Source organism: Magnolia sinica, chromosome 5, assembly GCF_029962835.1.
Source record: "Magnolia sinica isolate HGM2019 chromosome 5, MsV1, whole genome shotgun sequence".
Classification (NCBI taxonomy): Eukaryota; Viridiplantae; Streptophyta; class Magnoliopsida; order Magnoliales; family Magnoliaceae; genus Magnolia; species Magnolia sinica.
The window spans coordinates 88,609,093-88,676,025 of NC_080577.1; the positions used below are offsets into that span (position 1 = coordinate 88,609,093).

At 42.0% G+C, this 66,933-nt stretch overlaps 1 protein-coding gene and 1 non-coding gene across 2 annotated transcripts; both read right to left on the bottom strand.

Moving 5' to 3' along the window:
• Positions 1-26,368: 26,368 nt before the first annotated feature.
• Positions 26,369-26,475, bottom strand: LOC131247445 (small nucleolar RNA R71). Its single transcript, XR_009171742.1, has one exon. It is a non-coding gene; the product is annotated as a small nucleolar RNA R71 (small nucleolar RNA).
• Positions 26,476-44,784: 18,309 nt separating this feature from the next.
• On the bottom strand, positions 44,785-55,336 carry LOC131247099 (UDP-glycosyltransferase 76B1-like). The gene is made up of 2 exons (XM_058247538.1): positions 54,848-55,336; positions 44,785-45,662 (listed from the first exon to the last, which is right to left on the bottom strand). Exons 1-2 carry the CDS (start codon positions 55,323-55,325, stop codon positions 44,785-44,787), a joined length of 1,356 nt encoding a protein of 451 aa, XP_058103521.1. The 5' UTR covers positions 55,326-55,336.
• Between the last annotated feature and the right edge of the window lie 11,597 nt (positions 55,337-66,933).

Sequence of the window (66,933 nt, forward strand, 5' to 3'; positions counted from 1 at the left end):
TGAGTAGATGATTCCCACGTCTAATAATTTGATCACCTCATTTTTTACAACTTTCATCATGTTTGGATTGAGATGCATTTGAGTTTGTCTAATTGGTTTGGCGTCCTCATCGAGGTGGATCCAATAGGTGCATATGGAAGAGCTTATACCCTTGATGTCAGAAATGGTCCAGCCCAAGGCTCCTTTGTGGTCCCTTAGAACTTTCAACAATTTAATCTCTTGATCCTTTCCTAAAAATGAAAAGATTACCATAGGATAAGTTTTATTTTCATCTAAGTATACATACTTAAGCTCATTTGGTAATGGTTTTAAATCAAGCTTTAGAACATTGGTTGGTGATGGCAGAGGTCGCAAGTCCTCGATAGATAGGATTTGAGTGCGCGGTATCCATTGGTACATACCAATGTCCTGGGTAGTAGTGCTTTCATTATCATCACAAATTTCAGTAAACACTTTTTCTAAATCAGAATTTTTCAAGTGCCCAATGACTTAAATCAATTCCTCAGTCAGACTAGGTTTCAATTAATCTTCTTCTATCAAATAGTCCATGAAATTCAGCTCATGGATCTCATTATTATCAATAGGCTGCTTACATAGATTGAAAATATTTATCTCTAGAGTCATATTACCAAAAGACAAGTTCATCATTCCATTCCCGCAATTTATGATTGCATTTAAAGTTGCTAGGAATGAGCGACCTAAAATGATGGGAACTTGAGCGCTAGCATTTACACATGGTTCAGTATCTAGTACAATAAAATCCACGGGGAAGTAGAATTTCTCCACTTGGACTAGCACGTCCTCTAAAATTTTCCTTGGTACCTTAATAGAGCGGTCAACAAGTTGAAGTGTAATCGTTGTTGGTTTAAGCTCGCCTAACCCCATTTGTTTGTAAACTAAATAAGGTACTAAGTTGACACTTACACCTAAATCTAGCAAAGCATGCTCAATTTGAAAATTCCCAATAATACAAGGAATAGTGAGACTTCCCGGGTCTTTGTATTTAGGTACAGCCCTTTGTTGAATGATAGTGCTCACTTTCTCAGTAAGGAAGGCATTTTTGTGCACATTTAATTTCCTCTTTACAATGCACAAGTCCTTGAGATATTTAGCATATGATGAAATTTGTCTAATGGTATCAAGCAGAGGAATATTGACAGTAACCTTTTGGAGCACATCCAACACCTCTTGATATTTCATTGGGACAGTTGGACTCCGAAGTCTAAATAGGAACAGAACTAGAGGCTCATATGACTTAGTCTCTTTATGCTTTTGTTGTTGTGACTCTTGAACCATAGCCGGTTCATCATTTTCTTGAGACAGTCGCTCATCCTCTGGTATTTATACCGGTTGCATAATCTTGTTATCGACCTCTTTTCCACTTCTCAAGGTAATGATTGCCTTAGCTTGTTCATGATGTAGCTCACTTGGATTTGAGTCTCTAATGAAATGTATGTTTCTAGGGTTTGGCACAGGTTGAGAAGGAAGGGTGCCTTTTTCCCTAGCATTTAGTTGAGTCTCAATTCTAGCCATAGCTGTCTTTAATTCCTGATTTAATTGGATTAGAGACTGATTCATTTGAACTTGAGAGTTCATGAATGTTGTCAATGCATCCTCCACAGATGAACACTTTGGTGGGGGCGCATATGGTGCATTGTTAGGTGCCCCAAACAAGTTGTTTTGTGAAGGCATTTGAAGTGCATTGGGCGCATTAATTTGTGGTCCATTCCTCCAACTAAGATTAGGATGGTTATGCCAATTTGAATTATATGTGTTTCTCATTGGTTGCATAACTGACCTTTGGTAGTTATTTATAGTATTTGCTTGATCATACTCATGCTTGATATTTTGTACAACTGAGATTATTGAACAATCCTGTGTCATGGTCTGTACCACCACAAATACTACAAAAATTACCTAAGGAAGTGTTTGCTTTAACCATATCAACCTACCTAATTTCCAAGGTTTCGACCTTTCTAGCCAATGTAGCGAATTTTGCATTAAGGTCGTTTTCCTCTCTTAGGACATACATCCCCGCTTTCTCTCTAAGAATGGGTCTAGTTTGGTCTGATTTAGCTGAGACATCCCATATCTGTGTATTCTCTGCTAACATATCTAGAAAATCTCAAGCCTCATTATAATCTTTGTTAAAAAAAGTTCCACCACACATCATTTCATGAACCGACGGTTATCCATGGTAAGCCCCTTTTAAAAAGCATTAATCACGTGTCATGGTTCATAACCATAATGTGGACAAGTAATTAGAATGTCTTTAAAGCGCTTCCAAGCTTGAAAAAATAGTTCATTCCCCTTTTAGGATAATGACATGATTTCTTGTTTTAGTACATTTGTTTTGTGCTCGAGAAAGAACTTTTTAAAAAACTCTGTACTTAAGGCTTGCCATGAAGTGATGGTATTAGGTCTTAGAGAGTTAAGCCATGCTTTGGCCCGATCCTTTAGAGAAAATGAGAATAACATAAGCTTAAGTACATTCATATTGCCATTGTTTACTTGTAACGTTGCAATTACTTCCTCAAAGTCCTTGAGGTGTAAGTAAGGGCTTTCAGAATCCAAGCCATGAAATTTATGAATTAATTAAATCACACCTAGTTTAAAATCAATGTTCCATATGTGAGCAGGAAATACTATGCAAGATGGTAAAGTTGATCTCTCAGGGTGTAAATGTTCACGTAAAGTCTATGGTTGGTTTAACACATTCGTATAAACTTCATTTTCATCCTCAAGAAGAGGATTAGGTTGATCTTCTCTGTTTTGATTTATAGTTGGATTTGGCAGATTTGGATTTGGATTATCAATTGGGTCTATCATGGAATCCAAGTGATGTTGAGTACCTCTTTTAAGTTAATGATTAAGGCCTGGAACTAGTTTACTTTCGGAGGAGAGTCGATTGTTTTAATCCCCACTCCAACGGGACATAAACTATCCACACCACACAACAAATACTACTAATTCAAATAGCAAGTATGATCTTTAAAATAAAAATAAAAACTTAACTAACAACCCAGGCGGCAGGGCCGACCATGAGGGTTCAGTCCACAAAGCAAAATAAACCAACAACCCAGGCGGCAGGGTCGACCATGAGGGTTCATTTCACAAAGTAAAAATAAATCAACAACCCAGGTAGCAGGGCCGACCATGAGGGTTCAGTCCACAAAGCAAAAATAAATCAACAACTCAAGCAGCAAGGCCAACCATGAGGGTTCAATCCACAAAATAATAATAATAATAATAATAATAAATAAATAAATCAACAAAAGTAAAACTAATGCAAAAATTAAACTATGTTAATCTAGAAAATTGATTCAGCGGATGATCTTTGTAATCAAACAACAATTGTACGACAACCATAGCACTTAGGTGATAAAATCTCAAGCAGGGCAACCTTATGTCATAGTTAGTGCTTGAAAGACCCAAATAAATTTACTTTCAAAGAAAAAAAAAAATCTACAAAAAATTTGGAGGGTTTAGAAAAGAACTTACCTTAGAAAAAAAACTTACCTTAGTTATCTTGCACAGATCTAATCTATCTTAGTCTCTCCTCGACAACGGCGCTAAAAACTTGGTTGCTTGCCTCCAAGTACAGAGGTTCGTAAGTAGTATCCCGTGAATACAGGGTCGATCCCACGGGGAGATAAATTGTGAAAAGGAAAAAATCAAATGTAAAACAAACTAAGTAATAAAAACTAAATTGATGATTTGATTTTGGGGTTTTTGAATGGATGTAATTCAACTGAATAAAATAACACCCAAGCTTCAAAGTTCCACACATAGGTTAATATTCCAAAATCATAATGACTTGGATAACACAACTAGGATCTGAGTACTATAGTCAGCCTAATCGGAAAATAAAACAGTTTAAATATTTTAATAAGTGATATAAAATATTAGAAAATCATGGATTTACACCATTGATTATATTCTCAAGCGCCAGTGATTTTAAGAATTCAATATCAATGAGATAATGAAAATCAAAGAAATATAACAGGTTGAGAACCTCTCCTATCTAGGAAATCTGATTGATCTAGGGTAAGGCTATCCATTAATGTGGATCTCATATGATGGAAACATATGAATCTCACAAGAGGATAAAAAACAAAACCTAAATAATAGATAACATGCATACACCATTCTTCTCATCATTAAAACAATCAATCATCATAATCTTAAAGAATTATTAAACCCATGTACTTCCCTTCTATCTTGGGTTAGAAGGAACTTAATAAAAACATAATTAAAATAAGAAAGAAAAAAAATAAGAATAAAGAAATAAATATAAATAGAAAAAATCAAAAAAAATAACTTATAAAACTCTAATAAAATTAAAAACTCTTTAAAAGCCCTAAATTTTGCTTTGGGATGTCTTGAATGATGCTTAAGAATACCGTAGGAAACTCTATTTATAAGTAGGGAACTCCGATTTTTGTACAAAGTTGAAAAATCCTAAAAACCGCCTCCAATATACGTTTAGTTTCTCAAAATAGACTTATTGTTATACAGTTTGTTTAAAATAGATTTTCTGCTGCGTAGTTTTTCAAAATAGACCTCAGATCTTAAGAATACACTTTTTTATGACGATTTCAGGATTCTTAACTTCACATCTTTGATTTTCTTCATTCGTCACTTGGTTTTCTTGGATCTTTGGCATGTGAATTCTTCAATCTTGGTTTTCTAAGATCCATCTCTTGCCTTGGTGATTCTTGAGCATCAAATCCATGCTTTTTAGCACTCTTTTTCAATTCAAACTCTTAAATTCACCTTGCAACATATACACGAGTAAAATAGAACATTAAGTTGATTCATGTTTATAAAACTAAGATGTAAATAAAAAAAATTATGCAATATTTGAGTCTCAACATGCTCGTCTCATGATGACGTGGATAGTATCATGGTTCTCCATGTTCCTATGTGGGGCCCATCGTTGGTTGATCCAGACCATTGATACGATAGGAACCTTTGATGGACATTCCAATGTGGGAGGTTTTTTTTTGGAGTGCCGACTAGGCACGACTCACACTCCAGGAATTAGTTACATATGCGAATGTGGCATACGTGGGTCAGATCAAGCCGCTCAACAGGTGGTCCTCAATGTGTGTGTTAGACAGGTCCGTTCATCACACGTGTCACACAAATGACGGAAGAAAAAAAGCATCTCATCATGCATGTACGGTTTGGAGATGATCAGTCCTGGGAAACTAAAAATGGTGGGGGCCACCTGAGGAGCGTCTCTTGCACACGTATGCCACGTCGTCAAAGTGCGACGGTGAGAGTACATTTTGACGGGAGCGGATTAGGTGCAGCCCCGGCCTCACCAAAGACGGTGCGTCCCATGCAGTGGGACCCACCTTGATGTATTTATTCTATGTCCACGCCGTCCATCCGTTTTGACACATCATTTTAGGGCATAAGACCTAAAATGAAAAAAGATAAAACACTTAGGTGAACCATACCATAAGAAACAGTGGTGATTAACCATTAAAAAATTCCTGTGGGCCACAAAAGTTTTGGATCAAGTTGATATTTATTTTTTCCTTTCAACCATCTTTTGTGACTTGTCAACAGTTTAGATGGAAAATAAACATTATGAAAACATTACGGCGGTCCCTACAAATTTTTTAATGGTGGAGTGTTCAATCACTACTGTTTCCCTTAATATGGTCCACCTGACATTTGGATCTGCTTCATTTTTGGATTCATAAACTAAAATGATCTGGAAAAACTGATGGACGGCGTGGATATACGATATATACATCAAAATGGGCCCCACGTTAAGGGCTGCACCGTCTTTTGTGAGAACGAGGCCGCCTAACCGCTTCCCACTTTCAAGTGAATATGGATTTATTTCACTCACACGTATCACGTGACCATGTCCGTGTAAAATGCTTCGTAACTTAGAAAAAAAAAAAAAAAAAACTATTACTATAAGCTGGGCTTGAATGCATTTAGACAAGTGGGCCTCAACATCACCATTCTGGACCGTTCATTGAAGAATGATCTTGTCTGTTCACTTTTAATGCCACTGACAGGATTGTTTAGATCATCAATCAGTATGGAAATTTTCAATTCATCGTAGGAAAGAGTGGATTAAGGCAAGCGAACGGTCCAGATTGATGATACGCATTGTCCACGTGTCTTCGAAAAGAAGTTATTCTCCCTCATGAACACGCCACATAATACAACCTCGAAGTCTCAAAAGCGATATTGGCCGCATCCTATCAAGCTGGTAATCAAGTAACACCAGCCTCCCAGTAGGACTATCAAGTTGGCAATCAGGTAGTACCAGCCTCCAAATAGGACTGTCGCAGTTTCACGACTAAAGTAGGCTTCTTTTCTGTTCTACTGTGATATGTGTGCTCGAGGGAGTACACATTTGTTGGTACTCTCGCTTCCTACACGTGCAAGATCCAACCCTCTCATCAGGCAGATCCAACCATGTAGATGCCTCACTGCGAAAATCTGGCTGATCGGATCATCTGATGGTTCGTTTCTCTTAATCAATCAGGCTGGAATGATTTCTACAGATGGAGCTATCTGATGAACGGGTTGGGAGTACCCCATGTAGTGTGGCAGGCCAAATGCACATGGGCATACTAGCTATGAACCAAGGCCTATGAGTAGCTCTTGGAACCATGGCTGCTTTTACAAGGTGGGCATTCTCTTTCTTTATTTCTTTTGATTATAATCTAAACTTTTTGAAGAGAGAATACGACAATTGGAGGAAAATTCGAGCGCGAGATGTGTTGCCTTTTATGCAGGAAACATGGTTAAAAGACTCGGCGATATTGAGGGTCAAATATTGCATATCAGACCCAGTTGTTGCATAGATTTACACACATGATACTGTTTATCGGACTAATTTAATCGTGTTTGTAATGCAGGGTGTGTTTAAGAGCCTGGACTGAAAAAGGGTGGTAAAATGCATGGATTCGACGCTCCAGAAGCACCAAGGCAAGGCACGGATTCTAGAAGACTAAGAACGAAGGAATTACGCATTAGGGACCCAAGAAAATCAAAGAATTGAAGCTCAAGTGGTCTGAAAAGTGTCCATAATGCAAGATCACAGGGTTCTCACCACCCGATCAGTTCGAAACTCCATACGTGGCCTGAGGACCATAAATGAACCGTACACGTGAAATTTCATCCATTGGATCCCTCTGGAAGTGGTCCAATGCATAGATCAGCCCCTTTAATCATTATGTGGGACCCGCCTGATATCTGGATATGCTTCAAAGTTGGTCTACACGGTCTAAATGAGATGGCAAAACGAATGGATGGATTAGATTTTGCTGATACATCAAGGTGGGGCCCGTATGTGATGTGTGTGTGCACAGCACACGTAGACCCGAGCCGCACCGAGCCAACAGACGCGGGTCGCTGACCCGCGTCTCCTTCCCAAACACGGCAGATGCCGTTTCGCACTGCGTAACGGACGGACGACGTCCGTTTTGCGGATGGTAGTGGGCCCCACAGCGTAATTTTTCAGATGATCCAAGCCAGCCATCTTGTAGAGGGCCATGATTTCTTCAAACCCATGCTAAACTTTTGGACCCATGCAAGCACACATGCGCAATACAGAGGCCATAAGTGGACTGCCCTGCAACATTCAAATTGATTTTTGGCGTGATTTCTTCTCTGGGCCGCGTTAATGGACATTCAAAACTACCCATTCTTGACCGAAATTTCGTCCTGAACCCAATGGACGGGGTAGATTTCTTCAAAAACACCTCTGTTGGGCCCACCGAACACGCCAGCGCCTCTGCGTACGCTTTACGCGCGTCCAGGAAATCCGGAGATTCGGGGGAGTTGTGGGCCACGGTCATCAATCTTCTCGATGATCTGAACCGTCTAAATGATAGAGAGGGAAGATGCATCCACTTCCACGCTGGCAGAATTGATCAGAAAGTGAACAGCGGGCCGCACGAAGTCTCTGATTACTGGCTGCGTAAGCTGACCCGCGCTTCTCTTGCCGATTCCTTGCTGTGAAAGGATTCTCCTGCACGCACCGACTCCACCCAGGACTCCCTTCCACCGGCCTTGCCGCTATTAAAGGAAGAAAAGGAAGGAAGGAAACGGAGGAGAAAAAAAAGAAAAAACAAAAGGACGGGAAGAAGAAGGTGAGGAGAAAACGGGGCTGTTGCTGCTGCTCGCTCCCGTTTTTGGCTTGTGAGGAAGAAAGGGAAACGGAGGACGTGAGAGCTGGCAGCGTGGATGCTCGGTTTTTGCTTGGACAATTGCAAGGGAGAGAGAAGAAGGCAATAGAGAGTTCGTTTTCTCTTCTGATTTATTTTTTTGTTTTATTTTGTTTTTATTTTTAAGAGCGCTAGCCATCCATGTGTGGCTAAACCTCTTAGCCAGGGCTAAGAGGTGAAGCCTGTAGCGAGATGGGAGAGTTTATTCTATGGAAGTGAATTAAATTTCTGAACTTACTGTGGTTTAGTTGATTATTACAAGGAATATTTTTATTAGTCTATAATGGTGTGTTGTGACTGAGATTACAATAAACCTGCAATGGCTTTGAGTATTTCCTCCCCTTTTTAGGTTTATGAAGTCAGGAAGCCCTGTTGTTCACCATCGTCTCCTGGGCATGGTAGGATGACGGTACCCTTCCTGATCTTCATACATTGTTGATTAGTTGGTAATTAGTTTAATTCCGTTATTTGCTTTGTCTCCTGGGCATGGTTAGATGATGGAATCCATTCTAATTCATATACTTTTCTTCTCTTAAAAAATCAGATCAAGTAAGTTCAGTTTGAATTCTATAATCCTTGCCACAAGCATAAGATCTCCCTGATCTCTACAAGTGGATCCTCTGAATCCCTAGTTTCCTTCCTCTGAATTCCTTAAACTTTTAGATAATTATTCCACAATTATTTCTTAAATCCTATTTGGTTTAGATCACATCTTAGTCTAGTTCTAGTTCTACTTGGTTTCAGATAACGTACAGGTATCAGTCCCTGTGGATTCGACCTCGGTCTTACCGAGTTTATTACTACATCACAACCCTGCACTTGGGGTGTGAACAGGCGACTGGGGCCACACTCGTTGGATCCTGAGCAAATCATGGCATTGGATTGTGAGATATGTTATGGGACGTGGATTGCGTCCTGTCTTACACTGGATTGCGTTCAGGCAGGTATAACGTGGGGGCCATTAATGTATATTTGTTTCATCGATGCCGTCTTCATTTTGTTATATCATTTTATGGCATGAGTTAAAAAGTATGCTGATTTGAGATTCAAGTGGGCCACAATATATGAAGCATGGTGCTAATAATATTCACTCTTATATTTATTTGCCACCTAACCTATTTATAAGGTCACATAAACCTGTACGAAGGGAGAATATAAATATTAGGTAGATCCAAAACTTTCATGGCCCTAAAAACGTTTTCAATGATGGATGTTCAATTCTCAATATTTCTTATGGTGGGATCCAATTGAGCCTCCAATCAACATTTTTTTTTTAGGCTCATATGTCAAGATAGACCATGCTATGTATCGAATATGGATCAAATAATTTAATTAATGGTGTACCTTATACCGTTAGAGAAGCATTGAAATGGTAATGAAAGCTTCTGTTATACATAGGATCGAGGATCAAGTCTTATTTATATAGTTTAGAGGGTTAAGGAGTTTGAAACCCATCGAAATCCTCTCCCTAAACACATGAATTTGGTATTCCTAGTTTAATTAAAACAGTGTATATAAACATAGTTGTAGCATACCACCTTCTACATGATTTTAGATGAATCACAACTTTCAAGAGTTCACGGGTATGTCTGATCATACCGTCAAACACTTAGGGCAATATAAACCATTGATCAATAAGGCTAAATTACCTTATAAAATTCTTATATGGACAACATGGATAAAACACATATATGATGGTGGGCTCCACATAACCCAGTCAAGGCTCTGAGTCCACCCAACAAGCGCTGGGCAGAGGCATCCAAAAGCCACTTTATGCTATAACGCATGGTTAGAAGACTCCAGTGACTTGGACGGACTCGTTGGGTCCTAAGCGAGTCAGGACTCACTCTAGTCAAGGCCGAATCAGCCCAACTCTCCCAAGCTGAGGGTGCCTCAAGGCATCAGTTAGGATGGAGGCTTACCAAGTCCCAATTGACTTCGAAGGATTTTTGAGTCTTAAAGCCATGGTAGCAAAGGCTCTTTGGATAGGCTTGACTTATTAGCTTGGTCCATGGTCAGGGCTTAGGCCTGAGTCATTTGGGTCCAACCTAGCTGGGGTTCGGCCCATTTTTGAGTCCCACATAGTTGGGATTTCAAAAGGGAGGCATTTTCGAAAATTAATCACATTTCTCACAGGCCATTGTAGATGGAGCATAGTCCAAAGGTTACATTGATTAGATGATTCTAGCCATCTACTTAGTGGTCAAATGTAAAATGATCAGCAGTCCAAAATAGTCCAAATTCAAGTGGGCAAAGTTAGATGGCTGTCAGTGTAACTTTTGGTTATGGTCCCTGACGTTCGCCCACGATCTTGAAAGTCCTTGTTGCAATGAAAGTATGCCATGTAGACAGTGGATGAGATTTTAAAAATGGTGATGAATTATTGCTGTGACTGCATCCATGCCGTCCATCTGTACCGAAAGATCATTTTAGGGTATAGACCTAAAAATAAAGCAAATCAAAATCTCAGCTGGACCATAGTATAGGAAACAATTGTAATTGACCATTAAAAACTTCTTGTGGGCCACAAAATCTTTGGATCAAGATGATATTTGTGTGGTCTCTTCGTCTAGGTCTTTGTGACCTTATCAACAGGTTGGATGGCAAATAAACATTCTGGTGGAATCCATGATGTTTTTAATGGTGAGGATTCAATAATGAATATTTCCTGTGGTATGGTTCACTTAAGATTTGGGTCAGCTTCATTTTCGGGACCATATACTAAAATAAGCTGTCAAAATGGTTTGACGGTATGGGTTTAAGGCACATACATCACTGTGAGCCTCATAGTCAGGGGTCCTACCCTTCTCGGTGGATCGAGGGATCCACCGAAGCAACTCCCAAATTTAAGGTATACACCATCCATACCGGGGCCCACATTTAGGTGGTCCAAATGATGGGCATACATCTGACAACGTCAATAGAGAAGTCACCGACATTTCAAAAACTTTCGAGGTGGCAATGCACAGGTCCGGCAGGGGTCTAGGCACCAAAATTAGCCCAAGGGCTAGGCCCCAGCTTCAAAGCTAGGCCTATTGTTAGGGCCGGGTTGGCGTTGGCTAATAATGAATAGCTCAACAAGGCCTGTGGCTTGGTCCAACCATTATGTAGGAAGTGGATTGCGTCCTACCCCCGAGTGGACAGGAAATGGGTCTAGGCAGGGGCTCTATGGGCCCATCATGATGTATGGGTTTTATCCACACCGTTCATCCATTTTTCCAAATCAAATATAGGGCATAAGCTAGCCCAAAAATGAAGCAAATCCAAGACTCAAGTGGACCAGACCATAAGAAGTAGCGGTGATAATGTCTCACAGAGTTGAAACCTCCATGGGGCCCACCGTGATGTTATTTGCGATCCAATCTGTTAATAAGGTTACATACACATGGATGAAGTGAAAACACGAATGTCATCACGATCCAAAAGTTTTGTCACCCCAAGAAGTTTTTAATGGTGGGCATTCAATCCCCACTATGTGGCCCACTTGAGCCTTTGATCTGCCTAGTTACCCTAGAATGATGATGTAGAACATTGATAAAACCCTACATCACAGTAGGTCCCATAGAGTCCTTGCTTAGACCGATTCCATGCAAGCGGGAGTAGGATGCAATCCACTTCCCATTATGTAAGTGAAAAAAACACTTATTACCTATTTTCATTCAATTATATATGTATAGCTTAAAGTAGCTTGTAAGCCATGCAATCAATGATCAAAACCATTCATGGCTCAAAAATAAAAATTAAAAAAAAAAATAAAAATTAAAAAAAAAAAAGAAAAAAAAGAAGATAACACTTAGAGAGTACTACTCCAAGCATTTGATAATAAACTCTTTTCTTCGTAGGGCTGGCCTTACTTAGCAGAAGCAGGACCAGTGCTGAGCTAGGCTAAGGCAACACACAAGCATTAAAAAATTATAAATGCAGCATGCAACTCAAATTAAGCTGTCCAACTCCAAACATGGATTCCAAATTAGATAGACCTTAAACCAAATAATTACATTCATTTTGTTTTCTAATGGGCCCATTCTTACACATTTAATTAATGACCCCAAATCAACAAATAAATTTCCATAAATCAGAGCCCATACCTAATTGGGTCCCAAAATCTGAAAGGTTCAACTTGAGTTTGTGGCCATTAGGATTCAGGGTACATGGATTCTCCATCTCTAGGGTGTGGTTTTGATGTTTTGGGGCTGGTGGACATTATTTTAATGGATGTCTCGTCACCCCAAATTTAAATATTTATAATGAAAGAGAAAAACTATAGTTTTCATTCCCATATCCACTAGCAATTGTCCCTCTTAAGAGGGATGGGCACTCAAAAGGTGGTAAGCAAGTGAAAATATAATTAAGCTAAGGTATTTTTTTAAAAGGTGATGGCTTATCAAATGTGGGGTCCACGTGGTGGAAGTGTTGGTAGTATGGTTGACATGGGCAGCCCATTTTTCTAGCTTGCTTAGATAGCTAGGTTCACCTGACTAAACTAATTGTGAGAGATTTGGGCATTCAGAAGTAGGGCCTAGACGATGGATGGTTTAGATCAATGGTTGAATTGGATCCTTACTCTTGTTCCGGTGGTAGACTCTTAGGAGTTTCAACACCTGGTGAAGGGTTTGAGTATCCATGAGTGGTGAAATCCTACCACGGCATGAGTGTGTTGGGGTGTGTGCGTGTGTTAAAAAATAATAATAATAATAATAATAATAATAATAATAATCATAAAATAAATAAATAAATAATAAAAAATCTGTGGTTGAATTATTTGTAGGATGGTTAATATGCGCGGGCTATTTCTTGAGACATTGATGGATGGTTAGGATCATGACTAAGATGATTTTTAAATGGGAAAGATAATCAAGGTTGGACTCACATGATGGATGGTCTAGATAAATGATTGGGCCATTTATAGTATAATCAATTCCCGAGGCATTGTTTGAAAAAAAATAGGATTGACCGTGAAAGTGTTTTTTAAGAGGGATGGGCAATCAAGGATTGGACCCACACATCAGTGATTAAATCTTTTCGTAGTATAATCAATATGGACCATCCTCTTCCTGTGATTGAATGGATGGCTAGTATCATCTGAAAAATTGTCTTTTTTTTAAAAAAAAATGTGGATGGGCAATCACAGGTGGGACCCAAACAACAGATGGTTAAGATCAATGATCAAACCATTTGAAGTTGATCGTCCATCTCCCTAATAAAGTGTGGCTAGGACAGTGATCAATGACCTTCCATTTCCCTAACCATTAAATGACTGTCAATCTAGAGTAAAAGCATATGGTGGATGCTCTAGATCAATGATCAAACCATTTTAGCATGATTAATATGGATGGTCCATTTTCTTAAGTGTCGAATGGACTATTGGGATTAGAGGTGTACACGAACCGAGCTAGCTTGTTAGCTTGCTCGACTCGACTCGGTTCGAAGGTGAGTCCGAGCTGAGTCGAGCTGATATTTTGAGCTCAAAAATGAGTTCGAGTCAAGTTTAAGCTAGCCCAGCTCGACTCAACTCGGATTGAACCCAGCTCAAATCGAACTCAGATCGAACCAGTTCGGTGACTCGGTTACTTTGATATTGATGTTGCTCACCACGTGTTTAATGAAATGACTTAAAGAAGTGTGACTAGTGGCAAGGAAGGTATGTATATGAAACTAACACCCTTTTTTTCTTGATTTTTATGTGGCTTAGAAGGTGTTTGATAAAATACCTGTAAATCCATTGCTATTGTCTTAAATACAGTGAGATTTTAAAGGTACAGTCCAGGTGTTTGTGAAAATGCTGCAATGACGAACTCGTTTTGATCTTAGCTCGAACTCGGCTTGAACTAGCCCGAGCTGCTGACCGAACCGATCCAAGCTAGCCAGTTAGGCTCGAGGACCGAGATGAGCCGAGTCAAGTTGAGACCAGCTTGACTCGGTTCGACACGATGTACACCCCTAATTGGGATCATCTAACCAAAAGTGTTTTTTTCAATGATGGGCAATCAAGGGTGGGATCCACATGATGGATGGTCAATTGTTGGACTGTTTGAAGTATGATCGATAAAGGCCATCCATTTCTCAAACCATCAAATGGCCGATTAAGATCATATGAGAAAAGTAATTTTTAAAGTAACGGGCAGTCAAGGGTGGGACCCACATGATGGATGGGAAATATCATTGACAAAATTATTTGTAGTATGACCATTATGAACCATCCATTTTCTTAGCCATTGAGAATCATACAACAAAAAAGTAAATTTTAAGAGGGATAAGCAATCAAAAGTGGGAACTTCATGAGAAACGTTGCTTCGTTCAACCACGCATCGACTCGTTTATCGAGACCGCACGAGCGGAGTGGCTGTCGTTGCAGCGCCGGGGCGTATGAAGGTCGGACACGTGATAGCATATTCGGCGACAGTGCTTGGGGAGCTGCCCTGTGTAAGGTCGAGGCACTCGAGGAGGCGTCGCTTCTGCTCCTCATTTAATGTTGGAGCCACGCATCTGCCCTATAAAAGAGGGTCGATCCTAGTGAATTTTCGCTAGTTCGCGCCTTCTTTTGATTTTTTCCTGTGCCTGTCTCCTCCCTCCTTTCGCCAATTTCGGCCCCGAAATCCTTTGCGCTTCCTCCCGCTTTCTGTATTGTTGGATTCTTCCTGGTGAGCTCCTTCTTCCTCCATTTTTCTTCTTTTTAACAATGTCAAGCCCCACAAGCCCTAGGGAGGGAGAATACAACAGTGAGGGTGAAGCGAGCGGCTTTTGGTCGGCTTCAAAATCACCCTCACTGTTGACGGAGGTTGCCGGAGAGGCAGACCTCCTGTTTCACCTTTCACAGAGGGTTGTAGACCCTCCTGCAAAGAGGCCGGTGGGGTCAGTGGAGGCATTGGGTTCGCTTCCTTGCCATATGATCGTTGGGGACTCCTCCGGCTGCCATGATTCTGAGGGGGCCAGAGAGGAGGAGATTGAGACCATGGAACGGGTTAAAGGACTCGTACCTTCAGTGATGACAACAGAGGAGCTGTCAAAGATCCGGTCCGGATATCACATTCCAAACTCAGTCATTTTGATTCTTCCTTAACCTGGAGAGCTGCCCGACCAACCTCTACCTGAAGCAGTTGTGATTTTTCTTTTTGCGATGCAATGCGGTCTTCGGTTGCCGCTTCAAAAGATTGCTTGGGAACTACTAGGTAGTCTGAGGATAGCCCCGGGACAAGTTGTACCGAACGGGTGGAGGGACTTGTTCGGCTGCGCGGTGCTCTGGACCGAGAATGACAACCTGAGCTAAGTGTGAATGAGTTTCTCCATTTATACCAGGTGCGGGCTCACACCCAACATCCTGGCTGTTTCTTCTTCTGCTCCTGACGAAACACTGGTGGGCCTTAATAACTGCCTCCCCTTCCTAGAACAAGTATTGGAGAGATAGGTGGTTTTGAGCCCTCGGTAGGTGGGAGTCGGTTGAAGCTAGGCCTATCTAGCACTTTGTTCCTTAGGCTTTTTGTGCTACTACAGGTAGAGTTAATGCGGTTAATCATCCTTTTTTTAACTCGCTTTTACCGAATCGAGGAAGTAACTTCTCTACTTTTCAGAAATACCGAAGCAACCTCCGAATCTTGACTCGGATTTAGAGTTTCCAAGTTCTTGATCCGGAGAGGAGATCTTGTATGCGGCTACTCCAGCCGGAACTCCTTTTCGAGTGGGGCTTTGATTCCGCACATAACCGGTGAGAAGTTCTCTCTCTTCACTTTTTTTTTATTTTTTCCGTCTGTCTGATTGTACTAACACTTATTCTCTTTTGGCTACAGAGATGTCTAAAGCTCGGCCTTCTCTCCGTCCGCTGTCTCAAATCTGACCTCCGCCTCGCTCGGACTCTCGGGCCTCGAAGAGACATAGGGTGGTCTCAAAGGGCCCGGCAAGGACTACCCCCTGCTCCCTCGTCGGTTATCAAGGTTGATGAGGGCGGGGAGGCGGTGGAAGTGATGGCGACAAAAATGGCCACCCTAGAGGCAGGGGCAACCGAGGCCATTGCAGCACCTTCTGAGGTGCCTCAGGAGGCTCCCGAGGCTGAACCGGCTGAAATCTCCACTGCTCCCAGAATTAAGGAGAGGGAGCCGTGGAGGATGAGAGCACCTGAGGAAGAGAGGATAGCCTTTCGCCAGAAGGTTGAAGAGATCCTTCCTTGGGTGAGTCGGCAGATATTCACGTGGGAGTTCTTTGGCCTTCTAGAGGCGGGCTTCATAGACAACACGCTCGGCAGGATCGGGACGCTATTGCTCGAGGTAGTATCAATATCCCCCGTGGTTATTTCGTTTTAGGATTCTCTTATTCTAAAGAGTTGTTTTTTTTTTTGTACAGTTCACCCCTTGCCTGTTGAAGGCCCGTGCCGAAGTATCCGTCTTGGTCAGGCGTGCTTTGGAGGCGAAGGCTAGGCTGTCAAATGCTGAGACTTGGCGGTCGGAAGAGGAGTCTCGACTATCGTTTGCCGAGTCTCGGGCCAGCTCGAGAAGGCAAAGGTTGCTCTTGTGTTGGCCTCAATGGAAGAAGATCGCGTGGCTTCGCGATTGGAAGAGGCCAGGATGGCCTTCGAACAGGCAGTCACAGAGCTGGCCGTGGCTCAGAGGAAGCTTCAGGAGCTCGCGAAGGGGACCAAGGCCGCCCATGCGACTACAAGAGAGGAGGCAGTGGAAGAGTTCCTTTCATGTTCGACTTTTGAGGAGGAGCGGATCCTCGTTTACCGAGAGGGTTACGCCAAGTGCATCGAAGTGATGAAGGATGCTTTTCCCCACCTAAATTTGTCCGGTTTTGATGAGGGTGAGTGAAGGTCCAATGGCGAGGCAACAGATGACCCGGAGGCATACACTTATGACATCTCTGCTACTGCTCCTAATGCAGCTCCATCAACATCTCTTGGGTTAGCTCCTAGTGCAGCGGCCAAAGCCGAGACTTGAAGTTAGCGTGGAGGAGAATAATTCCTTTTTGTTCCCCATATCTGCTTCAAGCACTTCAAGCACACCAGGCTTCGAAGTCGAGCGAATCAACAGCGTCAAGCGTTATCTTTTACCGTTATCCGAATGTTGAGTACTTATCGTTGTATCATTCCAACACAATTGTAATCAATGATCTGACCGATGTAACACTTTACTGAGCAATGAATATATGTTTTTTGCTTACTCAACATTCTACACATTTTTCTCTTTGATTTTGTAAGTGTCTAAACAATTAGGCCAAGTATGATCACTTTTAGCCGAGCTATGGGTAATATATCTTAAGATGCTCAGCATTCCATGGGTGAGGCAAGAGCCGCCCTGTTAGGTCTTCCAGTCGATAAGTACTTGGTCGGATAGCATTAGCAATTACGTAGGGGCCTTCCCAATTGGGGCCCAGCATCCCTGCTCCACTTTCCTTGGTGTTCTGAAATGTTCTTCGGAGGACTAAATCCCCTGCTTGAAATCGCCTAAGTTTGACTCGGGCGTTGTAGGACCGAGACACCAATCGTTGATAAGCGACTGTTCGAAGCCGAACCAGTTCTCTGATTTCGTTCAGAAGGTCGAGGTTGAGAGTCACCAGTTCTTCATTATTTTGCTCGTCGAATGAACTAACTGGGCCGTCGGTAGGCCAACTTCCACAGGAAAGACTGCTTTCGAGCCATAAGCTAGTGAAAAGGGGATTTCTCCTGTCGCAGTTCGGGTTGTAGTTCAGTATGAACAAAGGACTTTAGGAAGTTCTTCATCCCACGCTCCTTTGGTTTGGTTTAGTTTAGTCCGTAGGTATTGTTTGATAACCTTATTGACTGCTTTAACTTGACCATTTACCTACGAATGACGCGGGGACGAGTAAATGTTCCTGATTCCTAGATTTCGGCACATTTCCTGGTACTGCTTGTTGTCAAACTACTTCCCGTTGTTGGAGACAATAGTCCGAGGTATACTGAATCGGCAGATAATATTTTTCCAAATAAAATCTGTGATCTTCTACTCTATTATCTTAGCTAGGGGTTCGACCTCGACCCACTTGGTGAAATAATCGACAGCAATGGCGGCAAACTTAGTATGCCCTTTCCCTAGAGGGAATGGCCCGATGATGTCGATTCCCCATTGGACGAAAGGCCAAGGCCCGACCATTGGCGTCAGCTCTTCAGGTGGCTGTCGAGGGATAGTAGCAAATCTCTGGCATTTGTCGCAACCCTGAACAAGTTTCCGAGCGTCTTGTTGAATGGTCGACCAGTAATATCCTTGCCGAACGACTTTATGAGCCAGGGATCGGCTGCCCGAGTGATTGCCGCAAATGCCTTCATGAATTTCACGCAGAACATAGTCGGCCTCACTCGGTTTTAGGCATCGCAGGAGGGGTGCGTAATATCATTTCTTATATAGACCCTTGAGATTGGGGTGATAGAGCATTGGTGAAACCTAGCGATCATCTCTCTAGCATTTGCAAGATAAGTTTTCAGTCTTTCCTTCCTAGATTGATATATGTCAACTATCTGATTAACGACTAATTGGGAGTCGCTATATACGTTTAGGTGAGTGGCCCCTAAACTGGTCGGTAGTCGGAGCCCTAGGAGAAGAGCTTCATATTCAGCTATATTATTCGAAGCCTAAAATCCAAGTCTCAAGGCATACTGAATGGTTGTATGATCAGGAGTTTCTAGGACTACCCCTGTCCGACTTGCCTTAAAGTTGGATGAGCCATCAACATAAAGAGACCAAAAGGGTGGGCTAGGAGGGACGTGATCGGACAACTCTGCTGAGTCAGTGGTAGAAATTTTAGTTGCACTGTGACTTCGACTATAAAGTCTGCCATAGCTTGTCCCTTAATTGCGCTTCGGGGTATGTAATGAATGTTGAATTCACTTAGCTCAATCGTCCATTTTGTGAGTCGCCCAGAAGACTCTGGTCTCTGTAGTATTTGACGTAAAGGTTGATCGATCATGACGATGATCGAATGAGCCTGAAAATATGGTTGCAAGCATCGGGACGATATGATCAATGCCAAGGCCACTTTTTCCAGGGTCAGGAATCTTGTCTCCGCTGGAACAAGAGCCTTACTGATGTAGTACACGAGAAGTTATTTTCCTTCATGCTCTCGAATCAAGGCCGAGCTTACGGCTGCATCAGATACTGCTAGTGTAAGACCCGTATCCTAGCCTGTACTGTTCCGTTGACTCCCGCGATCTTTCTCGTTGAATTTCGGCAACCTACGACTTATTATCGACATTTGCACACGACCCTAAGTCGTATCCTGTATATTTGAGTCGGCTTAATCCGAGACTTGTATCATTGCGACCACACCGTCACTGCGGTTCCAATGCCGCGTCTTGCATACCAATTCGATACCTTAACAGGAAGATATGGGCCGGCGTTTATTTCGAAGAAACGCCGCGCTTTTGCGATCCCAAGAGAATCTCTATAACATGTCCCATCAATCAATCACATCACATCATGTCAAGTACAAGAGCAACCCATGCTTCCTTTCTCCACAAGTCAAGCAAACCCCAAAGTCAACCAATATCTCACCTCACCCATCACTCACCTCACATCCATCACCCATCACTCTCTTTCCCTTACAAACCTCTCTCTCTCCTTCTCTTCACATTTTTCAAGCAAGGAAAATGGTGCACGTCCATGGCTTTCCCAAGTGAGAGAAAAGTGAGTTGTGTGGCCCACTTCCTCTCCCTAAATCTATTATCCTAGCCATTCAAACCTCATCACCCTCCATCAAAGTGAAGCACAAGGAGATCGGCTTTCCAACGAACCAAGAAGATCGAATGGTGAGTGCTTCTATAAGCTAGTTTTCATATTTTTATGATGGGCCAAGTGAGGCCTACCGATCGATGGTATGGATCTCACTTTGGACCCTAAGATATGGCCGATGGCCTACCTTGATTATCAATATCCTTCCATGATGGGGCCATTCTCCATGGACCCCATTATAATGTTTACTTTCTAGCTTTAAAAGGGGTCATCTAGACCTTCCATTTCGGTGGAGAAAGGATCTCCACCGTTGATTTTGATCGGTGGGCCCATATGAAATGAGACCCACTTGATGTATGTTGTAAATCATGCAAGGGAGGGCCCATAGTGGTAGGGTCCCTCCATCACTCGATCCCTTTCTTCTCTCTCTCTCTCTCTCTCTCTCTCTCTCTCTCTCTCTCTCTCTCTCTCTCTTTGTGATAAATAGCCGTGTGGCCCACTCGGATGGATCTTACCTTGATGTGTGTATTATCCATACCATCTAACCATTGGGGGCCCACCCTAATAGCATGTCTATGGGTGGGGCCCACCTTAAATATATGTGTGACCCAATCATCCAGCGTCTAGGGATGCTGGATGTTACCACAAAGTGAAGAGTGAACTGACAGTGCTGTATACTAACAAGCACACAAATGTGTCAGTTTGATTTTTTTTAAAACTTTGTATGGACCACTCCTACAAGCCTCACCTTGATGTATCAAGCCAATCCACGCCGTCCATTCCATTTTCCATGTCATTTTAGGCGTTGAGCCGAAAAATGAAGTCAATCCAACTATCTGGCGAGCCATAACTTAGAAAATAGTGGTTTTCACAGTTAAAATGCACTTTGATCTTTATACACCTCCAAACATATTGAATATTGGGCTTGTTTGGTCTTTTTTGAGACATGGAATGCAATGAATGGGTTAGATTCACCTGATGTGGGCCCCACATACAAAAAATCCCAAAATTTTCATTTTTCAAAGAAAAGACAAAAAATATATTAGGCAGCGCCTGCTGCTGCAGCAGGACGCTGCTGCGTCTGGTGGGCGGGCAGGGACCCACGGTCCCAGCCATGGGCCCCACCATGATGTATCTTTCTCATCCACACCGCTCATTCGGTGGGCCCTTTCCTGAAGGGGGCCCCCTCCAAAAATCAGCCTGATCTAGGACTCAGATGACCTACATCATAGGAAACAGTGGTGATTGAACGGCTGCCATTGAACCCTTTTTGGGTGCTACAGAAGTTTTGAATTAATATGAAATTTGTTTTTCCTATTCATCAGGGTCCGTGCGACCTTATCAACAGATTGGATGGATAATAAACGTTATGGTGGGCCCCACGTGGGACCCACAATGATGTATGTATTTTATTTGCACCGGCCACGGCTGTGGACGGTGGACACCACATGTATGTGTTTTATCAATGTCGTCCATGCAGTCGCTAGACGGCCAATAGGCCCCACCATGTCTGTGTTATATCCAACCGTCCTTCTATCTGGTGGGCCACACATGTGGACCCTACCATGAGGTATGTGACCCACCATGATGCATGTGTTGCATCCCAACCGTACAGCATTTGGCAAGCTGTCTTAGATGCTTGAGACTAGAAATAAGACAGACCTATGGTTCAAGTGGACCCCAACTTGGTATATGTATGAGGCCCATTTTGATTTATTTGTGGCCGTCCATTGAGGCCCACCTTGGTATATATATATAAGGCCCAAGTGATTAGGTCCATTTTATCATATTTATGGCCCGTTGTTGAGGCCCACCTTGAGGTGTATGAGGCCGTTGTTGAGGCCCACCTTGATGTACTTTGTGGTGCATCTGTCAGGTCCATTTTGATGTATTTTGTGGCCTAATCGAGAGGCCTACTTTGGTATATGTGTGACTCATCAGAATGTATCTTTGACCTATGAGCGGGGCCCACCTGTTGCGTGTTTTGAGGCCCAGGTGCAGGACCCACCTGTTATGTGTTTGAGGCCCGTGTATTAAGGCCCATTGTGATGTATTAGGGCCCATAGGTTGATGCCCATTATGATGTATTAGGGCCCGTGGGTTGAGGCCCATTGTGGTGCATTCGGGGCCCATGGGTTGAGGCCCATTGTTATGTATTAGGGCCCATGGGTTGAAGCCCATTGGGATGTTTTTAGGGCCTATGGGTTGAGGCCCATTGGGATGTATTGAAGGCCAGTAGGTCGAGGCCCAATGAGATGTATACAAGGTCTATTGCATTGTGTGATTCCACCATGGGTTATGTAATGACATTTATGGTGGGCTATGGCTTGGGAGCAATGTTGGTTTGACGTCCACATTGTAAGAATAATGTTGGTTAAATGTCCACATTATCACTCTTCCTATGGCCCATTGATAGGCCCATACTTGTTGTGTGTAAGCCATCAAGGCCTATCTTCGTTGTGAGGATAGTTCACCACTTTATAACATGCTTAGTATAATTCCATGCCTCATGCCATACGCATTATATGTATGCTTGATATGAGGAATGATTGATCATAGCATAAGCCGTTGGGCTGAGACATTTGCAGGATTCCTTATGAGACGGAGTGCCCCATATGAGTGCAGGTGCGCGCGAGATTGCTGCATGATTGTACAGTGTGACTCATGCATCTCGCATATATGGGACTTGATCATTGTATGCCCTAGTGACATAAGGGTCGTAGCCTCCACAGACACATCGTGGATGGTCAGATAGGACACCAAAAATATTTGGTTCTAGCACTATGGGCACTTAGGATGTCCTTGGGTGAAAATTCCAAAACCTCCGAGGCCAGGAGTAGCCCCAACGTCTAGACCGAGTGGAACATGAGCGCCCGAGTGCCAAATACTAGTAGGTCGCGTCTCCCACTGTGTCGTGGTCGGTTGGGAGGGGGTGTAGCCTTATCCGCCCGAGTGAGAGAGCTATAAGCTAGGCTGAGTATGACCAGCTCGTGTTGAGGGTCAAATATTGCATATCAGACCCAGTTGTTACATAGATTTACACGCATGATACCGCTTAATGGCCTAATTAATCGTGTTTGTAATGCAGAGTGTATGTACGAGCCTGGACCGAAAAGGGTGCTTAAAGCAAGGACTTAACGCTCCAATGACACCAAAGCATGGGACGGACTTCAGAGACCCAAGATCAACAGAATTACACATCAGGGACCCGGAAAAATCGAGAAACCGAAGCTCAAACGGCCTGAAAGTCAGCCAGAATGCAAGATCACAGGGTTTCTACCATCCGTTCAGTTCGAAACTTCACATATGGCCTAAAAACCAAAAACTAACCGTACATGACAAATTTCAGCCATTGGATCCCCCTGGAAGTAGTCCAACGGACAGATCAGCCCATAAATCAGTGAACTGGGGCCCGCCTGGTGTCTGAAAGTGCTTCAATCTTGGGCTCAACGATTCAAATGAGCTAACAAAACGGATAGACGGACCAGATCTCTCAAAAAAACATCATAATGGACCCTATGGGAAGCAGTAGTGCATAGTGCAAAAGTGCACTCTCGTGCATCGAATCAAGCCGATCGGGTCAGCGCCGCTGACCCGATCCTTCTCGCAGACGGAAACAGCGGGCGGACGCTGTTCGTCCGTTTTCACGTAGTGGGCCCCATCAATCACAGTTCTCGACGATCAGAACCGTCCATACGCTCTGCAAGGTGACCAACATCGTCGCCTAGCTTTCCTTTTTGGCCCATGCACACACACAAAGGCAGATTTCATGAAAACGCAGGAATGGACGATGGGAACAAAGATCGTATGGGCTACACCGAATCTAACATAAAACCAGCCGAATCCTACTGGTTTTTCGACGCGAATCGAATGGTCGGAGTGGATTTTACACACAACATCAATCAGCGGTTCGCCGCCTTCACAGCGCCCGACCGCGCATGCTCTGTTCGCAACAGGAAGCTGCGGTCGATCCAGGTGGGCCATCATTGCCGATCAAAACAGCGATCCGGACCGTCTATTGTGTAGAAGGGCCAAAACCGTCCGTAGGGACGTTATCTATTTGGAAAAATTGCGATGGAAGTGGAAGTCTTCTCTTCCGTTTTCTTGGCTGCAAAACGTCCCTACGCACCAGCCTTGCGTAAAATCTTCCGCACCTACTCCTTCTCGGACTGTCTCCGCCACCTATCTCGGGTAGGACTCTGCAGCAGCGCCAGAGGGAGTTTTTGATCTTTAAAACGGAGGAAAAACGGAGGAGGTCGGGGACTTGTCGGGAACTGCTGGCACGTTGGCTGGGAGTGCTGGAGCAGAGGCCTGAACGGGAAGAGTTTTCCAGGGCAGCGTGGGGTTCAAGGAAAAGAAGGAAACGGAGAGAGAAAGAGGTGGGGCCGTGGAGGCAACAGGAAGGCTTCAACGTGGGAGTTTGGCAGGGAAGCGTGAGGTGGGCGTCAGCAAAGGCAGAGGTTTCTTTTTCTTCTTGTTTTCTTTTCTTCTTATTTGTATTTTAATTTATTTATTTTTTCCAGCCCATCCATGTCCGGCTGAACCTCTTAGCTAGGGCTAAGAGGTGAAGCTTGTAGCCTGATGGGAGAGATGTTGCTTGTGCCTTTTGATTAGATTGAAGAGATTTTTGATTTAATTTTATGGGAATATTTTTAGTTTTTAATGGCATGTTGTGACTGAAATTACAATGGGCTTGCAATGGCTTTGAGTATTCCTCTTCTCTTATTTTGATTATAATATCAGGAAGCCCTGATGTTCGCCATCGTCTCCTGGGCATGGTTGGATGTCGGTACCCTTCCTAACCTTCATAATCATCTGATTGGTTGGTGATTAGTTTAATTCTGTTATTTGCTCTGTCTCCTGGGCATGGTTTGATGATGGAATCTATTCTGATTCAAATACCTTTCATCCCTTTAAAGTTATATCAGAGGAAATTCAATTTAATTTTCATGATTCCTGATGAAGGCAAAAGATCTCCCTGATCCCTACAAGTGGATCCTCTGAATCCGTAGTTTCCCTTTTCTGAATTCCTTAAGTTTTAGATAATTATTTCACAATTATTCCTTAAATTTACATTTGATTTTGATTACATCTTAGGCTAGTTCTATTTCTACCGAGTTTCAAGAAACGTACAAGTTTCAGTCCCTGTGGATTCGACCTCAGTCTTACCGAGTTTATTACTACATCACAACCCTATACTTGGGGAGTGAACAAGTTTTTGGCGCCGTTGCCGGGGACTGACGGTTACGATTTTCTGAAATTAATTAGTTTTAGAATTAGGTTAGGATTAAGATTTTACTTACTTTAGGCTAAAAGTTTTTATTTTATTTTATTCTTAGAAACTAACTTGTTTCTGTGTTTTGTAGGTTACTGACATAAGTCCATAAATTGGTAATTCCTTCCTAATTTCTCTATTTTTTTTCCACTTTTAAAGTTAGGGTTTAAATTTTTCTAATTCTAGTATTTATAGGAAATAGTTTATTTTTAGAAATTTCCTCTTTTATTTTTTAGTAACTTTCTAATTTAACTCTTTTAAAATCTAATTTGTCTCCTAATTTATTTTTAGAATTTTTGTTTAGAAACTAACCTTCCTATTTTGTAGGCCTTTAAGATAGAAATTTCTAATTCGGTAAGCTCCTTCCCTACTTTCTATTTTTCAATTCTCTTTTAATAATTTACTTTCTTGTTTAGATCTTCCATAATTTACTTTAAAAATTTCCACTTTCTTTTAGAAATCAGTTTGCTGTTATCTTTCTTTTAAAGGATTGTTTTTCTCCTTTTTAGAATCTAACTTATTTTTGTTTTATTTTGCAGGTCCTTAACTTAGGAGCTTCAATTTGGTAATTCCTTTCCAACTCTCCCTCTCTTTCTTTCTAGATTTCTTTTCCTTTCTTAGGATTAGGTTTTTAATTGAGGGCTGCGAGTGTTTTCATACCCAAGTGGGCCCGTGACAACACTCGACGTCTCTTGACTGAAGGAGGATTGGTTGAGGGGTTGACTATCCATCGTAGGACTAGACATTGCTCGAAATCCCCTGAGTTAACTGAAGTTATGGCTGAAGACCAACCTCCTCTACTTCCACCCAGGGTGGAGGATATCCAAGATGAAAATGAGGTACAACAGGCACCCCCGCCTTGTACTTTACGAGATTATCTACAACCGGCGGGAGTGAGTATGCCCTCATGCATGATTTTTCCTGAAAACACAGAACAAATGGACATCAAGCCAGGAGTTATCCAACTCCTTCCCAAATTCCATGGACTTGAATCAGAGAGTCCATATTTACATTTGAAAGAGTTCGATGAGATTATAGCTACATTATGTTTTCCTAATGTATCTGAGGATACAATTAGGCTGAAACTCTTTCCTTTTTCCTTAAAAGAGAAAGCTAAGACGTGGTTACATTCACTGCGTCCTAGATCCATTGGCACATGGAACGACATGCAAAGGGAATTCATAAAAAAATTCTTCCCACATCATAAAACGATTACCCTCAGAAAAGCAATCATGAACTTTGCCCAAAAGGAAGATGAAACATTCTTCCAATGTTGGGAAAGGTTCAAAGATTTGGTCAGTTCATGCCCACAACACGGATTTGAAACGTGGCGCATTACAAATTTTTTCTACGATGGACTGACATCTTCCATGCGCCAAATGGTCGAGACAATGTGTAATGGAGAGTTCATCAACAAAGATGTTGACGAGGTATGGGATTACCTCAATAGTCTCGCTGAAAAAACACAATCATGGGACTATTACCCAATGGCGAACACCACGTCTAGGCCGACTCAATTAAAGGAAAAAGGTGGATTATATCTCTTGAAAGAAGAGGATGATCTCAAGTGTAAAGTGACTACGCTCATAAGGAAAGTTGAGGCCATGGAAGGAAAGAAGGATAAGGTCAATGAAATTGTTTGCGGCATCTGTGATTGCAACATTCACACAACTGAAAACTATCCTACAATACCCGCCTTTCGAGGAGTGTTGAATGAACAAGCCAATGCTGTAAATAATTATCAAAGACCTTTTACTGGACCTAACTCCAACACATACAATCCTGGCTGGAAAAATCATCCAAACTTTAGTTAGAGGAATGGACAAACGGCGACTCCTCCAGGTTTCTTCAATCAAAATCCAAATCAAGTGAAACCTCAAGAGGAACCGGTTCAAAATCCCATACAAGAGCTGGCTCAGGCAATGCGGGGAATTACAGATTTTATGCAAAAGATAGACTCTCGTATGACGGTTATAGAAAAGGGGATGCTTCCTGCACAACCTCTCCCCAATCCTAAACCACAGTACGAGAGTAATGATCCCAGCTCTTCAAATCAAATGGGGCATGTTAAATCCATCACCACTCTTAGGAGTGGGAAGATCATTGATAAAACTCTTCCTGTTAGGCCCGAAAAGCCTCAAGAACCAGAAGAGGACAACAATGATGGATCCAGTGATGAGCCACAAAAAGTAGAACCGGAACTTCTAGAGAAGCCAGTTGCTCCATTCCTCCAATGGTTGGTTTCACCAAAACCTCTCTCTAACTCTCAGGATATTCTAGAGGTGTTGAAACAGGTGAAAGTCAACATTCCTCTACTTGATGTCGTTAAACAGATACCTTCATATGCTAAATTCCTGAAAGACTTATGCACGACCAAAAGACGAAAAATTATTCAAAAGAAAATCTTCTTGACTGAGAAAGTGAGTGTCATCCTGAAGCAAGACGTGCCACAGAAATTCAAGAATCCCGGTAGCCCAACCATATCATGTGTAATCGGGAACCATCGAATTGATCACGCACTTCTTGACTTAGGAGCGAGCGTCAATCTGATTCCCTACTCGGTATACAAACAGTTAGGTTTGGGTGAATTAAAACCCACCCTAACCACACTACAACTTGCTAATCGCTCTGTTCGTGTACCAAGAGGGATAATTGAGGATGTGTTAGTCCAGGTCGATAGATTTTACTACCCTGTAGATTTTATCATCCTGGACACCGAACCCATCAATAACATGAGCACTCAGATTCCCGTCATTCTTGGTCGCCCATTCCTTGCCACGTCAAATGCAATTATCAATTGCAGGAATGGTATCATGACTATGTCTTTTGAAAATTTGACATTGGAGTTAAACATTTTTTTCAATAACGGCAGCAACGCAGAGGATGATGATGATTTCCACGACATTAACATGATTGACTCTTTCGTGGAAGATACGACACCTCTAACCTTATCCTCCGACTATCTAGAGACATGCCTGGCCCACTCCCATGATTTTGATGATGACATGATTAGGGAGACGTGCGCCTTGCTTGATACTGCACCGGTACTTGAAGTTAATCGGTGGAGGCCACAATTTGAAGAATTACCACAAACCGATGTAGTGCCTCTACCGTCTAACCTCAAGCCGCCGAAGCTTGACCTAAAACCTTTGCCCTCTGATTTGAAATATGCCTATTTAGGTCAAGATGAGACATACCCGGTGGTGAACTCTGCCCACCTGGAGAAAGAACAGGAGAGTATGCTTATATCTACTCTCATTAAGCATAAAGGAGCCCTGGGATGGACGATAGCGGACCTCAAGGGAATCGATCCCTTGATTTGTACTCACCACATATATCTTGAGGATAATGCAAAAACCGCTTGGCAACCACAACGTAGACTAAATCCAAACATGAAGAAAGTGGTTAAGGCCGAGGTTCTTAAGCTATTGGATGTGGGTATTATATACCCTATATCTGATAGTCAATGGGTGAGTCCAACTCAAGTGGTCCCTAAGAAGTCCAGAATCACCATCGTAGCCAATGCTAATAATGAACTCGTGCCAACTAGAGTCACTACTGGTTGGAGAATGTGCATTGACTACAGGAAATTGAATACCGTCACGAGGAAAGACCACTTTCCTTTACCATTCATTGATCAGATCCTGGAAAGGTTAGCCGGTCATTCCTATTACAGTTTCCTTGATGGGTATTCGGGCTACAACCAGATAAAGATAGCCCCTGAAGACCAGGAAAAGACTACATTTACATGTCCCTACGGCACCTTTGCCTACCGAAGGATGCCATTCGGACTATGTAATGCCCCTGCCACCTTTCAGCGATGTATACTGAGTATCTTTTCTGATATGGTGGGGCAATATCTGGAGGTCTTCATGGACGACTTCTCTGTTTACGGTCCATCTTTCAGCAAGTGCTTGGAAAGTCTTAAATGTGTGCTGAAAAGATGTGAAGAGAAGAACTTGGTACTTAATTGGGAGAAGTGTCATTTCATGGTTCAGAAGGGAATTGTCCTTGGGCATATCATCTCGTCCAAAGGAATCGAGGTAGATAAGGCAAAAATAGATCTTATCTCTAACCTACCTCCACCCAAGAACATTAGAGACGTGCGATCCTTCTTAGGACACGCAGGATTTTACAGGCGATTCATAAAGGACTTTAGTCTCCTCTCTCGTCCTTTATGCACTCTTCTTCAAAAGGATGCTCCATACGAGTGGATTGAGCAATGCCAGGAAGCTTTCACCAAGCTTAAGGGCACGTTAACCACTGCACCTATCATGCAGCCACCCGACTGGAGCCTTCCTTTTGAGCTTATGTGCGACGCTTCTGATTATGCTCTTGGGGCGGTCCTAGGCCAGAGAAAAGATAAGAGGCCCTACGTCATTCACTACGCAAGTAGAACTTTAAATTCTGCCCAGGTGAACTACTCGACTACGGAAAAGGAACTCTTAGCTGTAGTGTTCGCCTTGGACAAATTTAGGTCCTACTTGATCGGATCCAAGATCATTATCTACACAGATCATGCGGCACTTAAGTATCTTCTTTCTAAGAATGATTCTAAGCCCCGTTTGATACGATGGATCCTTCTACTCCAAGAATTTGATTTGAAAATTAAAGATAAAAAGGGAGTAGAGAACGTAGTGGCCGATCACCTTTCTCGCCTTAATACCTCTGAGTCCCTTGAGGCGACCCATATCAATGATATGTTCCCTGATGAACAACTGTTCAGAGTCTCCCATTCACCTTGGTTCGCTGATATTGCTAATTATCTTGCTACAGGTGTCATACCGACACAGTGGACTGCCCAAGATAAGAAGAAATTCTTCACCGAGGTGCGTAACTTTTTCTGGGATGATCCTTATTTATTTAAATATTGCCCAGACCAAATCCTAAGGAGATGTGTACCAGACGATGAGCATCAGAGGGTCATCTCCTTCTGTCACTCATAGGCCTGTGGTGGTCACTTTTCTGCTAAAAAGACCACGGCCAAGATTCTGCAGTGTGGCTTTTACTGGCCCACTATATTTAGGGACACTCATGAGTTTTGCAAAGCTTGTGAGCGTTGTCAAAAATTGGGAGCATTGTCCCGTCGAAATATGATGCCTTTGAATCTCATCCTTATCATTGAAGCATTTGATTGCTGGGGCATCGATTTCATGGGACCATTCCCCCAATCATTTGAAAATCTGTATATTTTGCTCGCCGTGGATTATGTCACTAAATGGGTCGAAGCGATTCCGTGTCGAAAGAATGACCATCGCACGGTCATTAAATTCCTAAAAGAAAACATCCTTTCTCGATTCGGAACGCCTCGAGCCATCATTAGTGATGGGGGCTCACACTTTTGTAATAGACCATTCGAGAGCTTAATGAAGAAATACGGTATCTCTCATAAGGTGAGCACCCCATACCATCCACAAACAAGTGGACAAGCTGAGATTTCGAATAGGGAGATCAAACACATTTTGGAGAAAACGGTTAACCCAGATCGTAAGGATTGGTCAATCCGATTGACCGATGCCTTATGGGCATACCGTACTGCCTTTAAAACCCCTATTGGAATGTCTCCCTTTAGACTTGTCTATGGGAAAGCTTGTCACTTGCCTATGGAGTTGGAACATAAAGCGTACTGGGCGATCAAAAATCTAAATTTCAATCTGGACAACGCTGGCTCGCTACGCAAACTTCAATTGAATGAACTTGAAGAAATCCGGAATGATGCGTACGATAATTCGAGAATTTACAAGGACAAGATGAAAGCATTTCATGACCAACACATTTTGCGAAAATCATTCACGCCTGGTCAAAAAGTCCTTTTGTACAATTCTCAATTACATCTCTTTCCGGGTAAGCTTCGATCTCGTTGGACCGGCCCTTACATTGTGGTTACTGTTTTTCCTCATGGGGCCGTTGAGATAAGAGATCCCGACAATGGCAAGGAGTTTAAAGTCAATGGCCATCGATTGAAACCATTTGTCGAGAAATTTGATTCAGAGGACATGTTCATGCCTCTGACTGATCCTGTTTACCAGGATTGATCTCCTAGTCTGATGGAGGTATAGGTAGGTTTCCTGTTTTCTTAGGACTAGAGTAGTTGCCTTATTTGTCTGGCTGAAGACGGTAAACTTAGCGCTCCTGGGAGGCAACCCAGCTCTTTATTTCATTTCGATAGTTAGTTCAATGTTTGTGGGTAACATTACTGCAAACCCTCACGAGACTACAACTCGTCCACTAGGGGTAACCTAGGGGTTTAAAGGCTTGTTGCATACGCTAAATGCAATCGAGAGCACCTACGAAAGTGGTATAGGTAGGATTGTATTTTTGTTATTTTATTTTACTTCTGCTGGTTTCTCTCTTGTGCTGACCGCTCTTACGTAGAAATCTTTGGAAAGCCTCTTGATTCTTTCATCCAGGTATTATCTTTCCATCACTTCTCATTTACTTTTTGTCCCATGTGCATCGCATGCTTATTTCTTTTACATTGAGGACAATGTAGATTTTAGGTTGGGGGTGGGAGATTAGGTCACCTAACCAGCATTTTCTTGGTCTTGAACAAAAATTGTGAAAATTTTTAAATTTTTCTAGAATTTCATATGAATTCGAAGCGATTTTGACGGCCATCTTGGATTTAGAACTACAAGATGTGTGATGTTGGTACTTTATGACTCTTGATTCAGTTATCTATCAAATTTCACAGCTAAGTTTGAATCGTTAATCCATTACTAGAAATTGTAAACATTGATTGAGACATGAATTCGCAGGACACATCTCACGTGCATATTAAGGTTTCAGTTTGATATTGAAAGATTAACTTGGTAATCACTAAACATGAAAGGAACCAACTTGGAAAATTGAAAGGATTGGGCGAATGGTCTACACCATAGGTTTGCTCCCTATAGGTGTAGATTTAATTCCCCATGAATGATATGTGAAAAAGTTGGGTGTACAGTCTTTACCTTAGGTTTGCTCCCTATAGGTGAGGATCTGATCCCTCTTCTTGGCGTTACTTCTAATAAAAAAATCAAAAAAATTAAAAGAATAAAAAGATAATGTGTAAGCCAAGTTGAGTTATCGTGAATTCTCTTAGTTGTTACCAATGATATCCTTAAATATCGAGGTGAATCTTAATGTTGACAAGTCGAGATTAGACTATACATTCATAGATCTCAATGGTTAGAATTTTTCTAATTAATGGAATAATACTTTGAACTTGATTATGAAGTTTACCGTGCGCTGGAGTCTAGGAGAAAGTAATATCCAACAGTCATGAATCTAAAAATTCTCATATCTGGATTACTCTGCAAAAATCACTCGAGTTTATAAATTGTTCTGTAATTCTCAACTTATTTTTCGCATACTTTGCTCGGGACTAGCAAAATGCTGGTTGGGGGTTGTGTTGAGGGTCAAATATTGCATATCAGACCCAGTTGTTACATAGATTTACACGCATGATACCGCTTAATGGCCTGATTAATCGTATTTGTAATGCAGAGTGTATGTACGAGCCTGGACCGAAAAGGGTGCTTAAAGCATGGACTTAACGCTCCAATGACACCAAAGCATGGGACGGACTCCAGAGACCCAAGATCAACAGAATTACACATCAGGGACCCGGAAAAATCGAGAAACCGAAGCTCAAACGGCCTGAAAGTCAGCCAGAATGCAAGATCACAGGGTTTCTACCATCCGTTCAGTTCGAAACTTCACATATGGCCTAAAAACCAAAAACTAACCGTACATGACAAATTTCAGCCATTGGATCCCCCTGGAAGTAGCCCAACGGACAGATCAACCCATAAATCAGTGAATTGGGGCCCGCCTGGTGTCTGAAAGTGCTTCAATCTTGGGCTCAACGATTCAAATGAGCTGACAAAACGGATAGACGGACCAGATCTCTCAAAAAAACATCATAATGGACCCTATGGGAAGCAGTAGTGCATAGTGCAAAAGTGCACTCTCGTGCATCGAATCAAGCCGATCGGGTCAGCGCCGCTGACTCGATCCTTCTCGCAGACGGAAACAGCGGGCGGACGCTGTTCGTCCGTTTTCACGTAGTGGGCCCCATCAATCACAGTTCTCGACGATCAGAACCGTCCATACGCTCTGCAAGGTGACCAACATCGTCGCCTAGCTTTCCTTTTTGGCCCATGCACACACACAAAGGCAGATTTCATGAAAACGCAGGAATGGACGGTGGGAACAAAGATCGTATGGGCTACACCGAATCTAACATAAAACCAGCCGAATCCTACTGGTTTTTCGACGCGAATCGAATGGTCGGAGTGGATTTTACACACGGCATTAATCAGCGGTTCGCCGCCTTCACAGCGCCCGACCGCGCATGCTCTGTTCGCAACAGGAAGCTGCGGTCGATCCAGGTGGGCCATCATTGCCGATCAAAACAGCGATCCGGACCGTCTATTGTGTAGAAGGGCCAAAACCGTCCGTAGGGACGTTATCTATTTGGAAAAATTGCGATGGAAGTGGAAGTCTTCTCTTCCATTTTCTTGGCTGCAAAACGTCCCTACGCACGAGCCTTGCGTAAAATCTTCCGCACCTACTCCTTCTCGGACTGTCTCCGCCACCTATCTCGGGTAGGACTCTGCAGCAGCGCCAGAGGGAGTTTTTGATCTTTAAAACGGAGGAAAAACGGAGGAGGTCGGGGACTTGTCGGGAACTGCTGGCACGTTGGCTGGGAGTGTTGGAGCAGAGGCCTGAACGGGAAGAGTTTTCCAGGGCAGCGTGGGGTTCAAGGAAAAGAAGGAAACGGAGAGAGAAAGAGGTGGGGCCGTGGAGGCAACAGGAAGGCTTCAACATGGGAGTTTGGCAGGGAAGCGTGAGGTGGGCGTCAGCAAAGGCAGAGGTTTCTTTTTCTTCTTGTTTTCTTTTCTTCTTATTTGTATTTTAATTTATTTATTTTTTTCCCAGCCCATCCATGTCCGGCTGAACCTCTTAGCTAGGGCTAAGAGGTGAAGCTTGTAGCCTGATGGGAGAGATGTTGCTTGTGCCTTTTGATTAGATTGAAGAGATTTTTGATTTAATTTTATGGGAATATTTTTAGTTTTTAATGGCATGTTGTGACTGAAATTACAATGGGCTTGCAATGGCTTTGAGTATTCCTCTTCTCTTATTTTGATTATAATATCAGGAAGCCCTGATGTTCGCCATCGTCTCCTGGGCATGGTTGGATGTCGGTACCCTTCCTAACCTTCATAATCATCTGATTGGTTGGTGATTAGTTTAATTCTGTTATTTGCTCTGTCTCCTGGGCATGGTTTGATGATGGAATCTATTCTGATTCAAATACCTTTCATCCCTTTAAAGTTATATCAGAGGAAATTCAATTTAATTTCCATGATTCCTGATGCAGGCAAAAGATCTCCCTGATCCCTACAAGTGGATCCTCTGAATCCGTAGTTTCCCTTTTCTGAATTCCTTAAGTTTTAGATAATTATTTCACAATTATTCCTTAAATTTACATTAGGCAAAAGATCTCCCTGATCCCTACAAGTGGATCCTCTGAATCCCTAGTTTCCCTTTCTGAATTTCTTAAGTTTTAGATAATTATTTCACAATTATTCCTTAAATTTACATTTGATTTTGATTACATCTTAGGCTAGTTCTATTTCTACCAAGTTTCAAGAAACGTACAAGTTTCAGTCCCTGTGGATTCGACCTCGGTCTTACCGAGTTTATTACTACATCACAACTCTATACTTGGGGAGTGAACAGCTCGTAAATAGGTCCGCTATCGACGAGCCGGGTAGGTATTGGCAAACTATTGGTCAGGAGGATAGTGAGGTCTATTCCGCTCACTGGGCTATGCGGCTAGGGAGGAGGCAGTCAGAGTGGAGTGTAATAGACCCCGGTGATTTCCCTAGAGAGTAACCGTACTGATATGTGAATATATTGGGCAAGAATTGCATATCCATTCATTCATTCATTCACTATCCACTCGAGCTGGTGGTGCGTAACTATTTGTTATGTGTACCATCGCATGGCCAGGATTTCTGTTGGGCGCGCGACTAACCTGAGATCAGAAGTTTACCACATTGTGTCTGACTATCCTTAGGTATGGGACTGGTTTGGATAGAAGTCCCTTGTGATGGACCCCATAGCCTGTGATACTTCGTACTATCATCCCGACTTCACATTCCAGCATGGTCATTTCATTCACACCGCATATCACATTGCATTCGTAGTACTTAGCATTTTGTGTTACTATGTTTTTGCACTTATATGGCCTAGATGAGGTCGATGGTATTCGTTGCTTGTCAGGATTTGCATATTGCATTGCATCCTCAACATCTGTCATTGTCTTATTATGTTTTGCATCGCATAGACTTGGTATGGCTGATAGCACTCATGGACTTACCAGTATATTTTCACTTACTCTGATATTGTATGATTCATGATCTTGTCAGTATTTTTACTTATTCCGATGATGTATGATTTATGGGCTTTATTGTATACTTGGCACTTACCTTACATATACTTTCAACACCCTCTAAGCTTTCTATAAGCTTATACACGATAAATGCATGCAGATGGCGTTAGGTTGCAGTAGCGTTGAGCTTGGAGCGTGTAGCTGTCTTCTAGAGCTTTGATTTTGACATATCTATTTCCCTTTCAGCACTGTATTCAAGATTATATTATTGGATATGTGATGATGATGTTGCCTTTGTGATTTGGGTACTTGTGGTTGTGCTCCATTATAAAAAAAATTATTCTGTAAATCCTCCTTGTAGGATCCCAGGATCGGAATCTAGCATATGATTGCCGGGAGCCGAGAATGGGGCACTACGGAGGTTGTCGGCATCGGATTCGGTGATTGAAAATTTTTTGAGCCCGTTCTCCGAGTTTGGGGCGTGACAGCTAGATAGATCAACAATGGCTCGCCTGGTTCGAGCTTAGAAAGTAGCGGTGGCGACCCCAAGTATTCCTTGATCTGTTGGAAGGCGCCTTCGCACTCTTCTGTCCAGTTGACAATTTACCGACCCTTCAACTATTTGAAGAAGGGGAGACACCTATCAGTAGCTCGGGACACGAAGCAGTTTAAGGCTGCTACTCTTCCAGTCAGCCGCTGAACGTCCTTGATCGTCTTAAGGGACTCCATGTTGAGCAGAGCTTTAATCTTTTCCGGATTAGCTTCAATTCCCCTTTGGCTAACTAAGAATCCGAGGAATTTTCCTGAGCCCACGTTGAAAGCGCATTTTCTCGGGTTGAGCTTCATCTTATACTTTCGCAAGATGAGAAACATTTCTTCTAGATCGATTATGTAATCGGCCGCTTTAATGCTTTTGACGAGCATGTTATCAATGTAGACCTCCATTATTCGTCCTATAAGTCGTGTGAATATTTTATTGACCAATCTTTGATAGGTTGTTCCAGCATTTTTTAACCCAAATGACATTACTCGGTAACAATAAAGACTTTTGTCAGTGGCAAAGATAGTTTTTGATTTATCAAAATGATGTATTACAATTTGGTTATACCCTGAATAAGTGTCCATGAAACTGAGTAATTCGTGCCCCGCGGACTATCAACCAATTGATCAATCCGAGAAAGGGAAAAACTGTCTTTAGGGCAAGCTTTATTTAAGTCAGTATAGTTTATACAGACTCGCCACTTCCCATTAACCTTTTTGACCAACACAACATTAGCTACCCATTCAGGGTAGAATACCTCTTCAATAAAGTTGGCTCTGAGGAGTTTTTCAACCTCTTCCTTGATTACGGCGTATCTCTCAGGGCCAAGAGTGAGTCGTTTCTGACGGATTGGCTTGTAATTCAGGTCGATATTAAGTCAGTGAGTCATGACCGAAGGATCAATACCCGACATGTCTTCATGGGTCCACGCGAAGACATCAGCATATCGGCATAACAGGGCTATTAGCTTCTCTTTCAATGGCGTAATCAGGGATGATCTAATTCGGATAGTCTTCGAAAGGTCCGACTTATCCAATGGTATTTGAACGAGCTCTTCCATGGGCTAGCCGTGTTCGGGAGATTCGTCACGTAGATCCAGGGTTTTAATCGTCGTAACCTCCGTAGGTGCTCACAGGGCAGTAGTGTGTTGGTTTCCTTTTACCACCTCAATGTCATTCTTAGTAGGAAATTTCATGGATAAGTGATAAGTTGAGATGATGGCTCAGAGGAGACAGAGGGAGGGTCAGTCGAGGATAGCGTTATAAACTGAAGGCTGATCAACTATTAAGAAATCGATCAGGACAGTGGCTTGACTCGGCGCCTCCCCAGCAGTGAGCGGGAGTCTAATTGCTCCCTCGGGAAGAATATGTCCACCAGAGAATCTGATCAATGGAGTCCTCACAGGTCTTAGAGTCGATCGTTCAGCGCCCATCTTGTCGAACGCTTGCGTAAACAGTACATTCGCAGATGAACCTGTGTCGATAAGAACTCTGCAGACTCGGCGATTCGCGATAGTAACAGTGACGATTAAAGCGTGATCATGCGGGTGATGAATGCCCTTCGCATCTTCCTCGGTGAATGTTATAGTATACTTTTCAAACTTTCTTTCCTTTGGAGGTCGAGCTAGAACCATGATTTCGGACTCAGGCCGATCAATATTCCTCGCATATTTTTTCCAAGCCTTACTTGAATCGCCTCCGCCCAAATGCCCACCAATAATAGTTCGGATATCTTCAGTGGGCCGATTGTCATTTAGGCGTTCTTCCATGGTTCTAGCTTTTGGATTGACGTGCTCACCGAGATGGCCTTCTCAGATGAGACTCTCAATCTCCTACTTCAGATTATAATAGTCACTAGTGTTATGTCCATGTTCACGATGGAAATGACAGTATTTGCCTTTATTCCTTCAGTTCGGGTTGCTCCGAAGTTTGTCTTGTAAGTTGACGAATCCTTCACCTTTAATCTCCATTAGTACCTGCTCTTGTGGTTTGTTGAGCGAAGTGTATGTTGAAAATTTATGACCAGGCCGTTTTCCCGACCTATGTTCATTGCAAGACCGATCATCTTTTCGCTTTTTACCAATGCCTGTTCTTCCTTGGGTCGCTTCTCTTTGGTCAAGCTTCCCTTGTTCTGAGTGGCTTTTCATGAGCTAAAAAGCTCCTCGGCATTTGAGTATTTTTTAGCTCGATTGAGGAAATCGGTCAATGTTGTCGGCGGGTTCTTGTCGAGAGATGCAAGAAACGGCTTGTCTCGTACACCTTGCATAATTGAATTGAGAGCTATCTCGTCCGAGTGCTTATGAACTTATAGCGACTCAAAATTGAAGCGCTTGACATAGTCCTTGAGTAACTCTCTATTTTTCTGGATTATATTGTTCAGGTGTGCAGATGACTTCAATTTTTTCTTCCCACCAATGAAATTGGCGAGGAAAGCATCGCTGAGTTCAGTGAATGAGTTAATCGACTTTGGTTTCAACTGTTTAAACCAAAGTTAATCTACGTCTGCCAAAGTAGGAGAAAAGGCCCGACACATCACGACGTCCAAGGCATTATGCAATTCCATGTAAGTCCGGAATGACTCAACGTGCTCGGTTAGATCAGTTTTACCGGTGAAGGGCATAATCTGAGGTAAACGGAATTGTTCCAACAACCGAGCTTGCATAATTTCCTCTGTAAACGGGGATGCCTTCGCCTCGGGTCTTATCTGACCCAGGTTTCGATTTTACTTTATATCGACGATTTCCTCCTATACTCCCCTCTTAAAATCCTGAAGGTCAGCTTTCCAGGGTTTGTTGCTATCAGCCGTGCCTTCAACCGGAGGCCTGCTGCACCTTCTCCGATCTATTTCGTGCCGAAGATCGGTGGCAGGCAGCGGGGCAGTCACAGAATGAGCGGGTGGAGGCTCGACTGAACCCTGGTGCTGACTTTGCTATTGATGGATGGATCGCGGAGCAACAGGCTGAGGATAGATGAATTGTTGTGGAGCATTTGTCTTATCGCCATCACGCTAAGGCGGAGCTTGTTAGCAATGGATCTATTCCAGCATTTGCTTCATGAAGTTTATATCGATCCTAAGTTCCTGAACCTCCCTATCTAACCGCCCGTTGTCTTGGTTCCACTGAGTATGTCTAGTCGAAACAGAGGTTGCCGGACGGGCCGTAGAACCTTGTCGGGTATTGGGTCGATTCTGGGCTCCGTACGTACTTGGCAAGGCTTCAGTTGCTGGAGGTCCAGTGACAGTGACCTCGTTAGGCTCGTTTTGAGTAGTTCTTCTAGTTCTCGCCATTAAAGTCTGTTTGAAGCTTTTCGATAGAGCCTGAAAAATGACTTTTCGTATTGATTCCCACAGACGGCGCCAAACTGTTGATGCTATTTTTGGCTCACCTCTTCTATGACCCTGGAGTCTGCACACGTAAGAAGGAAAAGGCGACCCTGGTCTTACCAGGGGACGCTCCGATACTAAAGTCAGAATCTAGGTCTCTTTTAAAAGGTTTTTAGGGTGAGAGTTTTTGCATACCTTTTACCATGAAGGTTCTTGTACTTATAAGCTGTCGTACCTCATAGGGTTTTCATGAATCCAATAGATTACGTAATTAGGATAGATTTCAATCTCTTGGGATCCGTAATCCTCGATACTCCCTGATTCTCGAAGATATTAATCTTATCTACCCGAGAATCCCTGGTAGAGATCCAGAGTTTCACTAGGTAACTTCTGGATATGGAGCGATATAGCTCGGCCGATGCTTATCTTTTCGACATTGTCGTGCTGAGATAAACTCTACGGCTGATTCTCTACCTACTCTATTGACCGACCCAATCCTTGAGTCGGACTAAAGTTTGGGCGGCTCTACGACCGACTGATCTTACTCTGCCGGTTTAGGTTTTCCTCTATGAGGTTTTGATTGGACCTTGAGGTGCACTTCCTCCCTTAGAGGTTTCGCTTTGTGGCTCTGGATGCTCAGGCTATGGCCGGGTCAGGGACCTCACGGTCCAAGCTACGTCTCTCCATCCAGCATTCTTATGGACTTTGGGCTTTATTCGGGCTCGACATCCAACGAGTCTGAGCCATTGCTTCACTACTCTTCCGATCCTCTGGCCGACTCAAGGACTTGTTATATTTTTTTACCCCAACAGTATATAATATATTTTATATATATTAATAATCTTAAAATCTAAACTCAAACTCAGCTTGTTGGTTTAAACTCGAACTCGGCTCGAAAGACTGAGCTCAAGCCCAACTCAAGTTAGCTCAAGCTATTGATGAAGTTGAGCCAAGCTGGCCAGTCAGGTTAGAAGACCAAGCTAAGCGACTTTAAACTGGTGTAGTCATGCTAGGAGATCAAGCCAAGCTGAGTTTAAACTGGGTAAACCTGCTGGCTGAGCCGAGCTGAGTGGAACTGGACCAAGACTCAATTCGGCTCGTGTACAGCTCTACCCACTATTGGCTAGAAGGATAGAACTCGGGCCTGGGAACGTCTAATCCACTCATAAAGTGGGCCACACCCTCGAAATCACTGGACAGCCGATGGTCCGATTCAAAATGCATATCTGGCCCACCCAATGCGCACATGGACCCGGATTGCGTCCTACCCCAACCCGGACGGTAATCCGTCTGGGCAGGGCTCCGTGGGGCCCACCGTAATGTAAGTGTTTTATCCACGCCGTTCAACGCTTTTTTCAAATAATTTTAACGTGTGAACCAAAAAATGAGGCAGGTCCAATGCTTAAGTGGACCACACCAAAGGAACCTACACTGATAATGACACTCACCGTTGAAACCTTTCTAAGGGCCAACGTGATGTTTTTTTACCATACAACTTATTCATAAGGTCATAAGGTCATGTAGACGTGGATGAAGTGAAAACACAAGTATCAGCTTCATCCAAAACTTCTCCGGCTCCCAAGAAGTTTTTAATGGTGGACGTCCATCCCCACTTTGTGGTCCAGTTAAGTCTTGGACCTACCTCATTTTTTGGCTCACATATTAAAATTATCTGAAAAAAGCGTTGAATGGCGTGGATAAAATACTTACATTACAGTGGGCCCCACAGAGCCCTGCCCGGACGGTAATCCGTCCGGGCAGGGGTAGGACGCAATCCGCGTCCTGAGCACATTGGCCAGCTTATCGAGACAGGTGATCCTCATGGTGGGGCCCGCCATTGATCACTGTTTATTCGGGCCATATCCCATCCACATATGGGCACAATTCAACCGTTGGAATTCGAAAAATGCATGCCACATGTACGGTGGATGTTCATTCACATGTTTACACCAAGAGGCAGACGCGAATTTCCCGCGACAACGGTTGCATATAGCCCGTACACCAAAAAGCTCGGGTGGGCCCACCTTCATGTCTGATATTTATCTTTTTTACCTTCATCCACTCCCTCATTTGTGCCAGCTCGACATTAGCGCAAAAATCAGGCCGATCCAAAACTCTGAGTGGGCCACAAAGTAGGAACAGACGTTTGATATTTAGCTTTTTTCCCTTCATCTTCGTTGGGCTTACCTTACGAACGGCTTGGATGGCATATAAACAACACGTGGGCACCAAGAGAATTTCAATGATGGGCGTCCCAATACATACTTTTCCCTCTGGTGTGGCCCACTTGAATTTTTCAACGGACTGATTTTTGGGCTCACCAACTAACAAGAGCTGATTCAAATGATGGACGGAGTGGATGTTACACCCACAACACAATAGGCCCTAGGTGAGAGGATAGGGAGGAGTGCTGGGCCTTCTTTCATCATGCATCTTGGTCGTTGGTCGTTGGAAGGAATAAAGGCGGAGAATATGGGGTAGGACGGAATGGATGACCCACTTCCCTGGGAACACGTTAATCTTCCCTTTCAAGATAAACGGCTCAGATTCGCCGGTATGGAAGGGGAACCGTTTACTTAGCACCCATGTTTTAAAAATGAGGTAAGAGTTCTTTGATGTTGGTATCTAATCTGTACATTTAGGACCCATGATTGGTTTATCCAAGCCATTAATCTGATTCCCCTATCATGTATGAATCATGTAAAGAAAATTTCCCAAATTGGAAGATCTTTAACGTCACATCTTGTCTTTTCTCCATTGAATCTGTACCGTTGGTTCATTTCTTATTAATAATGTACTTACATGCCCACGGTGCGAAGGTTAGAGTTGAAGGAGTGGAGAGATATTTTAGACATGGTTCATCCATGATGGGGCCCATCAGATAAGTGGCCTGGATAATCTAATTATTATGAGTGGCAATAGCCAATAGACATGCCAAGATTAGCCCTGACCCAACCTACCTCAAACAACAGGCCTAAATTTCTGCTAACTTGAGTTATGAAATGAATTGATTTTGTGAGTTTGATTTCACATGAGTGGATGTAAGAGTTTTAAATGTCATCTTGACGCTTGGATCTTGAAAAGTTCTATTGAAGAGACTTCTTTACTTCTATTAAAAAAAATAAATCAAGGATGCTTAGTTTTTTGGAAGTGGGCTCCACATGGATTAAAAGCTTAGCTTTTTTGTGAACTTGGTGATTCAATTAATTACGTGAACCTAATGCCATTTTTGCATACTTGTATTACAAGGAAAAAGAAAAAGAAAATAAAAATTTCCTTGAGTGCTATTGAGATATTATTTCTGGTTGTACGTATCTTGTTTGAATGACAAAGGGAAACTTGGTATTTGTGAGACAATCATCACCTAATTTCATCTGCTCATATCTTCTTTTGCTCTTGCTGGTCTATCGGAGGGCGCGTTCTACATCATCTTCATCTATTGACTAGAATCCAACAACAACAACAAACCCCATTGGTAAACCGACGTGGTAGGATTTAATTGGGCCACATATTGCCACGGGAGATGAAGCCAATGCAAAACGTGTTTGAAAGTCGTTATGTTGGGGATGTAGTTGACCGAGCCCATCTCTAAGAGTAGCATGTGTTCCAAATCCCATCATGTTGGCTCACACCGGAGATGGTGTCAAGGTCATCATGCAAGCCAGTCCCACATAGATGGATTTGGATTGGGTGGTACTGACCTATTCACCACTGATGTAGAGCGGTTCGCTGACAATTTCATAGCCAAGATGGATCAGAAAAGGCCCGGTCGACGACAGAAGTGATCTGGACCGTCGAACCTTAGATCAGACGTATCTCGCAATATGGAATGAGTTATCATACGTAAAATATATGATTTTGGGGAAGACCGAGCTACTTTAGCCACCCAACCCCGTCATGTGGGGTTGCGCCAGATGGATTTGTGAAATACCACCAGATTGACGGCATTTCCCTATTAAGTTGCGAATTTTATGAGTTTTAGTTGTTTGATTCTAATTTCTCTCCCATTGCTTGGTATCCCTATTTAAAGGGTTGTGAACCATTTAATTCATTCATCAATCAATTTACGAATTTATTAGAATTTATTTCTATTTTCTTGCTTTCTTTCATTGTGGATGCAAGAAGTCTCTATGAGGAATCTAGAGAAGCTGGGAGGATTTGTAGTTATCCTTGAGGAAGACAATGATCAACCTCATCAGGTTCATCCCTGCATCAACCACCCACTTGGGTACTCACCCAATGTGGCGGGATGCAACTCAACGATGAGATGGTAGACACCCCACCTAAGGCCAATAAACTGGTAGTCGAACCCCAAGCAGTTCAACCCAAATACCTACTCAAAATTTAGACTAATCCTAGTTCCAAATCAAGCCCAAAATAAACCTAGACTCAGGCCCATTGACCTCCAAAACCACCGCAAAACAGAACCATATCAATCAGAGGCCCACAGATCATTCAGGAGCCCTTGCGAAAGCAGGATGCATTCCATGTGGTGGGCAGCAAACAGGGTTCCACCTACCTTGGAGGATCCAAGGATCCACCCAAACCGTATACATGAAAGGATGCCTTGTTGAGTGGGCTCCACAGCAGGAGGTGCTAAACCACACCGCGGTTGGTGGGCTTCTGACTCACATGAGTGGGTGGAACTTGACGCTGGAGAGTTTTGCGGGTGTACCGATGATACGCTGGCACTTCTAATTTGCGAACCATCAGATAAACAGCCGGTTCGTTGGTGATGTATGGAGGATTGGTTTGGACATGAAGGATAGGTGTGACAGACTGACGGTTAAGATGATGGCGAGGAGCTGATGCATGAAAATGTGGAGCTGATTTAGAGAGGAAATGTGTTAATATCATGGTGGGTCATCTTACATGAATTTGGAGAGATTGATTGAGGACAACAGAGGCATGAGCTTATGATTATCTCTTTTAATTTTTAGTGGGCCTAATATTATGATAATACAGACTGTTGGTTTGTTGAATCCTTTAAAAAATTAAAAAAATTTTAAAAAAAATCAGTTTATTGAATCCCATTCTAGATTAATGTCCCAGAAATCTCCTCGATCCGACAATCATAACCTTTCATTTGTCGCCAACAAATACAGCGTTGAGGAGAAAGTTCAACAGAAAAAGGTGCCAAGATTAATGGCTACGATCTTCCAATCTTGGAAATTTTAAAGGTATTACTTTAGAGCATGTGGCCCTTCTTTCCGGTGTAGATACGTTTGTAATGAAAGTTCACGTACAGCCTATATTTCAATCAGTCCACTATTTCATATAGAAGGGATATATAGTTAGATTCAAACATAGCCCTTTTTGATCAAATACATCTTGTTGTAGCTGGTCCACGGAATGAAATATATAAGAAAAGATACGTTACAAATTTACAATGACATGATAAGATCAATTAAACTCTGTAATGACTCATATGAAGAACCTCCTTTTGCTACAGAACGCGTTGCAATTTCCTTCAGACAACCTACCCTCTCTCTCATCTCCTTCCCTTCAATCTCCACCATCAATCTTCTTATGGCCCACTCTATCTCACTTCTATCGAATCCATTCTCAAGTTGAATCCCCACCCTCCAAACATGGCTCACATACCTAGCAGTCACATTTTGGTCCCATAAATAAGGAGAACATAACATTGGAACCCCTTCACATATGCTCTCCAACGTAGAATTCCAACCATTGTGTGTCCAAAATCCTCCCACTGATGGGTGGGCCAACACTTCTTGTTGTGGGGCCCACTTAATGATCCGGCCTTTCTCTCGCGTCTTCTCTTCAAACCCTTCTGGCAGTTCGACCCAATCGTCACCATTGATTGAGCCGGGGCGGACCACCCACAAGAAGGGCTGGTCACTATTGGCTAGCCCCCAAGCTATCTCCTCGAGTTCTGTTTTATCAATAGAAGCTACGCTCCCGAAGCTAATGTAAATGACAGACTGCGGTGGCTGCTTGTCTAGCCAAGCCATGCAGCTGTGGTCTTGTGTTATTAAGCTGTTTGATGCTCCTGGAGAGAATTTGTAGAGAGGGCCCACTGTAAATAGTGGTGTGGGATGACGATCTTCTCTAACTTTTTCCAGTGCAGTTGGATCAAGATCGTCGAATCCATTCATGATATAAGCTAAAGCAGACTTTATCGCATTGAGAATGTTTTCCGCCAATCGCTCAAATGTATCAGGATCTGTAGTGCTGAAGTCCGGAATGTCCTTGATCCTGAGTGGCGGAATCTCAGGAATAAGTGTATTTGGCTGACCTTCTGCGAAAGACAAATTCATTAACATGTTTACAATAATCTACGCTTGTTTGTAGAGTTGAATGTGTTTTAAAACTACTGTATCTCGTGACATGTAGGTAAGTTTCATGGTGGGGGCCACTAAATGAATGTTCATGATCACTAAAGGGTAGCCCCAATAAATGTTAGAGTATGTGCTATTGGAAATCAATATAAACCCTAATCTGCTAGCCATATGGACGAGATAGGGCTTATCTCAACCATAGATCTTGATGACCATAGGTTTCTTATGGATAGGGTTGTACACGAACCAAGTTAGCTCGGTTAGCTCACTCGACTCAACTTGAAAAAGCTCGATTCGACTCGGTTCAAATTGAGTTCGAGCCAAGTCGAGCTAATTTTTTGAGCTCAAAAAAATTTCGATCCGAGTTTGAGTTTGCCCGAGCTTGACTCGACTCAGATCGAACCCCAACTCGAATCGAACTCGGATCGAACCAATTCGGTGACTTGGTTACTTTGATATTGATGTTGCTCACCAAGTGTTTGATGAAATGACTCAACAAAGTGTCGGTAGGTGGACATGTGGGTGATGGAAGCTCAGGCATGCAAGATTAAACTTCTGTAGATAGATGGTTGAGAAGATGATTTAGACGCTTTAAAGCGACAATGGATTGATGTAGTGACAGAGATTGTATGACTATGGAAGAAAATGTTGGTGAAGGTAGATAGCGGACTGTCGTAAAGATGGCCGAGATGACATGAGGGTTTTACCTCTACTCCAAATGTGTTGGGTTTTGGCCTAAGACAGAGACAAAGACGTGGGTGTTTTACCTCTACTCTAATTAGCAGATATGCACCATATCTCTCTGTCTATACTTATCTTCAATTAGTTTATTCCGGGCATGCTTGACTCAACTGAGTTTGAGCTTAGTTCCAATATATGCTGCTATTTTACATACAATGAGAATTTGAAAGTGCAGTCCATGTGTCTGTGAAAATGCTGCACAGGTAAACTCAGCTCGGTCTTGGCTCAAACTCGACTCGAACTGGCCCGAGCTACTAACCGAACCGAGCCAAGCTGGCCAGTCAAGCTCGAGGACCGAGCCAAGCTGAGTTCGAGCTGGGTCTGCTAGTGGCCATCTAAGTCGAGCTGTGCCAAGCTCGACTCGGTTTGACTCGTGTACACCTCTACTTATGGATAACCTTTAATGCATCATTGTGTAGTATCACCGTAAACGTACATGTTTATGGGTTATAGTTGAGGATTGAGTCCTGTGGTGGTGCTTGAAAACTAGAGATTGGTCAAAAGTTGATTGATTGGGAAGATTTGTGATATATGGTTCTTAATATAGTGTTTATAACATAACAATTACCGTTGCATGGGACACACTTCTGGATATTCATTTATGAGATGTACAATGGGAAGGGATTGACTTAGGTTAGGATGGATAATCTCTACCTTCAGTGAACCGATTTAGTGTTGGTGTGCCTTTGCCTTTGTCTCACATAAGATTGTAAGTGTATTATGGATAGGACTTTTGGACACTTACATTGGTTTAGATTGACATCAAGTATAAATAGGGGCCATTTGACTAAGCTATGATTAGGTTAGTAATTATGATTTGATGGTATATGAAAGATGATTAATTTTTAGACCCATGGATGAATAAGGATTACAACCTTGATTAGTCGACTCTGGCTCTTATTATGAGACAACCATGTGACCATTAAAAATAGATGTGGCTATGTATTTTCATCAAGAACTGTTATTTCTTGAACGAACTAACAAGAGATCCACTAGGTTTTACGTATTGATTGCTATATAGTTAAATTTAAATTGATCAAAAACATATCACATGATTTTTCCATTGCACGTAACAATTAAGATGTTTGAATCGAGTTTTCAACAGATGAAGTTTTATTCTAAGTATTAAAATTGCTTTAATCACACTTGATGATAATCTGATGATCCAAATAATGTGGTTTACTATTTAATCATCATAACATATAAATCTTTATCGAATGGCCATGATAATGAGAAAATTAGATCATGAGTACATATATGCGTGAGACAGATTGACGGACTTCATTTATAGTAAATTATTCCGAAGTTTTCAAAGGGTGGCAGAGAATCATATTAGATGCAACCTAGCAAGCCTTCCATGAGGTTGGCTTCGTGATAACATATCCCATATATGTGTGTATGTGTGTGTGTAGAGAGAGAGAGAGAGAGAGAGAGAGAGAGGCCATGACGGTTATATATATATATATATATATATATATATATATATATATATATATATATATATATATATATATATAAGGTTCTATGCGGTCGAGCTCATGGGAACTTCCCATGAGGTTGAGCTATGTGGATGACGCAGGGATGAACGTGATGAGGATAACTACTCCGAATCCACGGAGCTTCTCTGGACTCCTCACAGAGACTTCTCGAATCCACAAGGAAAGAAAGCAGAAAATAGAAATAAATTCTAATAAATTCAAAATTGATTAATTCATGAATAAAAATGAGTTCACAACCCTTTAAATAGGGGTACTAAGCAATGGGAAAGAAATTAGAATCAAACTACAACTCAAACTCTTAGAATCCGCGACTTACTATAAATAGAAAACTTACTATTTATAAACGGTCGTGATGTCTACTAGTGCGCAAGGTTTTCGGCCAAAAATAGTAAGTGTCCTATTTGGCTTCACCAAACCGTTCTCCTAATTATTCTAAGCTCTTTTCACATTGGGCGCAACTCCTAAAGCCCGACGGATGAAGAGTTATAATCAAACTAAAACTTACTATTTATAGTAAAAACGAAATTAAAACGGGAAAACGACCATCGATCCAGGGGTTTTTTGCAATTCCGGGCTGCGCAACCCGGCATAGCGGGGTTGGTTGGCTTCAGTAGCTCGTTCTACCCCAAAATCATATATTTTACGTCAGATAACTCATTCCGAATTGCAAGATACGCCCGATTTAAGGTTCGATGGTCTGGATCACTTCTGTCGTCGACCGGGCCTTTTCTGATCCATCTTGGCCATGTAACTGTCCGCGACACGCTCACATCAGTGGGCCCCACCATGATGCGTGTCGAACACCCACCCCATCGATCGGATGCACCATTCCATGGTGGGCCTAGGGCTTAAAAATCAAGTCAATATGTGACTTGGGTGGGCCACACCACATACAACCACATACAACAGTTGAGAGGGGTTATCCTCCCATTAAAACCTTCATAATCATTTATTTGGCCCACTGAGATGTTGTTCACAAATCCAGACCATCCATTCTGTGTGTCCTATTTGAATGAGGAGCAAACCAAGTTTCATCCATATCTAAAACTCAGGTGGGCCCCACCAAGTGCTTTTATATGTTTTTGGCATGTCTTCACATGTTTTTAGATGGTATGGCCCACCTTAGTTCCACATGCGGCTGATTTTGGGATATCCCATAATTTAAAGGGGACCCATCAAATGCACGGTGTTGATGTTTGACATTGCGGTGGGGCTCACACAAATCGATCTCATGGGAAGTTCCCATAAGGCGAACCTCATAATACCATTTCCACACACACACACACACACACACACACACACACATATATATATATGTGGGAAAAGGTACTATATGCTCGACCATATTATACCTTCTATAAGGTTGAGTGCTGGCGGTGCGTTATTCATTGGATGGTGAAAATTTTAAACAAGCCGGGAAATTTTATATGGCCCCGAGGAATTTATGTGCGAGCTTTTCGTTGTTGGAAGTTCATGTGTTAGGATTCTGTGTAGGGCCCACTATGCTATTTGTGATAAATCCAACCCGTCCTTCTATTTTTCAAAATCATTGTAGGACATGCAACCAAAAATGAGGAGGATCCAAATATTAACTAGGCCACATGAGAGGAAACAGTGGGGATTTAGTGACCACCATTGAAACATTCATATGACTACAAAAGTTTTGTATTGGTTTATCTTCATGGTGTTTTCATTTCATATCAGTGAAAATGACCTTATAAACAGTTTGGATGGAATATAAACACCAAGGTGGAGCCTAGGAAGGTTTCAACGGTAAGCATTCCTTTCCCCACTGTTTCATCTCGTATGGCCCACTTGAATTTTGGATCCTCCTCATTTTTGGTATAATGTCCTAAAATGATATCTAAAAATGAATGGACAGACTAGATTTCATACAAAGATCACAGTGGACCCCACACAAAATCCTTTCCCGAATCTTCATGGGAAAGGCTTTAGTACGAAATCCGCGTCCCGAGGTCTGGGAAATAGACTGGCTACTCCCCCGCAACCGGCCAATGGTAGGTGGTCAGTGTTATGTGGGCCCCACCATGCTATATGTGTTTCATCTATGCTGTCTATATGTTTTTCTAGATCATTTTATTGTAATGAGACCAAAAATGGGGTATATCCCAATCTCAAATGGAGCACATTACAGGAAACAGTGTTGAATGGGCATCGACCATTAAAAAAAATTTGGGGGCCATAAAAGTTTTGGATCAAGTTGATCTTTGTTTTTTTCCTTCATATGGGTCCGTATGACCTAATCAATAGATTGGATGTCAAATAAATAGTACAGTGGGCTTTAAGATGATTTTAACCAAGAGCATCACTCTCCACACTTTTTTCTATGTTGGGGTCCATTTGAGCCTTGGATATGATTCATTTTTTGTTTAATGGTCTAATTGATCTCGAAAAATGGATGAAGGGTGTGGATATAATAAATAAATCATTGTGGGGCCATGTAACTTTGATCTCCTTTAAACAGTTCGTGCAACTCAGAGCTCAAGGAGCGTCGGCACTTGTCTTCGTGCAACACATATCTACATCAACTATATAGCTGGTGTGTAGTACACCAGCCAATCCGCTTCCCTCCTAGACGGAAGGGGATTTCTTAGCTTACTGAGTATACTGTGTGAGGTCCACCATGATTTATGCATTTTATCTTCTCCGTCCATCCATTTTCCCAGATAATTTTGTGGCTTGATCCCAAAAATGAAGTATATACAATGTTCAAATGGACCACACCACATGAAAAAGTGGAATTGAACTTATATTGTTGAAAATTTCTTTGGGGCCACATAAGTTTTGAATCAAGCTTATATTTTTGTTTTCCGTTCATCCATGTATGTATGATCTTATGAACAGGTTGGATGACAAATAAACATCACTATGGGGCCTAACAAGGTTTCAACGGTGGAAATCATTATCCCCACTTTTTCCCAGGCATGATGGACTTGATCTTTGGATATGCTTCAATTTTGGGTTCAACCCCTTAAATTAGATGGAAAAATGTATGGACGACATAGATGAAACACATACATCATGGTGGGGCCCACATAGCACCGACACCTGCCATTGGCCGGTGGCGAGGGAGTAACCAGTCCGTTTCCCAAACTCAAAACCCAGGAAGTGGATTTCTGCTAAAGCTTTTCCCATAAAGATCAACAGAAGAATTCTGTGTGGGGCCCATTGTGATCTTTGTGTGAAATCCAATCCGTCCATTCATTTTTAGATATCATTTTAGGACATTATACCAAAAATGAGGAGGATCCAAAATTCAAGTGGGCCATACGAGATGAAACAGTGGGGAAAGGAATGCTTACCGTTGAAACCTTCCTAGGCTCCACCTTGGTGTTTATATTCCATCCAAACCATTTATAAGGTCATTTTCACTAAGATGAAATGAAAACACTATGAATATAAACCGATACAAAACTTTCGTAGCCATATGAATGTTTCAATGGTGGTCACTAAATCTCCATTATTTCCTCTAATGTGACCCATTTAATTTTTGGATCCTCCTCATTTTTGGTCGCATGCCCTAAAATGATTTTGAAAAATGGATGGACGGGTTGGATTTATCACAAACATCATAGTTAGTCCTACACAGAATCCTAGCATATGATCTTCCAACAACGAAAGGCTCGCACATAAATTCCTTGTAGCACTGAAATTTCCCGGTTTGTTTAAAATTTTCACCATCCAATGAATAACGTGCCACCAGCATTCAACCTTATAGAAGGTATAATATGATCGAGCGTATAGTACCTTTTCCCTATATATATATATATATATATATATATATATATAGAGAGAGAGAGAGAGAGAGAGAGAGAGAGAGAGAGAGAGAGAGTCCTTTGAAAACTCATTTCACTTGACGTGTATATGCAATTAAGGCTACAATGGCCCTTCAGGCAAAAAATCACTTCGTTTTGCAACTCCAATGGGCTTAAGTGAAAATCAAGGGGAGAAATTCCCTCCAACTTTGCTCAGGTTTACCTAACTTTTGGATCAAGCTGAGTTTTGAGCCTCAGGGGTTTCACAGGGTGACTCATTTAGTGAGTGATTCATATTTTGTGCACACATCACATGAGATAAATTTTCAAAGGGTTCTCATGAGAACCGGTTCCATGAGATAAATTTTCAAAGGGTTCTCATGAGAACCAGTTCCTAAGAGACTCTCTCTCTCTCTCTCTCTCTCTCTCTCTCTCTCTCTCTCTCTCTCTCTCTCTCTCTCTCTATATATATATATATATATATATATATATATATGGTACTTTGAGGTAGACCTCAAGGAAGCTTCTCATGAGGTCAAGCTCTATAAGTCCCACTTTGATGTGTGTTAGTCATCCATGTTATGCATTTATTAGGTCCCCTCTAGGTTATATGATGTGTCAAAAGTTAGCAATATCCAAAATTTAGGTAGGCCACATCATTTGAAACCATGAGAAGTCATGCCTAAAACATCAAAAAGCACTTGGTGGAGCCCACATGAGTTTTGGAATGGCCTAAAATTTAGTGCGACCCCTCATACAAGTGTGACACATACAATGGATGGGTTGGATGTCTAAAACATATCTCGCTAGGCCCTATGTACAATAAGGAATGTTTGAATGGGCGGGCACCCGTGCTCAATTGTTGTCGGTGGTGTAGCCCACTAAGTCATGGGTTAACCTGATTTTTAAGCCAGTGGCTCACCATGTAAGGCTGCATTTGATTAATGGGATGGATGTCTGTCAACCATTTTGATGGGCCCATAGAGCTCAACCTAATGGGAAGCTACCCATGAGATCGAGCTCGATAGGCCCCACCATGATGTGTGATAGACATCCATGCCATGCATTTGGTAGTCCCCTCTAGGTTGTGAGATGTGCCATACTCAGGTGGGTCACACGATGTGAAACCATGGGGAATTATGCCCCAAAACATATAAAATTACTTGGTGGGGCTGACTAGAGTTTTGAAATAGTTTAAAATTTGGTGTGACCCCTCATCCTAAGTGGGACATACAGAATGGATGGGATGTATGTCTACATCATATCTCATTGGGCCCTATATATAATTAGTAAGGTTTCAATGGGTGGGCATCTACTCTCGACTATTGTCTTTGGTGTCGCCCACTTAAGTCATGGATTGGCCTCATTTTTAGGCCCATGGCTCAACATGGAAGGATGGATCTGATTAATGGGAAAGATGTCCCTCACACCACACATGTCACACACACACACATACACTGATGTAGAGCGGGTCGCGAACAGTTTCATAGCGAAGATGGATCAGAAAAGGCCTGGTCGACGATAGAAGTCATCAAGACCGTCAGAACCTTAAAATAGGCATATCTCACAAACTAGAATGAGTTACTTGACATACCATATATGATTTTGGTGTAGGACGAGCTACTTTAGCCAACCAACCTAGCTATGCCGGGTTGCCCACGCCGAATTTGTGAGATTCCATCATATGGCCGAATTCCATGTTTAGTTCTGTTTTTACTATAAGTTTTAGTTTGATTATAACTCTTCATCTGTTGGGTTTTAGGAGTTGTGTCTAACATGAAAAGTGTTTAGAATAATTAGGAGAACAGCTTGGTAAAGCTAAATAGGACACTTACTATTTTGGCCGAAAACCTTGCACACTAGTAGACATCAAGACCGTCTATAAATAGTAAGTTTACTATTTATAGTAAGTTGCGAATTCTAGGAGTTTTAGTTATAGTTTGCTTCTGATTTCTCTCCCATTGTTTGGTACCCCTATTTAAAGGGTTGTGAACTCATTTATTTCATTCATTAATCAATTTTGAATTTTATAGAATTTATTTTCTATTTTACTTGTTTTCTTTCTCGTGGATTCGAGAAGCCTATGTGAGGAGTCCAGAGAAATTCCGTGGATTCGGAATAGTTATCATCTTGAGGGAGACGGTGTTCAACCTCATCACGTTCTTCCCTGCGTCATACACTTTTTTTTTTTTTGTGTGTGTGTGTGTGTGTGAAAAGGTACTATGATCTCTAACCTCATGGAAAAGTTTCGATCACCCTTTCATGGTGGGCCACAACCTAAAAATCGGGCCAATCAATGACTTAGGTGAGCCACACCACAGACAATAGGTGAGAGTAGATATCCATCCATTAAAACCTTCATGATTGTTTATCCGTTGTATGTTATGTGTTTCACTTGGTTGAGGGGTCACACTAAGTTTCAGCTGCATAAAAAACTCAGGTGGGTTGCACAAAACGTGAGCTAGGTTTACACTGTTGTAAGAAAAATCAGTTTTACCCTACTGATGATGTGCCGCAATAGCTATTCAAACTAAGTATCAGTGGAATCGTTGATTCACACAATTGGTCATCGCAGTTGGTTAAAAAGATAGTGGCGTGAAGTTACTGTGCGCTGAATTTGAATTATGATTAAACGTCTCTAAGTCAGAATCCAACCTAAACATGCAACGGCTGTGCTCGTGGCTAGTTTGCTGGCCTACAGTGGGGGCATAAGTGGTTTTAGACACAATTTTGCATGGTTTCGGATGGTATGAGCCACTTGAATTTTGGATACAGTTGATTTTTGGGATATCCCATAACCTTGACTGGACCCACCAAATGCAAGGTGTGTTTGGTCGGTGATGGACCAAAACTCAAAAAAATAGTGGGGAACTGTTGTTGTAAAAAAGGTGCTCCGCAAACCTAAATGTTGTCAGTGCAGTGATGGCAGCATCCGAACAGCCCCTAAAGAATGGGGTTTCTTGTGCGTTTGGCTCTACAATCAAATCATGATTTGTAATGATGCATAACGCAATTTAAGAACTTCCTTGGATGCATATCAAGATCGTTACGTTTCAAGAGAACTTCTTGACCCGAACCAATCAAGAATTGGGAGACACGCCCAAACAAGCCCCTAACATGCACTCGTACCTGTGATGGAAATGGCTCCAGTTTGCTGTAGAAGCGTCAAAGACAGCATGATGCTAGAACATGTGGGACTGCTGGTGCATAACAAAATTCTTGGGAGCTTCAAATGGTCAGCGACGGCTTTAGTGAAGTGAAAAAGCTCATCATTGATGATGCACGTAACCGGGCCATGTGGGCCGTCCGATACCAATCTGGACAAGGTATCATTGAATGGTACTTGACATGTGTCGTTGAGGATGGAGACGACGGTTAAGGGGTCTTCAGTTGAGGCCTGACCATCAGATAAGCCATCTGGTATGGGCTCGAAGTTGAAGTTGGGGAAGTTGGCTGGATTGGGAGAGTTGGTTTGAGTGTGAATTACGGTGATTGAGAATCCTTTGGAATGTAGGAGACTGCCCAGTTGAAGCATGGGATTGATGTGTCCCTGAAATGGGAGTGGCAAAATAACCAAATGAGGGACTTTCTTTTCTTGGATTTGCATGTCTCTTGATGCTTCCACTGATTTTGGGATATACGTGATAGGCTGTGGTGGATATATATATATATATATATATATATAGAGAGAGAGAGAGAGAGAGAGAGAGAGAGAGAGAGAGAGAGAGAGAGAGAGGCATGCATGATATGCCAATCGGTAGTTATGCACGTACTGATCAAATCCAACCAAGTTGTGGAACCCACTGTTGATAAGTCAACAGTCCCAAAATCAGACTGGTTGAATGATCCTAACCTCTGATTAGTGGACACTTGATTGTTGAAGTAGGATCATAGGATATTTTTAGCCGTCCAATAAATGTCCGCATATCCAATAGTAATATTATCACTTAAGTGTAACTTTTTATTCACAATACGTCCAAGTGTGCTCCCACCCTTCCTAAAAAATAAAAATCCACAATTTGGACAGTTTAATTTGGATTATTTGTATTCTGTGCCTGCAGTTTCTAACTGGCTAGAGTCTATCATCTCTTTTGGCCTTTGCATATGTCACTAGTGACTAGGAATAGTACGGATACAACATTCCTGCATCGTTTGAAGACTCAATGACTCGATCGAAGCAACTCAATTCACCTTGGGTTGAGTTGACCCTAACAAGTTTGGCTGACTCACCCCTGAACTTGGCTCCTATCTCCCGATTTTATGAATGAGCATGTTATGCAGGCAAGAGAGAGATGAGTTGGATGCGACTGAATCAGGTTGACTTGGGCATGTGGCGCAAAGTCACATATTACACAGATTATTTGTGTTAAGCTTCTTTGATATACATTGAAATACCATTATGATGGCTAGAGCTTTTAGAGATAATGATGATTTGACATGGTATAAGCGCAAAGTCATCTCTTTAATATATTCTTCCCTAATAGGTTACATGAATGGTGGAAATTGAATTCAGTGTGGTATGGCCCACTTAACTTTTGCATCTGCCTCATTTTTTAACTCATATCATTCAATGAACTCTGCTAAATCAGATGTACATAGAGTGGATATAACACGGACATCATGGTGCAGGCCAAAGAGGTTAGGGTTACAGGTATTCCGGCATCTCGGTCCGAAAAGTTGGATCTTGGTGCATAAGAGTGAATGTAGTGTACTTAATCGCTTAGTCTTCATGAGTGGGGCCCTTGGTTTGGTGATCAGGACCATTGATCAGATGGGTCTCACAGATTTGATGGGATCGCTTGAAACGTTAGAGATTATAAAATTCTAGCCGTCTTTGGCATAATTTTCAACGATAGTTTTATCATCATCGACATTATTATTATTTTCCTAGAAGTTGTCCATTTGTGGGCCCGTAATTGGGTTAGGATCCTCCAATTTTGATATTTTCAGGGTATCCACCGTAGCCAATGTAGCCTGTCGGATCAAATGTCGGGATTAGTGATCCATGGGCCCCACATGTAATGAGCGGCTGAGTTAGACACTTGACGTGAACCCACAACTCTACCCTGAATTGTAATTCTCCTTACCCTTCACCGCAAACGGATGCTACCAACAAAGATCAGATCCATCCATTCGGTGGCCCCACGGTGGATTAAGGACTGAAGAGTAATTGGAAGGATTCGCCAATCCAATGGCGCATGAATGTGGCTAGACTTTGGTTTAAAGAGTCTCTTTGCAAGCCATGACAAGACCATTGGGCCATGCATTCCCCTGTGTGTGTGTGTGTGTGTGTGTGTGTGTGTGTGTGTGTGTTACAGAGAATAGGCTAGACTTTGGTCTGTGCTTTTTGGCCCTTGCTTTTGTTATTTCATTGATCTGACGGCTCCATGGCATCTATGTTCCACCACCCTGATTAATAAGACAATATGACCGTTGTGTAGGCACATGATAGCTAAGTACATGTATTAAACTACATCCACATCATGCCGAATATTCGAACGGGGATACTCAAGGTCTGAATTTAAAAAAATGTGAGGTTTTTTATTTTTATTTTTTTTTCATTAAATCGAAACATGTCCATTCAACTTAAGTAAACATCCATGCACATATGGAAGAAAAAATTTTCCTTTAAATTAAAACAAAAACAGTTTTGAATTCTTCAGTTTAACGGGTAGATGAATCGACTGATCTATTCACTTAACGAATGGATGATCGTGGATAAGATGATGGATGGTTTGTATTTATATATCACGGCGATGGAACATGGTTTGAATGGTCCAGCTTAAGCAGGTCATGGTCTTTGTGTGATTGGAAGGTGTTATAGAGGGTGCACGCTGAAACAATCTCAACAACAAGGTTGAAAGAGGAATGGCTTTTGCCGCCACTGGAGTTAGAGAAGAAGACGCACAATGTCTTTACAACATAGGACTCTCTCCTGTGTAATGAATGGCCTTGGCTCTAGGAAATTGGAGGTAGATCTATGCCGAGATCGCTTGAACACCATCCATTTGTTATGTGAGCACGTGGTTTTATTGGCGAATAATTATTGTTGTGTCCTATTTTTTACCATTTCTCATAATTAAATACGAAAGGACGTGTCATTGCAGGAGAATAAAGCAGGTCTAAAATCTTTGAGGATATTTCAAGTGCATGTTGTGGGATTATAGTGCCCCAATTAGAGTGCTATACGTCATTATTAGACAGAGTGTAATCAAGAAGTTCAAATGGAGGATGTGGTCAAGAGAAAAACAGTGCTAAGATGGTTATTGGGACAGCTGTCTAAGAAGAGTTTGAAGGCTGGAGTGGTGCCGAAGCGATTGCTATCGACTAAACATGGAAAAGAAGTATCTAGATGATTGTCGCAAGTAGATTTATAAATAGTAGATGGTTTCAACAAAGTAAGGTGTCTGATACCAACCTTATCAAACAAACAAATCAATCTATCTTTCAATTATTTTTCATGTTCTTTAGCTTGATTTATCTTTTACGTAACATAACCAAGTAGCCTAATCTTACATTTGAAGTAGTAGTAACCTGATAGCTGTAATCCAAGTCTAACTCATATGCTGGACGATTTATATTGCGATACAAGTGATTCTTCTCTTAGAAAGGTACTTTGGAAGTTACTCTCAGCAATCAACTGTAAGTGTTTTATTTTTGCTTGTATTTGGGTTTAAAAGTCATTAGGTACGGAATGTAGTAACCCATTCTTGTTGTATCATAGTCATATGCGCCCAAAAAGGTCATGTTTTTTACATTTGATATCTTCAATGGTTTTATATTGTTTGGGTCCCCGTCCAGTCTCAGGACCCTATTTTTGGGTTGGCCCATTTCTAGATAGAATATGTTGGTCTTCTTTTTACATGTTCGCTATTAGGTAGGCTGTCAATGGGCTGGGCTTGGAATCAAAATTTTGAATGAGTCCACCTGCACAGCTCAAAATTAATCTAGGCCCAAGCCAACCCAGGTTTGGTCCGTTGACAGCCCAAGTAGGCCACAAGCTTAAAACTGTGTTCGGCTCACCGTACCAACATCAAAATTAAACAACGGTCCAGTGCTCTCATAATACTATAAGTTATAGTGCTCCCAGTTGCATGTGACACGTAAACAGTCCAATCTATAAATCTAGACTGTTCATCAGGTCCAACATATATTTGATGGGTTAGCTTAAAGATATCACACTGATCTGACAAAAATTAACCATTTGATCAATGGCCTTAAATATGAACGGTCAATTTCCATCATGGATTTTTTTATGTTTTTAAAGGATCACTTTTGTTGGGAATCGTAGCCACCCCATCCATGGCTTCAAGAAAGGATGGCGGTAGAAAATATGGTCAAATCAAGGATTGATACTAGATCATCAGATTATGGTGATTTTGCATAGTAGCACACGAAATTTGTTCACTTAATGGACGGTTCAGATTGATCAACTGGGTAAGTGAACCGATGCAACCTGGAGCACTGTAGCATACAGGGTTTTACGACCACCAGAGCATTTCTCCCACTTACGTCTGACTGACATGTAACTCGATCGGTATCTGACAACCTGACCCAATTTCTATCTTGTCTTCTACCTTATATTTGACCGTTCCTGGAACTAATTAGTAAAGAACACGTGCTGCGGTGCACGAGCAATGTATAGCACGCCTGAGGTATTAAGATATTTAGGGATGGTGCTGATAAGGGCTGTACATTGAGCTGAGTTGAGCTGAGGTGGGCCAAGCTCGGCTTTAGTCGTTCGTGCTCTCCTCGATCTTGAGCTCGGGCTCGGTCTCGAGGTTACCATTAGAGATTAGCTTGTTTGCCAAACTTTTTGAGTCGAGTCAAACTTACCTCGAGTCGAGTCGAGCCTGCTCCCAACTTAACCCAGCTCAGCACCCAATCCGCACCTAACTCAACTTAGCCACCCAACTCAATTGACCCAACAGGCACCCGACTCAACCCAGCTACCCAACCCAATTGACCTAACCGGCACCCATTCCAACTCTCAAAACAAATATTCTAATAATAATAATAATAATAATAATAATATATAATATTAGATAGAGTCATCGAGATACCTTATTGTTGGTGTTGAGAGAGAGAGAGAGAGAGCTCGGACAAATGGTCGAGTGCAGGTCATACGGCTGAGATGAGTCGTGCAAACGTTGAGTCGATCTCGGGTGAGCGTCAAAGAGAGAGAGAGAGAGAGAGAGAGAGAGAGAGAGAGAGAGAGAAGCTCGAGTGCGACAGGTTGGTTAAGGAAGGAAAATGGTAAGAAAAGAATGGACGGGTAAGGTAGTTTTAACTTTAACATATATATATATATATATATATATATATATATATATATATATATATATATATATATATATATATATATATATATATAATATATTTGAGCCGAGCTGAGTTCGAATCGAGTCAAAATACATTACGATTGAACTCGGCTCGTTTTGAAAATGAGATGGGTCATAAAGGTTGGCTTGCTTCAAGTCGTCATTCAAGCCGAGTCAAAGTCGAGCTAGATCGAGCCAAGCTGAGCGAGCTTTTCGAGCTAGCTTGGCTTGTGTATAGTCTTACGCGTTGTGGAAATAACAACCGACGCTGGTTGGATAATACACATCATATGAAAACGGAACGTGGCTCAGGAATGAAAGATGGAATGGGTTGAGTGAGGAATCATTACTAAGACAAATGTCAAAGAAGACTCTGGAAGGCTAGAGTGGTACTTAAATAATTGCAGTAACTGATTGAACGTGGGAAGAAGCATCTAAACAGCTATATCAAATAAGTTTATAAATAGCAAAGGAGATTAACTAAGCAAATCGTCTCATACCTACGCAATCAAACAAATCAAATTTATCAATTATCCTTTATGTTTTTTTAGCATAAGCTATATTTTATGTTCTTTATCGTAAGTAGTACTTAAACCTATATTAGGAATAATAATAATCCAGTAATTGTAATCCTTAGTGGTAATCCAAGTCTACACTCATATGTTGGACGATATATGTTGTAATACAAACAATTATTTTAGAAATGTGCTTTGTAGTTACTCTCTGCGGTCGACAGTAAGTATTTCCTTTTTGCTGACCTTTTGTATCCAAAAGTCATTCGTATGGAAGCCAAGTTGCAGCCCATTTTCGAAGGACGAAGCCTACCCTCAAATAATCACTTGATTATCTTAAACAATATCTTATATATGAGAGGTTGAATATACAATTAGTCTTCTTAGGTCTCGGTCATATATGATTATGTTTGATGTATCTGCATATCTTGATACTTGGGGTCAAAGTTGTTTGCTTGGAATCAAGTTGCACAATTTGTTCTAGCATGCCTGCACATATCACACGTAACCGAAGTTGAAACCGAGTAACAACAATTTTTAACACTCCTGACGAGATACCTAATTTGATAAACGTACCAGTGTAATTCAGTTAATTAATTCAACCTTGAAAATATGAGCGGAAGGATTACTCGAAACTCTTTTAGAGCTAATGAGCCTGTGACACATTCTGCACTATCTCTACTCAAAGAGATGCAGGTACAACCAACACTTGAACTCCTGCGTTCACCATTAAACCCATTGCTTGATCCTCCAAACCAAGATGGGGCATCCTCATCTCAGAACGAGCATTTTGAGACAATATCGCCTGGGCTGCATAATATGTAGCTAGGAATCCAACGTATTGCGAAGCAAGGGAGGTCACAAGTAGAGCAAGCACAAGCTCAGGTCCTTAGCGTAATCCAAGTGTACGATCATACATTGGACAATCTTTATCGTAATACAAGCAATTTTTTCAGAAAGGTACTTTGCAGTTACTCGTTATGATCCTAAGTGTTTTATTTTTGTTCGCTCTTTATTTCTAAAAATCATTTCATATAGAAGGCAAGATGTAATCCGTTTTCGGAGGATGAACCCTACCTTCTAATAATTGCATGATTATTTTAAACAACTTATGGGTGGCTAAATAGGTGACTAGTATTCTCAGACATCGATCATATACGATTAAGTTTGAGGTATATGTCTATCTTAGCACTCGGGGTCAAAGTTGTTCAATTGTAATCAAGCCCCATAATTAATTATGGCTTGCCAACACATAGCACACGTGACCAAAGTTGAAACCGAGAGGTAACAGATCTAACCCGATCAGACCATTTAATAAACGAGTCTCAGAAATGGAACTAGATCTGTTTTATCGTCTTCTCAGACACGTAAAAATACTTTTAGGGCACGTCTATACTCATTTTGGTAAGCCTGAAAATAACATGTGGTCCTGGACAGGCCCGAGCCCAGTGCATGGTGGGCTTGGCTCCCTATTTGTAAATAGGAACCTCTTTAGGGTTCGGGTTGGCACTGTCGGCCCATGGGCACTATTGGCTAAAAGGACCCAAAATTCATGCCTGAGACCGTCCAATCCAGTCATAAAGTGGGCCACACCTTCAAAATCACTGGACAGCCGATGGTCCGATTCTACATGCAGATCTGGGCCCCCTAATGAGCTAGCACATTGACCTGGTTATCGAGACAAGTGATATTCATCGTGGGGCCCACCTTTGATCAGTGTTGATTTGGGCCATCTCTCATACACATATGGGCACAGTTCAACCGTCGTGATTGGAAAAATGCATGCCACGTGTATGGTAGATGTCCATTCACATGTTTACACTAGGAGGCAGACGCTAATTTCCTGCAACAACCGTTACACAGAGCCCGTGCAACAAAAAACACTGGTGGGTCCACCTTGATGTGAGACATCCACTCCGTCTTTTATGCAAACTCATGTTAGGAAGGTTGCAAAAAAATCTGGTCAATCCGCTACTGAGGTGGGCCACACCACAGGGAGAAGGAACAGATGGTTACAATCTAACCTTCTTGGGCTCACAGAAGCTTTAGATTAGTCTGATATTTACCTTTTCCCCTTCATTATCGTGGGGCTCACCATATGAACAGCTTGGACAGCATATAAAACATTATTTCAATGGTGGGTGTCCCCATCCGTACTGTTCCCTTTGGTGTGGCCCACTAGAGTTTTGCATTGGCTTGATTTTTGGGCTCACGACCTAACAAAATCTGGACGGAGTGGATGTAACACACACATCACGGTGGGCACCACAGAGCTTTTGGATCCCTAACTGTGGGTCCCACTGTGATGTATGTGCCTTACATCCACATCATTCATCCATTTTGACAGATCATTTTATGAGATGATTCCAAAAAATGAAGCAGATCCAACTCTTAGGTGGACCATACCACATATAACATTCGTTACTGAATCTCACCATTAAAAATTTCATGGGGGCCATCGGAATGTTTATTTTCCATCCAATCTGTTGATAAGGTCAGAAAGACTTGTAAGAAGATACCACACAAATATCATCTTTATCCAAAATTTTTATGTCCCACGAGAAGTTTTTAATTGTCGATTACCATTGTTTCCTGTATTATGGCCCACTTGAGATTTGGATCTGCTTAATTTTTAAGATCGTTACCCTAAAATGAGTTCTAAAAATGGATGGACGGTGTGGATATAAGTAAAATACATCACGGTAGGCCCACAGTCAGGGATCCCACCCACCTTGGTGTATCCGGGGTCTCACCTACTCCGCTCACAGTAAATTCGTGTCCGTTCTAGACGGTTTAGCCCTTTTTCGGTCGTCACTACACGCGTGGCACATGTGCTTATGGTAGGTTAGCGGATGAGGAGTACAGGACTTTCTTTCATCATACATCTTGGCCGTTGGAAGGAATAAAGGTGGTGAAGGAGGGATGATTTGGGAAAAGGAGTAGAATATGGTAAAAGGACGAAATGGATGACCCACCTCCCTTGGAACACGTTTATCTTCCCTTTTAAGATAAATGGTTTAGATTCGACGGTATAGCATTCGGACTGCTTTCTTAGCAGTCATATGTTTTAAAAATGAGGTCTAGTTATTTATGCTTGCAACCTAATCTGTATATTTAGGATCCATGAAAAGGAGTAGAATATGAAGAAGGATGAAATGGATGACCCACTTCTCTTGGAACACATTTATCTTCCCTTCGAAGATAAACGGTTCAAATTCGACAATATAGCAGTCTAACCATTTTCTTAGCAACCATATGTTTTAAAAATGAGGTCTAGTTATTTATACTTGCAACCTAATCTGTACATTTAGGATCCATGAAAAGGAGTAGAATGTGGGGAAGGACGAAATGGATGACCCACTTCTTTTGGAACACGTTTAACTTCCCTTTCAAGATAAACAGTTCAGATTCGACAGTATAACAGTCGAACCGTTTTCTTAGCAGCCATATACTTTAAAAATGAGGTCTAGTTATTTATGCTTACAACCTAATCCGAACATTTAGGATCCATGAAAAGGAGGAGAATATGGGGAAGGACGAAATGGATGACCCACTTCTCTTGGAACACGTTTATCTTCCCTTCCAAGATAAACGGTTCAGATTCAACAGTATAGCAGTCGAACCATTTTCTTAGCAGCCATATGTTTTAAAAATGAGGTCTAGTTATTTATGCTTGCAACCTAATCTGTACATTTAGGATCCATGAAAAGGAGTAGAATATGGGGAAAGACGAAATGGACGACCCACTTCTCTTGGAACACATTTATCTTCCCTTCGAAGATAAACGGCTAGCAGTAGAACTATTTTCTTAGCAGCAGTATGTTTTAAAAATGAGGTCTAGTTATTTATGCTTGCAACCTAATCTGTACATTTAGGATCAATGAAAGGGAGTAGTATATGGGGAAGGACAAAGTGGATGACCCACTTCTCTTGGAACACGTTTATCTTCCCTTCCAAGTAAACAGTTCAGATTCGACAGTATATCAGTCGAACCATTTTCTAAGCAGCCATATGTTTTAAAAATGGGGTCTAGTTATTTACACTTGCAACCTAATCTGTACATTTAGGATCCATGAAAAGGAGTAGAAATGAGGAAGGACAAAATGGATGACCCACTTCTCTTGGAACACGTTTATCTTTCCTTCCAAGATAAACGGTTCAGATTCGACAATATAGCAATCAAACTGTTTTCTTAGTAGCCATATGTTTTAAAAATGAGGTCTAGTTATTTATGCTTACAACCTAATCTGTACATTTAGGATTCATGAAAAGGAGTAGAATATGGGGAAGGACAAAATGGATGACCCACTTCTCTTGGAACACGTTTATTTTCCCTTCCGAGATAAACGGTTCAAATTCGACAGTATAGCAGTCGAACCATTTTCTTAGCAGCCATATGTTTTAAAAATGAGGTCTAGTTATTATTATTTTTTAAAAAAACATGCACACACACACCCCGACACACTCACGCCGTAGTGGGTTTTCACCACCTATGGATACTCGAACCCTTGACTGGGTGTTGAAACTCCAAAGAGTCTACCACCGGAGCAAGAGTAAGGATCCAAGATAAAAAGTTCAGATTCGACAGTATAGCAGTCGAACCGTTTTCTTACCAGCCATATGTTTTTAAAATGAGGTCTAGTTATTTATGCTTGCAACCTAATCTGTACATTTAGGATCCATGATTGGTTTATCCAAGCCATTGATCTGATATCCTTATCAGGGATGAATCATGTAAAAATAAAAATAAAAAAATCCTAAATGGGAAGATCATTACGGTCAAATCTCATCTTTTCTCCATAGAATGTGCACCATTAGTATATTTCTTATTAATAATGTAATTATGCGACTCAACTTAGAAAAGCTCGACTCCTTTGGCTCAAAACTGAATTCAGATTGAATTGAGTTAGTTTTTGGAGCTCAAAAAAATGTCGAGCCAAATTCGAGTTTACCCTAGCTCGACTTGACTCGTACCCTGACTCGGATCGAATTGACTTGGTGACTCGATCATTTTAATCTTAATGTTACTCGTTGAGTGTTTGATGAAATGCTTTAACTAAGTGTTGTATCTTGGATTGCCTTCATATCATGGTATTCTCGAGATAGGTATTTGAGGGAGGATTGTAAAAACAAATTCTCACAAAAAAAAAAAAAAAAACTTTATATTATTGGACTGTCATCATATCTTGATCTTATCATACTTGCCAAGTGTTTGATGATCACTTGCCTTCAAAGCACACTTACTGATTTGCATTCAAAATGTAAGGGCCTGTTTGGCCGGGCAAATCCCACGGTATTAGGAGGGATGGGATCGTCATATCCCGTCCGTTGATCCCACGCGTCTGTTTGGGTCGGCATATGTCCCGCAGCGAATGCATTTCTCACTCGATTGCGGAGAGATTGCGAAATCGCTCTCGGGATGCTCTGTCATCCCGCACTACGACCTCAAGCCCATCCCATGGAAACCTCTCCCATACGGACCGACAGGATGGAGCTGTAAGCGCGGTCAGGAAGTAGCTGGAGATGGCGGGAGATCATTATTCTCGCGCGAATCTGGTACGTGTACAAATACTCGGGCCTCCATGTGAGTTTTCGTCCTTGTGAGTTTGTTCTGAGGGATTGCTTGTGGAAGGTATGCGTTCATCCTCGTTCTAAAGGAAAGCCTCTATCTACGCTTCTTTGATAATTGCATTTGTATTTCATGTGTTAACTTCATATTCATGCGGCCTGATTGGAGATTTCTTCCTGCATGTATGGTCCAGCTATCAATTTCTGCTAGAAATTGGGGCTTCTGCCTCGTGCATGTTGTCATCTCCGGTTTCAGAATTTAATATGTCTTCTGGATGAGGATCTTGGTGGATTTCACTGTTATGCCTTCCTCTAGGGGGTTTTGGTCCCTGCATGTTCATTCGAATATAGATTGAAGCTTCCCATATAGAGGTTTTGCTACTTGCATGTTGTTCTGTCGGATTTTAGTGTTGATGCATTAATCTAACTGTTCTGCTCCCTGTATGTTCATTCGCTTATGGTTTTATACTTCCCATTTAGGGGTTTTGCTGCCTGCAAGTTTTATTTGGTGGATTTCAATGTTGATGCCTTCTTCTAGGGGATTTTGATCCCTGCAAGTTCATTCTAAGAATGATTTCACTGCTATAATTTGGGGGTTTTGCCATCTTGATGTTGTCATTATCATTTTCCGTTCATTATAATCTCTGCTGGACTGTTTTCATTGAGGTATTTTTGGGCGTCCAGCTACGGTTTCATGCACTGAGGTGGTGCTACTGCTATTGTTGGAAGCGTTCCTTTTGATTAAAACATATTCTTTTGCTTGCTATCATTCATTCATCTGAATATAGATGTGGTGCTCTATGTAGATCTATGA

Excerpts from the sequence above, each read along its gene's own strand:
- LOC131247099 (XM_058247538.1), bottom strand. The coding sequence starts at position 55,325 with ATGCAAATCCAAGAAAAGAAAGTCCCTCATTTGGTTATTTTGCCACTC. Across the intron at positions 45,663-54,847 it reads TGGAGCCATTTCCATCACAG|AAGGTCAGCCAAATACACTT; the intron begins GTACGAGTGCAT and ends TGTCTTTCGCAG.